Source organism: Cherax quadricarinatus, unplaced genomic scaffold, assembly GCF_038502225.1.
Source record: "Cherax quadricarinatus isolate ZL_2023a unplaced genomic scaffold, ASM3850222v1 Contig338, whole genome shotgun sequence".
NCBI classification, from domain to species: Eukaryota; Metazoa; Arthropoda; class Malacostraca; order Decapoda; family Parastacidae; genus Cherax; species Cherax quadricarinatus.
The window spans coordinates 1-72,089 of NW_027195364.1; the positions used below are offsets into that span (position 1 = coordinate 1).

At 39.8% G+C, this 72,089-nt stretch overlaps 1 pseudogene; it reads left to right on the forward strand.

Annotated features, from left to right (window-relative positions):
• The first annotated feature begins 1,623 nt into the window (after positions 1-1,623).
• LOC138851326 (bifunctional phosphoribosylaminoimidazole carboxylase/phosphoribosylaminoimidazole succinocarboxamide synthetase-like) lies at positions 1,624-26,843 on the forward strand (annotated as a pseudogene).
• The last annotated feature ends 45,246 nt before the right edge of the window (positions 26,844-72,089 follow it).

Below are 72,089 nucleotides of genomic sequence, written 5' to 3' on the forward strand. Positions count from 1 at the left end.
CCTCAGAAACTCAACGCTCTAAGAGAGTTTTGGAAGATCACTTTAATATCCTCAGTTTTTAAAACCTTATGGAAAAAGGCTTGGGGGGTGACTAAGAAGACCTTGAACTCTGCTTGGAAGAAACTGTGGCCAGAATGGGGTAGACCAAAGGGATTTTGAAGGGTTTCAGGATAACCTGAGAATCCTATGCCAGTTGAGGAATCCATTTGGCTTTGGGGAAAAGTCCTTAGGGTTGGAGGTTAGTGGGATGATGTGGAAGAGTTGGGTGGAGGAGGACAATGAAGAACTAACCACTGATGGCTGATGATCACTTCAACGCAAGAAGGCCAGACCTGAAAAACTGGTTGGAAAGGGGAGGAGGAGAAATTGATGAAATTGCCTACTAAAAAGATTAAGGAAATCTGTCAAAGTGGCTTGAAGTGCAAACCTTCATGGATGAAAATCACCCTCACACAGCTATTGCAAGCCGTGCTGGTGACTATTACACTGACAATGTTGGGGAAACACTTTGGGAAGTCATAAAGGCGAGGTACAGGCCACTGGACAGATATGTTGTCGCGACAGAACTCCAGTGACTCTGAAGCTGGTCTAGTGGCATTAAAAGAAAAGGAAGTAACCCAAAAAAGGACTTGACCTCAAGTCTTAATGGAAAGATTCCCCCTTCTAAACACTAACACTCTCTCCTCCTCCATCCCATCAATCATCACCAGATCTTCAAAAAAAGTAGGTGTCATGTAATTGTGCATGCCTTTTCAGTTTGTGTTATTAAAATTAATATTTCATGTGGTAAAATTTTTTCATACTTGATGTCTTGCAGGATTAATTTGATTTCCATTATTTCTTATGGGAAAATTCATTCGCATAATGATAATTCGCATAACAGTGAGCTCTCTTGCAGTTAATATCGCTATCGAGGGTCCACTGTATAGTATATTTAAAAACTAAAAATAATAAATACTTTACAAAATAGTAAAAATTAATGTTTGAAAGTTGGTGAGTGATTGACTGCTTTTTGTTTGGCAAATTTTTTGATTAAAACAGTCTTAGTTTAAGTATATTTATTGATGTACAAATACAATTTCACAGTTACTTCATAAGTGTTCATTTAGTAAAGTGCCCGTAACCTTTGTATACACTAGCCTGAAAATAGGTATTACAGGCATAGAGTTCAGATTCAGCAACCATTGTTAAGAAAAATAGTTTGGTGCTTTCATGCATGTGCATTTAATACAGTCAGTGAATGAGGAATTATATCTGGAAATTCTAATATCTTACAGGTACGTTATATTCACTGAAATAATGTACTTTTAATTAATTTTTTCCTTTTAAAGTCTGATACTGTATGAATATATTTCTGTACCTCTTGTTTGTGTCATGAATTTATTTGATGATAATCTTAATTCATGTCATGAATTTTTCCTTGGTATGTCATAATTTCCTATTGGGCTGCTACAGCTATGCTAAAACCCCTGAGGATTATTTTTCCTAATTTTCTTGTAACTGCTAGGTATGTTTTAAACCTTCTCATGTCTCATCCAATGACTTTCTTTCTAGAAATCAATCCTGGTAAAGTGATTTTGGGGGCAAACGAAGGTGGTTCATGGAGTGGCTGACAACCCAAAGTCGTCTTAGTTGTGAACAAGGATCGCATTACAGCGGCGATGGTGCCAGGGCACATGATTTGGAGACCAAGGCCGCTATTCCAATGCCACGAATGGCAAGGTCTTCATGTTCCTTAATGAGGCAGTTGGGTCTTATGCCTCCCAAAAGTTGAGATTTCTATATCTCTTGGGAACTTTTATACAGTCCAAAGAAATGTGCAAAAAATATCAATATTAAATAACTAGCCTTATTCAGGCTAGTAATTTTCAGATTATAAATATTTAGACTTTAAACTCGGTTTGTCATAATGAATGGCTGTCATTGAATAAACAGAAAGGTGGACTGGAGGCTCAAACTGTGGTTAACAGGCCCAGCACTGGACCTGCTAATCTCTGGACCAGAGTTAGAGCCTCCTGTTCATCTTTCAGTTTATTCATTTAGACCCATAATTTACATTTTTATTAGTTAGCTAAAAATATATCATAGATCTGTAGCTGCCATTATTTATTTTAGTAATTGGGTAGTAAACATTTTGAAATAGTATTAAATTTAATATGAAGGCAAAATAAACCATAGAACTGATGGAGAAATAAAGGTAGTGGTGCATTGGTATCTGTGGTGACAAAGAACATTATCCATGGAGACAAAGAAAGGAATGTGAAAGTATAGTGGTACTAACACTCTTATATGGGTGTGAAGCTTGGTTGTAAAATGCGCGCAAGAAGGAAGGGTGAGGTAGTGGAAATGTTGTGTTTAAGGGCAGTGTGTATGTAAATATTATGCAGAGAATTCGTAGTGTGGAAATTAGGAGGTGCAGGGTTATTAAAAGTATTATTCAGAGAGCTGAGGAAGGGTTTGGTCATTTACAGAGGATGGAGCAAAATAGGATGACGGAGAGGGATATAAATCTATAGTGGAGGAAGGAGGGGGTAGGGGTTGTCCTAGGAAAGGATGGAGGAAGGGGGTAAAGAGGTTTTGTGTGTAAGGGGCTTGGACATACAGCAGGCATATGTGAGCTTGTTAGATAGGAGTGAGTGGAGACTAATGGGTTTGTGCTTTACAAGCTGTTGGAGTATGAGGAGGTAATATTTGTGAAGGAATTCAGAGAAACTGGTTCAACCAGACTTGAGCCCTGAGGTGGGAAGTACAGTGCCTGCACTATAAAGGGGGGGTTAGGATGTTTGCTGTTTAGAGTGACTATGCTGTAAAGAAAAAGGACACAAGTGCAACTAATGTGACTTTTTATTGTGCACGTTTCACTCTCCAGAGACTTTGTCAAGCTGTTACCAACAATGTATGGACACAGAGGGTATATGTAGACTTAGAGTGAGGTGGTGGTGGTGGTAGTAGTAGTAGTAGTAGTAGTGTATAAGTTGTAGTAGTAGCAGTAATACAGTAAGTAGAATAATTATTTTCATATGAGTAAAAGGATATAAAACTATAACTTGGGTAGCAAAAATAAGTTAGACAAATATTTCTATTGGAGGTTGAATTAGAAAGGGCCCATTTGTGTACATCCCCTGTAATGTGCTTGTGTAGTATTAGCAGGAGACACTATGTGATGGCAAAGGGTTTTCTGTTTTCAGGAGGGGTCTTGCTAAGACTTCAGAGATGGTGAAGCTGCCTTTTTTTTAATTGTATTAGAAAGCGATTAGTGATTCAGGCACTTCGTCTGTGAAATTAGTTTCTTTGATCACTAATTGGGCATCCTAATTTCATGAGATGTTTGGTGGAATTCTGGTGTTGTACAAGCATTGTTCAAGTTTTGTTCCTCGTGCATAAATGGTGTTCATTGAGGTGGGTGTCGAGGTTTCTTGCTGTTTCACCTACATAAATCTTGTCTCTGCCTCCACAGGGTATAGTGTAAACCCCTGCGTTGACTGGTTCGTGGTGCTTGGATTTTGCCCTGGTTAGATACTTTTTGAAGTGCTGGAGCGATAGCGACTCTAGTGTTAGCTTGTAAAGTACTTTGAAACGTTCAAAGATTGCAAGAGAGAGCTCTTCAGATTATTAATTCTCCAGACGAACACCCTCCTAAAAAAAGTTATAATTCTTCCCAACAGCCAGGTTGCATTGAATGTTTCTAAAGTACTTTCACTGTTGCTGCAGGATTTTTTTTATGGTGCACACTTACCCACATAGATGTATTCTCTCATATGTAGGCCCAAATTTGCACACAGCTTATCGGGAGTGGGCTGAGCTCATGGCGTGAACTGCGGTTTGGACCCTCACCTCAAAGCCGTAGAACTACGCATGGACCCTGAAAGGGTTAAGCCGGCAGAGGCTGGTTCGACAAATTCAAAAGCGAACTGGCAGTGTGGTAAGGCTGCAAGTTCGGACAAACATGGGCCAAAGAATTCGTTGATTCCCCTTAAACAATAACCTCTCCTCCTCCCTCTCCCCTCCTCGCTGTCTTCCATATCAACAAGAGTCTTCAATAAAGGTAAAAATGATGTTAAATGTTCATTTTTTCATTTCATTAGTCATATTTATTTCTCATTGTTTTCCATATTGTAAAGCTATAGCTATTCTGTATAAAATGTATTTTTACTGTATTAATATTTTTAGTTCTGGAATGGTTTAATTGGGTTTACATTATTTCTTATGGGAAATATTGCTTTGTTTGTATGATTCTGTTTCGTTGGACTTTTGACGGATTAATCCTGGGGAGGTTCCACTGTACTGTTACTTGCATCGGTGATTAAAGTGTTGACAGATAGCTCAAATATGTGTTTGCATGGGATTCTTTTACTATGAAAGAATGGCGTGCAGATCTACGATCTGCTTGCCATTCTTGCATCACTACAATCCTAATGTCCATAGAAAGTTTTATTGTGTCTGTTCACTGGCTTATATGATGATCTGATGGCAATGGCAAAAATTTGCCTTTGTTTAATTTGTTGCCTGGAATTTGGGAATGGTTAACAAAAATCCATTTGAATTAAGGATGTGAAATTTTGCTTGTGCGTGGGTATATATGTATATATTGGGATCTTAGATGACAGATGCTGGGCTGAAAACTGCTTTATTGGGTACGTAGGACCCCCTTATCTGTGAGTCAGTTTCCAGAGTTTGTTTTCCATGGTTTTCCTGTACTTAAAAATATGCCAATTTTGCATAAAAATGACCACAAAGCACAAAAGTAGTGGTGATGACAGTTCTCCAAAGACAAAGAGAACCCCTGAGGTGCTTCTCATCAGTGAAAAGTGATAATTCCCCAATTTTGTGCATAATTTATCAATTAAACTTTATCATAGATATGTATGCAAACAAAAATGACTTGTATGTAGGATTTGTTACATCTTCGTTTTTGAGTATACAGTAAGGTCTTGGAATGGATCCTGCACAGATATGGGGACTACTGTACTGTATTCTCATGCGAAGTGTGCCTTAAATGATTTTTATAGGCAACATAGGTTTATATGTTAAAAGCTACAGTTCCCTGGGACTTTCAATTCAATTCAATTCAATTCAAACTTTATTCTCTATAAGTATTACAATGCTGAGTTTACAGAATTTGGTTATTGTGTGGTTTTACATGTAGTAAAATAATAATTAGAGTGTTACCACTAGAGCTACATGGCTGGCATTTAGCAGACTTATATTAAATCTTAGGTTTAAAATGTTACAGTGTAGAGATAAGTTGGTATTATGGCTAGTTTACTAAATACTAGTTGTGAGTTTAGCAATGTGAATGCTTTTGTTTTGGGACTATACATAGTTTCAGTATTGGAGTATCACAGGCCAACTTTTGACTAGTTAAGATTCATTATTTTGAGATTGAGATTGATATTTCTGTTTATGTCAAATGGGTGAGTGAGTGTAAGTGTGAACCACCAGGTGGTATTCGTATTATTAGTTGACAGGGTGTATCAGGGAGATAAGATGTTTTTCTGATGGTAGTTTTGAAGGTGATGAATGTGTCTGCATTTTTGGAATTTTCAGGTAGGATGTTCCAGATTTAGGGCCTTTGACATACATTAAATTTTTTGTAAAGGTTTAGTCGGACCGGGAATGTCATAGAGATGTTTGTGTCTGTGTTGTGCCTGTGGGTTCTGTCACAACTATCAAGAAAAGCATTTTAGGTTCAGCAATAATCTGTAGGGGGTCAAGGATGAAATTTTTAACCTAAATTTTTCCCAGCAGAAATACCATCACTGATAGGGCCCTGTGATATGAAATGGTAGTAAGAATTTTTAAATCTTGTGTTTCAATTTAGATCTTCTAAATTTAATTACTTTTTTAATTTATGTGATGTCTGAAGAGATATCTTTGATATTTTAAGCAATAGTTCACATATACCTTTAGATAGCTTAATAAATTTTTACGGGATGCTAACTAATTTTCTGTAAGATATTGTCTTATTATTTTTGCTAATGTCTTGTTTTTCATATACACACGAATTCCACTGGATCCCAGTACTTGGCACATTATACAAATTGTCAATTTAGATACCTTCATGTACTACCTGTATTTTTATAGTGTTGTATAACTCTTAACTTTCTTAATCCTCTGTCATGGTCTCTATGAAGCAAATAGTGGACAAAACTAGAATGGTGGGCCAATCTAGATCAGTTTTCCATCAACTTGTTTAGTCTGAAAAAAATAGAAACTTTAGTATTATTCATAAGTCCCAGAATCTTCAAGGATGATTTGCAATGGGGTGCCATCTATGAATTTAAATTGTTATTCTGTTTAAGGGGAAATTTAATAACAGTCTGTCATGAACAGATAGATTAAAATTTTCTTCTTCATCAAATCTGTATTATAACATCCTTTGACTTAACAGGTAATCAAGACATCATGAATCTGAACATGTGACAGCACATACTTGGCCTCGTAAATGCCACATGGTACCACTAGAATGGGGGACTCGTAGGTTGCCCAAAAGGGTCCTTCTTAAAAGCGTAATGTTGGTGTCACTGAGGTTCGATTCCCCACCACCTAAGATGGAGACATTTTTAGTGAAGAATGTCACGTGCTTGTATTAAATAAATTCATTAAAAATTCAGATTAGTATTTACCTGGTTTGGTATTGCTCAGTATTTTAATGTTCTAAGAAGTAATTTGTAATCTGAATGGATGCATTATGACTGTCACTGAATTGTTATTGTCATGAAGGGTCCAAATCATATTTAGAAAGTAGCTCTTGATTAAATCTATTTGGAAATAGTTTTTATATTATCAAAGGAGTGGATAACAGTTAAATTGCCTCTTAGTACATACCTCATTCCAGTAAATAACTACTAGAGATCTAATTCTAGTCTATATTTATTCCAAATAGGTAATACATACTGCAATTGTTATTTAAACTGAAGATTCCTGGTAAATTGAGATGCACATACAAAGTTTTTTTATTTGAAGGACATTGATTTTGATTCTTTTGCCAGGATGATGCAAACCATGACCCACAGTGGAGTGAAGAACAGGTTTTAGAAGCAAAGCTGAATGTTGGAGTGTAGTGATTGGGGCTATGAGTATGATATTATGCACGATGAACTGTGACAGTGTTTGAGGTGCTGGAGCGTGCATGGGAGCTTTAGATTGTGCTCTCATTGATATGAAGATAGAATTTGGAATTGATGCAGAAACTAGTAAGTGCCAGTGATTTGAGGAACATGCAGAGAAAGGCTTGGTGGGAATCTAGTTAATAAATAGAGTGATATTAATCTTTATGATGTAATGCTGATCAGTGGTCTTAGGTATCGAATTGCAAGAAAGTGAATACAATAACACTTAAAAATACCAATGCTTTTCTTGTTAATTAAGCACTGTATTATTTTAATGATTTCTGCTTCAAACATCCTTAGTTTTATCAAAAGTTCTTTTATTTTACAAATTAATTTTGTATAGCATTGTTTCCTGGTAGATCTTCACATGTAATCATTTGATTACCACAGTGATAGTGGTTTGGGAAAAAAAAAATAGACTTCCTCATCCTAGTAATTCATACTGTAGGGTAGTAACTATTGTTACATGCCTTATTTTCCTCCCAGAGCACAGTGTTTTATGCAATTTTTTAGGAGACAGATGCAAGGGTAAGGCATCTGTTGTACTACTCAGCCCTGGCCAGTGGTGGAAATAGTTGGCAGCAGTCGAGTAAAATAATTGAAGATTAAAATAAATACATTGCCATATTAAAGAAATTCAGATTTAAATGGATTATTGTTTTTCCATTAGAAGACATCCTGGTTTCTGACACAATTGACTCTGACTCCTGGAGATTGTGGCGGCAGGTGACAAAAGGCTCATGAAGGACAAACAGGCAGGTTATCTTGGTTTATCATCAAAATGTATTTAAAGATATTTAAAACTGCTGATTACTGTATTACTTGATTTATAAGCTGTTATATAATTGCTATGAAAAAATGATTTCTTTTCACAACTTAACCCTTTCAGTGACCATCTCTTAGAACTAGGTCATTGAGGCCAGGGTCACCTACATAGTTCAACATCATGAACTTGGCATGGGCCTGTGTGGTGGGTGTACACTGTATAAAAACAATCCTGCCCCACACAGTGCATGATGGGAAAACAAAACTGACCATGTGTTTGATTAAAATAGTTAATTTGGAGGTGTTTTCTAGGATGGTTTTATGGTTTGATTGCCTGTTTCTTGGTATATTTGATAGAATGAAAGACAATCTACTGAAATATAAATGATTTTGGTTGGTTTCAGGATTGGAAGGAGCTTGAAATTGGGCTCAAAGTAATGGAAATATTCGCCTTTGCTAATTTTCCTGAGGACGGATAAAGATTATGAATTCAAAGTGGAATAAATCTTCTATTTTGTGTGATTATTAATTCAAAATGGAAGGATGTGATTAATGAACAGAGAAATGTTATTTTAGTGCCAGAAATGGGCAGTTTCTTGTGCTCATGAAAGGCATAGTAACAAAATAGCTAAGAATTTGGCCTCTTGGGGCATTGAAATTTACTTTAAATAGGACTGAAAGAGGGTGAAGTTGGCAATGCATAAAGTGCACCCGGGCTTCTAACTTTAAGTTTTTCATCAAATTTCATACTTTAGGTGTCATTACCTTCAGAAAAGGATTGTATACTATATCAGTTTTTTTAAAGTGGACACTTGGGTGATATTAATTTTGGTGGTCTAGACAGTGAAAGTGTTAACATACTTTTAAAAAGGCATTGATTAGCTTTGGATTTTTTTTTTTATAAAATTTTTGTATTGGATATACCCACCTATCCTGAGCTTATTTATTTCAGCCATTTAAGACTTAAAATTCTAGTACATTCTAAAATTGTACTTCACAGGTATACATAATTTGAAGACTGTGACTGGATGAGGGACTGAGCGAGGTAAGAGAACTTTCAATGGGTTGCAGACAAGTTGGATAACTTTCTTCCCAAGCCAAGAGGACTGGCAAGTGATTCTTTAATATACTAAGTTCAAAATAAAACTACACTAATAAAATTTTAATTTAGAATTGTTTCACAAACAATATTAATAGACTAAACCATGTTATAGGTGCTGAAACTAAAGATAGTTGATAGAGTTCAGGTAGAACCTAATTTTAATTTCTTTATGCTTACTCTCAAATTTCATGTTAGAAATGTATTTCTGTGAGTATGATAGCTGCTGTAATGCTATAATGAAGATAGGGAATATTGATAAATTTTCTTAATAGGAAAATAATGATGTGCATACATTTATTTATTTATTATTTATTTGGACATGATACATAGAAATACAGTGGTTAAGTGTACATGCCAAAAGCCTTTTGTATGCAGAGCATTATGGGTAGGCTTAAAATTAACTTAAGATTAACTAAGCAATGATATATTCAGTGGTAAAATGACATTAAACAAATAACAATTAAGCACAAATGAGTATTTCAAAGACAGATCATATGGTCATTTGATGAGTTGCTGTGCATTCAAGAGAATGGAGTATTTTATTAGGTAATGTAATTCAAAAAACAAAGTTTGATAGGGTCACAGGTTATAATTTATAGAAACAGTTATGCAGTATTTATTTAGTTGTGGGTGAGTAAGTGGTTTTAAGAAGAGACTTGAATTTATAAACAGACATTGTTTCTTTTATGGTCACAGGTAATGAATTCCAGATTTTGGCCTTTTTATGTGCATTAGTTTTGCATAGTGTGAGATGGACACGAGGAACATCAAAGAGTGATCTGTGCCTTGTGTTATGGTCATGTGTTCTGTTCAGGTTGGTAAGATGTTTGAGGGGGGTTTATATCCAAATTAAGTGTTCTATGTATGTAGTAGGTACAATAATAAGTATGGATGTTTTGTACTGGTGAGTAGGTTTAGAGTTTTGAATATTGATGGAGTATGCTGCTAGTGGAATTTGTTATCATTCTGTTGGGTAATTAATGGTCTGAGATGGTTTATTGTTGTTGAGCCCCATGCACAAATTCCATAGGTGAGATAGGGGTAAATGAGTGAGTGATATAGGGCCAGGAGGGCTGACTGTGAAACATAGTATCTTCGATAGTATGCCTACGATCTTGGAAGTTTTCTTGGAAATTTGTTGTACATGTGTTTGAAATTTGAGCCTATTATCAAGGTGGATTCCTAAGAATTTTCCATCTGTGAGCTTTGTGATAGGTGATCCATTTATCATGCATTTTTATACAAGTGGATTTACTAGTTTTGCCATCAGGTTTGAGGGGCAGGTTGCCCCGAGGCTTATAGCAGTCCCTTAGTTCAGAGGCTAGGTTATATCTGTGTAGTCACCTAATCATTACCAGCCAAATCCAATGGTGATTATGCTTTTCAACCAAATGGAGTTCACATCATTCTACATATGCCAGTTTTTCTTGAAATCTTCATTATAATTGCAACTTTTAAGGTTAAAATATTTTCTGGTGATACATGTCATGAACTGTTGACTCAGGATAATATTCTAGTTTGATTCACTCCATTTAGGATAAAAACTTAGGTTGGCCTTTTCTAGGAAAAGGGTCAATCTAAGTTTTTAGCAGACTATTGCTTATTTAATGAAAAGTGTAGGTAAAATTTATTTTCCATTAATCTATGTGATGCTTGTGCACTGAAGATCATTGATAATTGTCTTTTCATAATTCTTTTCATTGAACATGCAGACAGTGGTAAAGCTGATCACACTAACATTTAACACCCTGATGCTATAGTCATTAAATTTATAAATATTTATCTTGGATATTTCACTGGTAATGGAAATATTCCTCAACTCCTTTTCATTTCCCTCATCATTCTCATAAAAAGTGACAGATCTTCACACTTTAAAGGGCTTGACATTTTTGTTATATCATACCAGATTTCTTCCCAAAAAGAAGTTTGGGACTTTAATTTTAATTCCCATTTAGCTGCACTCAAAATCTCTTGAAGATGTCAGTTGACATATTCCATTGTGATTGAATATTTTTACTGATATATCCAGACACAATGCAGAATTATATCCATAACTGTACTGCATGTGTCTTCACCTAACACTTTTTTTCTTCATGGCCAACATTTGCACTAAAGTTGTTCATTTTTATTTTTTCCCCATGATGCTTAAATGTCCTTACCACTTATTTCTTTGTTCTGCAATTCTTTCCATTACTCTAATGATCATTCTGGCAGTAATAATTGCATTTTTTAGGAACATTTGACTTTTATTATTGTATGGTATTCCATAATAAAATGTAAGTGACAGGAAGGTAGATGTAGGTCTGTAATTTTTTTTTCTGTTAGAGTTCTGTAGAGTAAACCCCTACCATCAGTTTATATTATTCCATTTTATATTGCCAGATTCTGAACACCCAGCACCAATAGTTATGTAGTTGATGATGAAGACACACAAGCAGCAATTAGAAACCATGTTTAAGACATTTCACCTACACACAGGCTTTTTTAACCATTTCAGGGTTTCTGACGTACTAGCACGGACTTACGCATCAAGGTCCTTTATTGACTTACTAGAACGCCTAAATTCTAGCACCTTCAAATCTAGCGAGAGAAAGCTGATAGGCCTGCATGAAGAGAAAGTGTCTAGTGGTCAGTGTGCATGATATAAAATCCTGCAGCACTCAGTGCATAATGAAAAAAACTCCGACCGTGTTTTTGTTTAAAACAGCGACTTTGCAGTGTATTTTTGTTTGGTATTTATGGTTGTATTCTAGTTTTCCTGGTCTCATTTTTTAGAATTGAAGACATACAGTATTACAGAAATTGAAGTTATTTTGATTGGTTTTATAATGGAAAGTACCTTGAAATTGAGCTCAAAGTAGCAGAAATGTTCGATTTTATCAAATTTCAAAAGTAAACAAATCATGCCAAGCGTCCAATACACTTCAACTGAAAAAAAAACACCACGGGTGAGGATGAACCACGCTGATCAGAGAGTCACTCAACTGGCTGAGTCTAATATTCTTTCACAAGTGCATTGATATTATTTATACCATTTCTACAACATTTCTACACTAATGCGTAGTCTGCATAACAGTAAATCTTCTATTTTTTTGGAGAATAAAAATTCAAAGTGGAAAGCAAAGAGATATAAGAGGGCCTGGGACGAGTGATGAACAGATAAAATGTTATTTTAGTGCCAGGAATGTCTGTCTTGCTTATTCTGGACCCTATTTGGAAATTGGCATCTTCTGAAATTTGTGTGAAATTGAAATTTGCCAATTTCTGACCACTTTATTGGATACTTGAAATCGTAAATGAGTGTTTCTTGTACTCATTCGATAGAAAAATGGAGTTCTAGCAAAATAGATATGATTTTGTCGATTAATACGCTGAAATTGGCGAGAATACAGCTCAAAGTGGGCGAAATCAGTTCGTAACAACGCCAAGACTCTAACTTTGCGATGCATAATTCGTAAGTTTTCCATCAAATTTCATACTTTTGGTGTCATTATGATCAGGAAAGATTCTCTATCATTTCATAAGAATTTTTTTTTTTTGTTTTTTCCGAAAAATTTTCAACCCTGAGACGAAGTTTAGAGAGGGCCTCTCGACCCTGAAAGATTATACTGTACCTGGTGGTAGCAAAATATGTTGGCAGAAGACAGGAACATAGTCAGGCATGAATACAAAAGATAAGCAAATATTGAAAAGTGCTGCAGTTGAGCTACTGGTTCACATTGGGTAAATCTTGAGATACAATGTCATATTGAGTAATGTTATAGTGATTGGTGGTATAACCAGTGTGCTGAGTGGTGTGTGGCTCACCACAAAATGCTTTGTTTGACATCTGTATTGCAAGAGGTTCAAAGATTCTCTATAAGGATTACAATGCTGAGTTTACAGAATTTGGTTATTGTGTGGTTTACATGTAGTAAAATAATGATTACAGAGTGTACCATAGAACACCTAGCATGGCTAGGCATTTCGGCAGACTCAGTTTAATTCTTAATTTTAAAATATTACAAATTATGAGGTAAGTTGGTATTATGGCTAAGTGACTAAATACTAGTTTGTGAGTTTAGCAATGTGAATGCTTTGTTTTGGCACAGTACATAGTTTCAGTATTGGAGTATCACAGATTCATTATTTTAAGATTGAGATTAATATTTCTGTTTATGGTCAAATGGGTGAGTGAGTGTAAGTGTGAACCACCAGGTGGTATCGTGTAGTTAGTTGATCGGGTGTATCAGGAGATAAGATGTTTTCTAATGGTAGTTTTGAAGGTGATGAATGTGTCTGTAGTTCTAGAGTTCTCAGGTAGGTGTTCCAGATATTAGGGCCTTTGACATACATTGAATTTGTAAGTTTAGTCGGACCCAGGGAATATCGAGAGATGTTTGTGTCTGTTGTTATGCCTGTGGGTTCTGTCACAACTATCAAGAAAGCATTTTAGGTCAAGGTTGATATTGGAGTTTAAGGTCCTGTAGATGTAGATTGCATAGTAGTAAGTGTGGATGTACTGAACAGGGTAAGTTTAGATCTATGAAGAGTGGGGGTGTTGCCAGGGATGGGATTTAGTGATTATTCTTACTGCGACTTTTTGTTGGGTTATTGGCTTTAGGTGTGTTGTGCAGTTGATCCCCAAGCACAAATAGCATAGGTGAGGTATGGATAAATAAGTGAGTGGTATAGTGTGAGAAGGGCATTTTGCGACGTAGTATCAGTATCTTGGAGAGGATCCCAACTGTTTTGGATACTTTTTTGGTTATGTGTTGGATATGGGTGCTGAAATTCAGGTTGTTGTCAAGGAATTTGCCCTCATTATGTCTGGTAATTAGAGTGTTGTTGATCTTAATGTTAATTTGCGCATCTCCTGCTCTGCTACCAAACATAATATAGTAGGTTTTGTCAGTGTTAAGCTTAAGTTTATTGGCTGTCATCCAGAGTGATATTTTGATCAGCTCCTCGTTAACAATGGTGTTGAGGGTGGCAAGATTAGATGAGAGATGACATAAGTCGTATTCAGCAAAGAGAATGGGTTTCAGGTGTTGGGATACGTTTGGAAGATCATTGATGATATGAGGAAGAGCAGGGGACCAAGGACACTTCCCTGCGAACTCCAGTATCAAGTGGCATGTTGTTGATGCTGTGTCTTTAATGGACATACTGATACCTATTAGTAAGGTAAGATTTGAAATAAGCAAACACATGGCCTCTTATACGTAGTGGTCAAGTTTATGGAGTAGGATGCTGGTCTACTGTGTCAAAAGCTTTCTTGAGTCAATAAAATTCCTAGTGGATATTCCTTATTTTCCAGTGCTGTGTAAAGCAGATCTAGCATTTTTAGATTGCATCATTAGTGCTTTTATTTTTCCTGAATCCAATTGGCAGGGGTTAGTATGTTTTTTGCCTTTTAAATGAATATAGTCTCCCGTGCACGAGTTTCTCAAAGATTTTGGATAGCAATGGTAAGTTTGATATTGGCCTATAGTTGTTTAAATCTGTAGGGTCACCACCTTTTATGTATTGGTGTACCTTGCCATCTTGAGTAGTTTCGGAAGGTGCTAGTTTCTAGTACTTGTTAAAAGTAATGAAATAGCATGTGAAAGGATATGGGCCTCAACGTACAGTAATGGTGGGACACGGACAGATTCCTGAGTTATTTTTAAGTGACTTTACAATCCCCGTGACTTCGTGGCTCAGTTGGTGCAAGATAGAAGGAATTTGGGAAATTCCCATCTAGGTAGTCCCGCATGGGGATTGGATGTGGATTTTTTTGGCGAGATTAGATCCTATGGTTGAGAAGAAGTCATTTATCTTGTGTCAGTGGGATGTAGTGGTGTTTCATTAGGTTTAGTTAGGACAATATTCTTGTTTTTTCAGTTTGTGGGTCCCTAGAATCTGAGTGTTTTCCAGGTCTTTTATATCTCCTCTAGTGTCTGTGAATTTCTGGAGTAGTATAGTTGTTTGGCTTTCTTTATTACCTTTGGGGGAAAGCTCCTTGGTTTTAATTGTGTTGGTTGTCATTACTTTGTATTCACTACTATGTCCCTGTTTATATATGTGCTTCTGCAGGTATAATCTGTCAGACTTAAAAAAGTCTACTGTGCGGCAAAGTCTTAAGTAAAGTTTGCATTTGCTGCTTTGTGTATTTTTTAACATGCCATTTCCTACCAATGCAGGGTGACTCAAAAAAAAAAAAAAAATTTTATCGTCATTCAACACTTTCACCATCACTCACACATAATCACTGTCTTTGCAGAGGAGCTCAGATTTAGATGTTCCTCCAGATTGCCAATATCCCAAACTTCTCCATTAAAGTACAGGTACTGTACTTCTTATTAACTATAACTGGCTAACCAGTTTCCCTGAATCCTTCACAAAATATTATCTGCTCACCTCCACCAGCTCGTCAGGTTCCAAAACCATTTGTCTCCATTCACTCCTATTTAACACTCACATGCTTGCTGGAAGTCCAAGCCCCTCATCACAAAACCTCCAACCTCCTATGCCTTCCCTCCCTCAAGCCTTTTCAAGGATGACCCCTACTCTGCCTTCCTTTCCTACAGATTTATACGCTCTTCAAGTCATTCTTCTTTGTTCCATTCTCTCTAAATGACCAAACCACCTCAACAATCCTTCTACAACCTGTTGACTAATACTCTTAGTAACTCCACACCTCCTTCTAATTTCCACACTATGAATTCTCTGCATAATATTTACACACATTACCCTTGACACGATATCACCACTGCCTCCAGCCTCCTTGCTGCATTTACAACCCATGCTTCACACCCATATAAAGTGTTGGTACCACTATCTCTCGACCTCCCTTCTTTCCCTCCATTGATAACATTGCATGTTTCACAGATACCTCAGTGCACCACTGTAAATCAACTACAATTTTTCAGTATTCCTATCCATCTACTAATACATACTACAAATAATCTTGCTTGAGAGATGAATTCAGATTTTGGAACTCCTGAACCCCATTTAAGTTTAGGAAACACGTTTGATGGTGGCTCACTGGCATCACATATGGATATTGATTAATTTTGGGGGCATCAGCTCATGTTTACTTGACAGATGGGTTTGAGAGCTCTTTTACCCACAGCCTGGCCTGAGGCCATTTGTTTTTGTATGTGGACTTCAGGTTGTCTTTTGTCCAAGATTTGTATGGCAGCAGTTTTTATTCTTCATGCTGAGACCGAGTCTTTCTCTTGGCCTGCCCTCAGTGGTGGTGAGGCAGAAATTGAAGAGACCTCACTGGAGACTTTACTAATGCTCAAGAGCCTTACCATGTGTTGATTATCCTGGGACAGTGGAGGTTAATTTTCCTGGTGGAGCAAGAACTTGAAGCAGCACTGGAGGCATGTAAATGATCTTATTCTCTCCTATTGTTGCAATAAGATAATTTTCCAGCAGGTTTTGACTGTCATGTAAATTGTCTTAAAGAAGGCCAGGTTGAAATCATCTAGTCTGGTAACATAAAGAGGATCAATACAGTTGGCCCAGTTGTCCTACTGTAGGCAAGCTCATCTTCTCTCTCTCTCTCTCTCTCTCTCTCTCTCTCTCTCTCTCTCTCTCTCTCTCTCTCTCCTCTCTCTCTCTCTCTCTCTCTCTGTCTCTGTCTCTGTCTGTCTCTCTCTCTTTCTTTCTCTCTCTCTCTCTCTCTCACTCTCTCTCTCTCTCTCTCTCTCTCTCTCGTCTCTGCTCTCTCTCTCTCTGTCTGTCTCTGCTCTCTGTCTCTGCTCTGTCTCTGTCTCTGTCTGTCTCTGTCTCTGTCTGTCTCTGTCTCTGTCTCTGTCTCTCTGTCTCTCGTCTCTCTCTCTCTGTCTCTCTCCCTGTCTCCTGCTCCTCTGTCTCTCCCTGTCTCTCTCTCCTGCTCCTCGTCTGTCTCTGTCTCTGTCTCCTGCTCTGTCTCTGCTCTCTCCTCTCTGTCTCTCTCTCTCTGTCTCTCTCTCTGTCTCTCTCTTGTCTCTCTCTCTCTCTGTCTCTCTGTCTCTCTCTGCCTCTCTCTGTCCTCTCTCTGTCTCTCTCTGCTCTCCTCGTCTCTCTCTCTCTCTCTCTCTCTCTGTCTCTCTCTCTGTCCTCCTCTCTCTATCTGTCTCTCTCTCTCTGTCTCTCTCTCTCTGTCTCTCTCTCTCTCAGTATCTCTCTCTCTGCCTCTCTCTCTGCTCTCTGCTCTTCTCTGTCTCTGTCTCTGTCTCTCTGTCTCTTCTCTGTCTCTCTCTCTGCTCTCTCTCTCTCTGTCTCTCTTTTTGTCTCTCTCTCTCTCTCTCTCTCTCTCTCTCTCTCTCTCTCTCTCTCTCTCTCTCTCTCTCTCTCTCTCTCTCTCTCTCTCTCTCTCTCTCTTATACAGGGTTTGTAAGGTTAAGGATCCTAGCTTATTGAAAGCAAGAGCTGTTACCTACATCAGCTCATTTGAAAGCATTTTTATTGTTATGAGACATAAGTAGGAAACAGGATGAAGTTGAGCCATCTGTGGGCCAGCATTTTTATTTCGATCAACTGACTTTATTTCATTGACATCATTATGCTGTACGAATGTGTTCCATACTCGAGTCATCCTGGGTATATAGGATCTCAGATGGAGTGAAGTTCTGGAGAAGGGTACAGCCAGAGTGAAGTTGCTGCTTTCTGCCGCCTTGTGGCATAAAAGCTTGTTTCACGCTGTCCTCGAAGGGATCCAAGTGTGGTACTTTGACAATATTGACCTTGTACATAACAGTAAGGCCACTACATCCTCCTATGTTGAAGGCTCTGCTGAAATGACAGATCTATCCAGGATGGGTCCAGGCGAGATGAGACGTCTTGCTCTGTTCTCTACTCTGTCAAGCAGTCGCAGATGAGAGGGGCAGGCAACCAAAAAAAGTGGAGCATACTCAAGGTGCGAGCGTATTTGTGCCTCGTACAGAATCTTACAACCCTACTGTCAAGTAGATGCAGATACGTGGTGCTGTAAGCTTCCTGGCTGCCTTGTTTGCAAGATTTACAACATGGTTCTTCATGGTTAGTTTGGAGTCAAATTTCACCCCAAGGATATCAACTTCTTCTCCAGGTGCCAACACCTCCCATTCATCCTACTACTGCACCAGCATTACCATCATGGTGCCTAGAAACGATCATCATCTGCGTTTTCTCAGGTGCAAATGTTACTTGCCATCTATTTCCCGCTGATATAGCTCTCAGCTGGTGATTGATGTAGAGAGGAGCTGCATTTTTCTCTGGATAAGTGAATGTCAGTGTGCAGTCGCTCTGCATATGCATGTGATTCTGGGATGAGATGAAGAAGGTCGCTGAAGTAGACATTCCATAACAATGGTCCCAGCACGCTTCCTTGTGGAACACTTGCCCCATAGGATGTCTTGCTGATTCCATTCCATTGAGAACTACACTTAGAGATCTACTATGAAGGTAATCACTGAGGAGACATAGCGGGCCTGCAATTCCCAGTGCTTGAAGTTTTGCTAAGAGGCCCTGGTGCCACACCGCCGAAAGCGCCAGCAATGTCCAGTGCTACCACACAGCTGACTTGGATTCATCCAGTGACTGGTGCCACTTAGTGGAGAGGTTTAACAACAGATCAGCAAGAGTAACCTTTCTGAAGCCATATTGACGATCACAAAGTAGTGAGTGATAGTCAAAAACTCTGTCATTTGTCTCGAGATTGTCTCAGGATCTTACCAGTGATTGACAGGGTGACACTGGTCTGTAGTTGCTGATTTCTGCTTTGCTCTTCTTTTGTGAACAGGGACTACATTTGCCTCTTCCATAGAGAGGGCCATTTACACTGTACTAGGCAGTGCTGAAAGATGCGAATTAGAGTGCTAGCTGGTCTGTACATCTTCTCAGCTGTCTTGGGCTCAACATGTCTGGGCCTCACAGCCTTTCTTGTTGTTGATTTAAGAAGGAAATGCACCTCCTCCTGCCTTATTGTCACCACTGACAGCTTTGACACAGTTCTTGCAGCTAGCCAAGGAGGGTCCCTTGCTGGATCAGGAACTTGCATTTTGGTAGCAAAGTGTTCAGCAAAGAGGTCTGCCTTCTCTTGACTACTAGTAGAGGTGGTCCCATCCTGTCGATTTAGAGGCGGAATGAGTTCATCAGGCAGATAACCTTGTCTGTCCTTGACCAGGGACCACCAGGTTTTGGAGCCTACCCTACCTGATGCTAGCTTTATTTTAGTGTCCACCTCCCATTTAGCAATGGCCCACTTTTGAACATCACCCATTTGTCTACAGGCTTGCCTGTGCAAGTTCCTGTTATAGGTGGTAGGATGTCTCTTATACCTTCGCCATGCTTTGTACTTAGCAGTAGCAGCCTCTCTACAACGAAAGCCAAACCAAGGCTGATCCGTAGGCTTCGTCACATAATGCCGATGAGGAATGTGTTCTTGTTGTAGATTAAGGATGTGTCCAGTGAAGGCTTTCACTTGGTTGTCAACATCCCCTTGGAGAAGAGCATTCCAGTCGGTGTCAGAGCTCAGAGCGAAGGGCTGGCCATATACCTCTTTCCCATAGCCAGGTTGTGCGTGTGGATCCTCACCTCGCTCTGTTGGGATCTTAGGTGCCAGAAAAACAGCTTGTGACCAGACGACCCAACATAGCCGAGGTTGACAAGTGACAATGCCTTCTGCCAGATCACTCACTACTGGGTCAAGGGAGGAGCCAGAGATGAGTAGGGAAATCAACAAAGTTTCTCATGTCAAACACTGCAAGAAGGTCATCAAAGTCCCTCTGATAAGGTGCTGGTTGAGGTCACCAACAATTATGATATGTTGACAGTTGTGTTGTAGCAGAGGAGTTTCCATTAGGAAGTTGATGGGATCTGCATGTTGCCACTGAGGTCTGTACATTGCACATGCTAGTACAGAGGTACTAGTGTTTGAAGAACATCATTTCAAGATGTGTAGGGTGGCAACATCAATGTGCTGGGCATGAACACTTTAGAGAAGCACAGCAACACCTCCTCCTTGCCCTCTGTCTCTTCTCATCCATGAGGTGTAGCCAGCAATTCTTGCAAAATTTTCTGGAGTCCTGTCACCCAAAAATGTTTCAATAACAGCTATCATGTCGAACGCGAGTGTTCAAAAACTGTGTGAGCTCTCCAACATTAGTAATGAAACCTCTAATGTTGGCCGACAGATGCTGATAGACTGCTCCTCTCTGTCTCTGTCTCTGTCTCTCTGTCTCTGCCCTCTCTCTCTTTTTTTTTTTTTTTTTTTTTTACACAGGGTTTGACAAGGTTAAGGATCCCTATTTTATTAGCTATTTACAGGTTAAGGATTCCTAACTTTATTGGCAAGCTAAGAGTTTTTACCTACATCAGCTCATTTGAAAGCATTTTTATTGTTATGAGACATACAAGTAGGAAACAGGATGAAGTTGGAGCCATCTGTGGGCCAGCATTTTTATTTGATCAACTGACTTTATTTCATTGACATCATTATGCTGTACGAATGTGTTCCATACTCGAGTCATCCTGGGTATGTATGATCTCAGATGGAGTGATGTTCTGGAGAAGGGACAGCCAGAGTGAAGTTGCTGCTTTCTGCCCGCCTTGTGGCATAAAAAGCTTGTTTCACGCTTCGTCCTCCCTCTCTCTCTCTCTCTATCTCTATCTCTATCTCTATCTCTCTCTATCTCTATCTCTATCTCTATCTCTCTCTCTCTCATCTCTATCTCTATCTCTATCTCTCTCTATCTCTATCTCTCTCATCTCTATCTCTCATCTCTCTATCTCTCTATCTCTATCTCTATCTCTCTCTCTCTCTCTCTATCTCTATCTCTATCTCTCTCTATCTCTCTATCTCTATCTCTCTCTCTCTTCTCTCTCTCTCTCTATCTCTATCTCTATCTCTATCTCTATTCTCATCTCTCTCATCTCTCTCTCTCTCATCTCTCTTCTCTCTATCTCTCTTATCTCTCTATCTCTCTCTCTCTCTCATCTCTATCTCTCTATCTCTCTCTCCTCTATCTCTCTCTATCTCTCTATTCTCTCTCTCTCTCTCTCTCTCTCTCTCTCTTTCTTTTTTATATATATATATATATATATATATATATATATATATATATATATATTTTTTTTCAACAGTCTGCCTCCCAGCGAGGCAGGGTGACCCAAAGAGAAAGAAAATCCCAAAAGAAAATACTTTCATCATCATTCAACACTTTCACCTCACTCCACATAATCACTGTTTTTGCAGAGGTACATTGTTTCCATGAAATGCGATAATTAAATTTTCCATGTTTATCCAAGCCCTCAATAACTCATTTTCCATTCCATGTTTTTTTTTTTTTCAACAAGTCAGTCGCTCCACTGAGGTAGGGTGACCCAAAAGAAAGAAAATCACCAAAAGAAAATACTTTCATCATCATTCAACACTTTCACCACACTCACACATTATCACTGCTTTTGCAGAGGTGCCAGAATACAACAGTTTAGAAGCATATCACGTATAAAGATAACAACATATCCCTCCAAACTGCCAATATCCCAAACCACTCCTTTAAAGTGCAGGCATTGTACTTCCCATTTCCAGGACTCAAGTCCGACTATATGAAAATAACGGTTCCCGAATCCCTTCACTAAATATTACCCTGCTCACACTCCAACAGATCATCAGGTCTCAAGTATCATTCGCTCCATTCACTCCTATCTAACATGCTCATGCACGCTTGCTGGAAGTCAAGCCTCGCCCACAAAACCTCCTTTTACCCCTCTTTCAACCCTCGAGGACTACCCCTACCGCTCTTTCCTTCCCTATAGATTTATATGCTTTCCACGTCCATTCTACTTTGATCCATTCTCTCTAAATGACCAAACCACCTCAACAACTCTCTGCCCCTCTGACTAATGCTTTTATTAACTCCACACCTTCTCCTAATTTCCACATCCAATTTTCTGCATAATATTTACACCACATTGCCCTTTAGACAGGACATCTCCACTGCCTCCAACCGCTCCTCGCTGCTGCATTTACCACCAAGCTTCACATCCATATAAGAGTGTTGGTACTACTATACTTTCATACATTCCTTCTTGCCTCCATAGATAACGTTTTTGACTCCACATATACCTCAACACCACTCACCTTTTTCCTCATCAATTCTATGATTAACCTCATCCTTCATAAATCCATCCGCCGACACGCCAACTCCCAAGTATCTGAAAACATTCACTTCTTCCATACTCCTCCTCCCCAATTTGATATCCAATTTTTCTTTATCTAAATCATTTGATACCTCATCACCTTACTCTTTCTATGTTCACTTTCTAACTTTCTACCTTTACACACATTCTCAAACTCATCCACTAACCTTTGCAATTTTTCTTAGAATCTCCATAAGCACAGTATCATCAGCAAAAAGTAACTGTGTCAATTCCCATTTTGAATTTGATTCCCCATAATTTAATCCTACCCTCCGAACACCCTAGCATTTACTTCTTTTACAACCCATCTATAAATATATTAAACAACCATGGTGACATTAACATCCCTGTCTAAGACCTACTTTTACCGAAGTATTCTCCTCTCCTTCTACACACCCTAACCTGAGCCTCACTATCCTCATAAAAGCTCTTACAGCATTTAGTAACTTACCACCTATTCCATAAACTTGCAACATCTGCCACATTGCTCCTCTATCCACTCTATCATATGCCTTTTCTAAATCCATAAATGCAATAAAACTTCCCTACCGTTATCTAAATACTGTTCACATATATGCTTCAATGTAAACACTTGATCTACACATCCCTACCACTCTGAAGCCTCCTTGCTCATCCCAATTCTACATTCTGTCTTACCTCTAATTCTTTCAATTATAACCCTACTGACACTTTTCCTGGTATACTCAGTAAACTTATTCCTCTATAATTTTACAATCTCTTTGTCCCTTTCCTTTATATAAAGGACTACACATGCTCCGCAATCCCTGTGTACCTTCCTCTTTCATACATTTATTAAACAAAAGTACCAACCACTCCAACACTATATCCCCTGCTTTAACATTTCTGTCATAATCCCATCAGTTCCAGCTGCTTTACCCTTTCATTCTACATGCCTCATGCACTTCCACCACACTTACATTCTGCTCTTCTTCACTCCTAAAAGATGGTATACCTCCTGGCCAGTGCATGAAATTACCACCTCCTTTCTTCCTCAACATTTAAAAGTTCTCAAAATATTCTCACATCTACCTAATATATATATATATATATATATATATATATATATATATATATATATATATATATATATATATATATATATATATATATATAATATATATATATATATATATATATATATATATATATATATATATAATATATATATATATATATATATATATATATATATATATATATATATATATATATATATATATATATATATATACACCACCCAAAAACACACACACACACACACACAACACACAACACACCCATTCCTCTCATATGTCTTACATTTTAAAGCTATTTCAGGTTCCTATACATTCCTTAACATCTCACAAAACTCTCTTCTACACTCTTTTCTCCAGTACATACCGCTAATTATGAACTTTTTGCATCCAATCTTTATTTTAATCCACATAATCCTTGAATTTATACATTTTTATTCTCTCTTCTCCTTCCATAACTGATCCTTCAACATTATTGTTGTTCTTCCTTAGGGATTGTCAGATACTCCTGACTTAATCCCATTTATTTCTCCCCACAAACTCCCTACCCCCTTCAGCTTAGTTTTGCTTAGGCCAGGACATCCAAGTTCTTTTCATTCATACATCAGCAATCATCTCTTTCTTGTCATCCCACTAATATAGAGAGTTAATTTTGTCACTCATGTATGTTTTATATCACGCTATGACCATTCTACCTGTGCCCTCTAGATTGTTTCTGAATAGCGAAGGCATAGGATTCAGTTTCTTCCGCTGCAGTGGAAGAAATTGAATCTCTATGCTCTTCCCTCTTTCATGGTCATTTGGTTAATAACACCTTAAGGTAGCAAAGTCCTCTTGTGCATTTGTGAGATTTAACATTGATCGATTTAAGTTGCAGTGAGTGCATAGGTATGTTTTTAGCAAGTTACTTTGTCGCAATGCTGACTTAACACTGGATTCCAGCACCAAAAATTCTTGCTGTCCATAATGCTTCACTGTTTTTTTCCTTAATATTTTCCTCAGGAAAATATTAAGTTTTATATAGTATTTTATATAGTATTTTTCCCAAAGATCATCTGTTACACTACCATGTCCAGGTACTGTAAATTATTTGAAATACTATAATGATTGCTGGAAGGTAAGTTTGTTTTAGGTCAGTCATTACTCTTTCTGTTTTCAGGACCATTTAAAACTGATAGAGATTTATAATATACTACTGTCTTAAAAAAATCCTTTATGTCAAGGGTTTATTTATCTTAAAATTACATTGATAGGTTTGCCCACTCTTTAGTCTCATTGAAATTCTTATCTTGGTCTGAATTTCTACCAGTGCAGAGTTTACTGGAAAGTTATTACTATATCCAAAATCTAAATTGAAGCTGTTAACCCTTAAACGGTCCAAAGAGATCGACGTTCAAATTCAGTAGTGCTACAAAAGTAGATCTACTTTTTTACATATTTTCAAATATAAAAAAATGTAGATAAAAGTTTTACACATTTTCAAATGTAAAACAAAAGAAGATCTACATTTTTACATACTTTCAGCTGTTGAAAAACGATATATATACGTTTGGACCATTTAAGGGTTAATATGGCATTCTTCTTAATTGTATATTGGTATGAAGCACCTTGAAGCAAAGGAAATTGTGAATAACATATGTACACATAACAGAAATAGAGATGAGAGATAGATGCTTGGGACGAAAAGCTCATTAAGAGCTAGTACTGTAACTATAGATTTAATAGCTAAATTATGCACAGACTTAGAGGAAAAAAGTAAGTATGGAATTCAGATAGTAACTCATGATTTTGTTTTGATAAGGATTGTGGCTTCAAAAGTAACTTTAGCCTTAAAATATATAACTAGTACATGTGTACATTAATCTTGACAAGATTTAATGTAGTTAAAGAATATACTGTAAGATGTTCTTTGCTCAGGTGACAGTATTGATGGATCCCTCTGATGCTGAACACTGTGAGAAAATCCATGCACACTGTAAGAGGTTGGGTGTTCCCTGTGAGCTACGGTTACATCTGCTCATAAAGGCACTCAGAGACACTTGCTATCATTGCACATGTATGTTAATAAAAATATTTCAAAACCTATTTATGGTACTTTTATTGTTATTGACTTAGTGATTGGGAAGAAATACAGATGTGGGGAGTTCACTCTTTTACAGTTTCTAAGTTTCCTAGTGCAAGCAGGTGGTAACTTTAATTTATGATAGCCAAAATATCATTGTACTGCACATATTTTAAATGTTTTAGGTATCTGGAACAAATAATGTTTAAAATGTGAGGGAAGACTAAATGTGTGAAATCATAGATAGGAAAATTTCCTTGGTCTGTGTTTATGGTATTAAAAGAATTTAACAGAATAAGTTTTTCCTAGTGAAAGAATTAAATTCCCTGAATAAAGAGGCAATAAGAGCTATTAAACATGCTCATTTTATGATGTACAGAAATGTGTAAAGACAAAGTTTTTATAATTAGCATCTCATCAGTAATTTTCTTTTGTTAATGCAGTATGAAGGGCTTGTATCCCAGTGGTGTTTATAGCTGTGGCTGGTAGGAGCAATGGTTTGTCTGACATGTGCCAACACATGCTACCAGTCATAAACTGCCCACCACTAACCCGAGGATGCTGCAAGAGATATTTGGTCTTCACTAAATCTTCTCAGGTGAGAATAGTTTTTTTACTAGTGGATGCTGGTATTTTGAATATAATCAGCAAAAATAATTAGGTCTTCTAAAACAGTTGTTAATTAACCATATAAAATTGCTAAATAGAAGCTGTAAATACAGTGGAACCCCCTTTAATCCGTGCAAGGGTTTTTTATACGAAATGTTTGGGTTCGAATGAATTTTCCCCATAAAAATAATAAATCAAATTAATCCGTGCAAGACAAAAGTATGAAAAAAATTTTTACACATAAATATACTTTTTTCCTACACACAAAGAAAAGGGAAACCATCAAAGTGACAGTAAAATCCCAAATATATATTGTGTTTTATTTATAAATGAAAAAATGACACTTACCTTTGGGGAAGATGCAGCAATGACTTTTATGAGACACTGTGTCATAGAATTCTTTTTCCCTCCCTTTTCTGTGGGGCCTGTTTGGCATTTTCTTCCCCGGCAGGCCTTATCCCTTGCCTTTATGCCCTCTTTTTAAAACCAACCTTTGCTGGGTTTAAAATTTAAATAGGCATGGGTTTAAACATTTTCCCCTTTTACCTGGGTGTTGATGGAACTGGTGTGGGTTTTCATCCTGGGGGGCAAAATTGGACCCCCTGGAAATAATTAGACGCCCGATGACCTTCTTTTGGGTTTTTCCCGGTGGGGTTTTCCCCAAAAATTTTTTTTTTTTTGGTATTCTCAATAAACACCAACCCGATTTCCCCAGCAGCAGGGGGCTGACAGTGCTGAGCGCGGACGGCCTTGGGGGTTTTTGGGAACAGCCCGACAAGACCGCAGCGGGGGCGGTCTACGCGGGGGCAGGCGGTGCCCCGGGGGCGGCGGCCCGGGGGTTTCCAGCAACGGGGGCTGACGGGGCTCAGGCGGCCCGACGGGGGCAGCGGCGGGGTACCAAGGGAGGCCCGGGGGCGGTGGTACAACAGCAGCGACAGTGCTCGCAACGGCGGCGGCAGCGGCAGGGTGGAAATTTCAGCAACGGCGGCCCGGGGGTACAACAGCAGCGGGAGCGACCGTAATGGCGATGGTTGATTGGGGTTTAACCCGCAAACCGGCCCGCCGGAACCCGCCTCCCCCATGCCTTTTAATAGTCTTTTTTTTCCCTCTCTTAGTAATTCTCCCCCCCTTATTGCTGTAAGGGGTTCCGAAGTTTTTAGGGGGCCCCTGGTCACTTTTTTAAAATAAAATCCCAAAAACCTTTAAAATTTCCCCAAAAGTTCCCATTGTAAAGCTTGGAACCGGGGGCTGGCTGGTAAACCAACCCGGGCACATTGAGGCTGGCTAGGGCATATCGGGGGTCTCGGCGAAGGCGGTGGCCGGGGGCGGTTTTGGGCAAAATTTTTTCGATAAAATGACGGTATCCGGTTGGAAAAATTATGTGATTTCCCCGGTATCGAATCCCCTGTACAAGGGTAAAAACCCCAGACCCCCTTTAAAAAGGGTTTCTTAATCTCAGTAAAGTCTCTTGATCTATGAATTAAGAGCTAGCCTCCTCTCCTTGAATCCAACTTGATAGCCTTCTTTTCTCAGGCACTGTATTAAGATTAAAAGTATTGTAATAAGTTCTTTCTTTCTGTCAACACTGGCTGTATCCACGGCGGTGGCCCAAAGGAAAAACGAAAGTTTCTCCTTTTACATTTAGTAATATATACAGGAGAAGGGTTACTAGCCCTTGCTCGACATTTATGCCTCTTACAACCATGAGCTTACGAGGAAGAATTTTGTTCCACCCATGAGGTAAGAGAATAAACGAAGAACAAAATAGAAAGAAAATAGAAGAAGATAAGATAAGATTTTGTTGGATTTTTAACCCAGAGGGTTAGCTACCCAGGATAACCCAAGAAAGTCAGTGCGTCATCGAGGACTGTCTAACTTATTTCCATTGGGTCCTAATCTTGTCCCCCAGGATGCGACCCACCAGTCGACTAACACCCAGGTACCTGTTGCTGCTAGGTGAACAGGACAACGGTGTAGAAGCGTGTCGAAATGTTTCCACCCTGGGAATCGAACCCGGGCCCTCCGTGTGTAGCGGAAGCTTTAGCCACCAGGCCACCGCCACCCAAAGGGTGTGTATATATGCTTGTACATATGTGTAGTGTGACCTAAGTGTAGTAAGTATGAAGCGTACCTGAAATCTTGCATGTGATGAGACAGAAAAAAAAGACACCAGCAATCCTACCATAGTGTAAAACAATTACAGGCTTCAGTTTTACACTCACCTGGCAGGACGGTAGTACCTCCTGGGCGGTTGTGTCTGCCAACCTACTACTAGGTGTAATAAAGTTAACCACTATTATTATGTCTAGTTTTAAGTAGTTGCTATGTACTAGGATTAATCTGCCCAAAATTCCCTAGCATGATAGTGGCTTTCTTAGTATTAGCAAACCAAATTGTAATTACACACTATAATCTTTACAAGAATAATTATCTTATCTTTCAGATTTAGCATTCACCATCAATAAATTTATTATTAATAATACATATTGTAGAATACATACCATGCTTAGTTTCTTAACCAAAATTGTAGGTATGGGATGTGGCCTGATCATGTACCCAGAAGCAGCAGCTCAGAGTCGCCTCCATTCTGGCACTTAGTGACCATGTCATTTGGTCCAAAATCCGGGCCAAGCAGCTCAACCTCTGGATCTTGCTCAAGAGGCTGACTGGGATTTGGCTCAGTCTGTGCTGAATATTTCAACATAAAATAATCATAATACAGGAGCCTAAGTTATAATAATTTTTATTACTAATTAAATTTAATACAGTTGTATAATTGGATAGAGGTTTGATAGAATGCAGAATAAATGACATTCATATTTATCGACAGAAAATTGACTGATAATGTATCTTGTGTGTTTACATTTTTTAAATGTTAAGTTTCAGCTTAGATAAAATATTGATTATTATACTCTAATTTTAAGCATGAAATTACTTTGTATAAAAACTTTATTTCTACCCATATTACATTTTTTTTTCAACAAGTCGGCCGTCTCCACCAAGGCAGGGTGACCCAAAAAGAAAGAAAATCCCAAAAAGAAAATATTTCATCATCATTCAACACTTTCACCACACTCACACATAATCACTGTTTTTGCAGAGTGCTTAGAAACAACAGTTTGGAAGCATATACGTATAAAGATACACAACATATCCTCAAACTACTAATATCATATTACATATATTACATATTACATATTGTATCTTGATTTATAGTTGTCATGAAATATTTGCTACTTGACTGATCACTGTAAGTCTTGCTTTTCTTTTCTATGCGAAGTCAATTCAATTACAATGCCATGATATACTTAAAATTAAAGAGTTCGAATTTATACATGGATTTTTATTTCCTAGAAAATTTAGATGGATAAATATTATTATTGACATGAAAAGGCTGGTCACTCAACTTTAACACAGGTATTCCATTCCCCAGATGCTGTAGGACCCCTAGGGGTTTAGTGTTTCTAAGTATAGTGTGATCTTTCCACAGGAATTGTTTCAGTGACAGTTCTCCTGTAGACCGAGGCTAGGAATGTCACCTCAGGAAGCATCCACCTGTTTGTAGTGCTCTGTCTTGTGCCACACTGCTGACTGTGCTGCCTGTTTTATTACCATGGCTTAACCTTTCCCAATAAAATCAGATTTAATAATTACTAATTAAAAATACAGGTAGCTCCACTCCTTGGATCAAGAGCACTTCATGATTCTGGAGCTTCAAGGGGCACTGATGGGGATAAAGTTTGTATAATACAGAACTTCAGTCTAGGCTTCACCGTCTACTGTGATGCTTTTGTATCACTGAATATGACACAACCCTTCATTATATTCTTGTTAAGTTTTCCTAATTTTTTTTAGTTGACTTCTGCATTGATCATACCCATAAGCTTAAAATATGGCTTAAGTTAAAATAATGAACAAGTTTTGCCTAAATCTCTCTTGCCAAACAGACTTCTTGACATAAAGAATGCATTTTGATAATTTCATGACAATTATTCTGCAAAAACTTTAAAATGGCTGAAATTGAAGAAAGGAGGCATTCAAAATATTGACATTAAAAAAATACTGCTTAATTCAGGTATATCATTGGAATGGAAACAAAGTATTTATGTTAGATCATAAACCATACCCACGGACGAGGTTAGAACCCGATCAGAGAGTCTCAAACTCCAGACCGTCACGTTAGCCACTGGGCCAGCTAGCCACAGTAAGATTCATCCAACTAGGTGTATTTATACACCATAGGAAGGTTAGCACAGGCACCACTGTGACCACAAATGCAGGTTTTTACAGATGAATCTCCAGCTAGCGTGGCAGTGACAAACTCTAGCTCAAGTCCTGAAGCCATCAACATGACTCACGAAATCGAATGACATGATTGCAAACAAACATATCACGGACGGGGTTAGCATAGGCACCACTGTGACCACAAATGCAAGTTTTACAGAGAATCTCCAGCTAGCTGTGGCCAGCTGGAGGAAAATCTAAATATTAAAAGATATTAAGTAGGACAGTAGATTGCAACCATGGCCTATATGATGTTACACTGTAGGCTAAAAAAAATACCAAGGTAAAATAATAACACTGAAATTGCTGGGTGTTTGCATGTGTTTGCACATATCTTCATGTTGTATCACTGTTGACAAAGTCAGCAAAAAAGAATCAAGAGAAACACCCTTTTAGGCTATTAAGTGATTTTTTTCCTAAATGACCCCTGTAGGGTTCCTTGATGCTGGTGAGGGTCTTGATATAGGGAATTGGATCTGTACCCCAGTTTCATTAAGCCGAATACCTTCCACCCCTTCCCCTCACATGCATTGTATAATCCTACAGGTTTAGCGCTCCCATTATTATAATAATTTCCTAAAGGATGGTTCTTGATATTGGTAGATGCTCTTGATCCTAGAATTTAGACTTGTTCTTCCCTGCCTTGGATCGAATCCTATTATTTCCAATTCTGATTTAGAAAGACACTTAAGCAAACACTATGACATATTTATTAGAATACGTTTCTGTCCTGGGACCTTGATCACTTCGTTTCTAATAAATAGATTATGTAGTTTACCTACCTGGAGGTTATTCGGGATCATCGCCGCGGCCTGGTCCATGACCAGGCCTCCCATCGGATCAGGGCCTGATCAACTAGGCTGTTACTGCTGGCCACTTTGCAAGTCAAGCGTCGAGCCACAGCTGGCTGATCGGCACTGACTAGGTATCTGTCCAGCTCTCTCTTGAAGGCAGCCAGGGGTTTGTGGCAATTCCTATAGCTTGATGGGAGTGTTGAACAGTCTTGGGCCCTGGACATATGGTGTTTTCCTTAGTGTACCAATGGCGCCCTACTTTTTATTGGGGCATTTTGCATCCTGCCCAGTCTTTTACTTTGTAGGAGTGATTTCTGTGTGCAGATTTGGGACCATTTCTTCCAAGATTTTCCAAGTGTAGATTAGATATCATCTCTCCCTCCTGCGTTCCAGAGTACAAGTCCAAGTGCTTCCAAGCATTCCCGTAGTTAAGGTGCTTGACAGAACTTATCGTGCAGTAAAGGATCTCTGTACACTCTCTAGATCTGCGATTTCACCTGATTTGAATGGAGATGTTAATGTACAGCAGTATTCCAGCCTAGAAACAAGTGATTTGAAAAGGATCATCATTGGCTTGGCATCTCTCGTTTTGAACGTTCTCAGTATCCATCCTATCATTTTCTTTGCACGTGCGATCGTGGCACTATTGTGATCCTGAAAGTGAGATCCTCAGACATTACTTACGTGTCTTTCTAAACCAACTCCCTCGAGAAGGTTCCTTGATGCTGGTGAGGGGCTCTTGATCTAGGGAACTGGATCTGTGCTCCAGTTCCCTGAATTAACCCTGAATACCTTCCATCCCCCCACAGGCGCTGTATAATCCTGTAGGTTTGCGCTTCCCCCTTAGTTATAATAATCTAAACCAACTTGCCGGTATTTATTGCAAGGTTTATACCATTTCTAGTTCTCCCAGCATTCCCCCTTTCGTGTAATTACAGTAATAATAAGCCCTCTAGGCTCAATCACGTTTATTTTTTTAATTTGTTTTACATAGTTACGTGAAAATTAACGTGGGAGAACTACTAAAGTCAAACACTGATGTACCACCATCCTACTAGTCTCCCAGTTCAAACTGTCAATTTCAGTATTTTTTTTTTTTTGTAAACTCATCCCAGTATGACCCTTGTGGTTTATTATTATTATTATAATCAAGGAAGGGGCTAAACCGGAGGATTTATACAGCGCCTGGGTGATGGAAGCATTCAGGCTTAATTCGGGAACTGGAGCAGATCAATTCCTTAAATCAAGAGCTCTCACCAACATCAAGGAACCTTCCTTGAGGGCCTTGTGGTTTAGCACTTGGTTTGATTGTAAACTCATCTTGATGATGGAGCAAACTTAAACACCATCTGTCGTGACGAGTGTATATGCAAAACATAGTTCTTGCTTTTAACTTCACAAAATATCACGTAGAACAGAAGCTGCGCAATTTTGCTGATGAAACTCTTCCTGTGGTACTGACCATGTACTTATATACATCGAGGCTTGAAGCCACTCACAGGCAGTACATACGTCCACGCCAAATGTTTAATAGTCATTACCTAACACAGCCTTCTAGGGACTGTTTGGCCCTGGTTTAAGGAATTAAGGCTAACTTCCTTGGATCAAACTTAAATACCTTCCATCCCCTAAGCGCTATATAACCTTTAATAGTTTAGTTGCTTCATGCATGTAATAACAACCCTAATTTTTTCTGTGTGTGGAACTGCAATAGTTAAAATCTCTTATGTAAAAATTAGAATGTTGGCGTGCAACTTGAGATGTAGCTGTCAGAGATGGTCTCTCGCCCTAGACCTCACCTATATACTCCTTTCATTTATTACAGAATATACCGGTTTCTAGCACATCGACTGTATTAAATTTATACTTTTGTCAGATGTCTGTGAAATTGCATAAAGTGATAGATTCAGAGGAGAATTCTACATATGTCGTGGCAGATAGACACGTTGTTGTATTGTAAGGTTTAAATAAAAGTAAAAAGTGATCGATTAAATAAGAAATGCGACGATGTTGACAGGCGAGCTTAGAGCGAGTCGATGACGATTGTGATAGCCGACGCCACAGTAATCGGATGAAGCCGGTGTCCGAATTCTTGCTGATGATTCCAAAAACTTCCTTACTAATTTCTTCTCAAAAACTGATTAGAAAAATAACAAATAAATGCATAACCTGATAATGAGAGTAATAAATTAAATATTAGCCTTATACTTGAAAGGAGTAATAGGGTATATATCCAAGTCAGAAGGTGTTGGGACGTGGAGCCTGCCTTCTCACTGATCACCTAGGCCAGCCGAGGTGAAATCTCTCAGTGCTTCAAGTGTGTTTGTCGCGGTTTTCTTGGAGCTCACGTGTGCTATATAGTCTGCCCCGCCCGGTACTCCAGCCAGTTGCTCCTTGACATGTTGTGGGGTGGATGACGACGCACACGTTCCTTCACGACGCCACTACCATCATTACACTATAAAGGTTGGTGCATTGTCACCTGTTAACTAAACTTGTATGGACGCCCATTTTACGCCACACACACGTGTCTGCGCACAGTTGTGTGATCATGCTGATGTACAACATGAACACACACAGTGGTCATGTATGTGCATATGAATATTCATACACGGTGCTAGCTAAATATCAACCCAATAGACACAAATTAGTTTCTACGCGCACAACACTTCCACCTTCCGCCAAAACACGGCAAAAAAAAATAAACCCTTCCATAGGGCGTATACATGCACACACAATCGGTCTGACAACACTGGAGGACAGGAGGGCCAGGAGACACGATAACGACATATAAAATACTGTGAGGAATTGACAAGGTGGACAAAGACAGGATGTTCCAGAGATGGAACGAGAAACAAGGTGTCACAGGTGAAAGTTGAAGACTATGATAGAGGATGTTTGAGTATTTCTTTAGTCATAGTTGTCAGGAAGTGGAATAGCCTGGTAAGTGACGTAGTGGAGGCAGAAACCATACATAGTTTTTAAAACGAGGTATGATAAAGCTCATGGAGCAGGGAGGAGAGGAGACACACACACACACACACACGCCCAAGTCTTAGCACAACCAATATTATTATTACATTCATGGTTAACGATAAAGCTGTCCCGAGGTGATAAAGTAGCATCACCTGGGAGATGAAGGAGTCAACCAGAAGGGTAGACTCAGTCAAGGTTCATCCAGGAAGGTGAGCTACAGTCTTGGATCAAGAGCCCCTCACCGTCATCAAGGTACCTCTTACAGGATCGACACATCTTCACCGTCATCAAGGTACATCTTATAGAATCAGCGCATCTTCACCGTCATCAAGGTCCTCTTACAGGATCAACATATCTTCACCGTCATCAAGGTCCTCTTACAGGATCAACATATATCTTCACCGTCATCAAGATCCTCTTACAGGATCAACACATCTTCACCGTCATCAAGGTCCCTCTTACAGGATCAACATGTATCTTCACCGTCATCAAGTCCTCTTACAGAATCAACATCATCAAGGTCCTCTTACAGGATCAACGCAACTTCACCGTCATCAAGGTCCCTCTTACAGGATCACATCTTCACCGTCATCAGGTATATCACAGGATCAACGCATATCTTCACCGTCATCAAGGTCCCTCTTCAGATCAACACATCTTCACCGTCATCAAGGTACCTCTCAGGATCACATCTTGACCGTCATCAAGGTCCTTTACAGAATCAACACATCTTCACCGTCATCAAGATCCTCTTGCAGAATCAACACATCTTCACCGTCATCAAGGTCCCTCTTACAGGATCAACACATCTTCACCGCCATCAAGGTCCTCTTACAGGATCAACATCTTCACCGTCATCAAGGTCCTCTTACAGGATCAACATATATCTTCACCGTCATCAAGATCCTCTTACAGGGTCAACATATCTTCACCGTCATCAAGGTCCCTCTTACTGGATCAACATATCTTCACCGTCATCAGAGTCCCTCTTACAGGATCAACATCATCACCGTCATCAAGATCCTCTTACTGATCAACTCATTCATCTTCACATCAAGGTACCTCTCACAGGATCAACACATCTTCACCGTCATCAAGTCCTCCTTACAGGATCAACATATATCTTCACCAGTCATCCAAGTCCCTCTTACAGGATCAACATATATCTTCACCGTCATCAAGGTCCCTCTTACTGGATCAACATATATCTTCACCGTCATCAAGGTCCCTCTTACAGGATCAACATATCTTCACCGTCATCAAGTTACCTCTTACAGGATCAACACATATCAAGGTCCCTCTTACAGGATCACATCTTCACCGTCATCAAGGTCCCTCTTACAGGATCAACATATATCTTCACCGTCATCCAAGTCCCTCTTACAGGATCAACATATCTTCACCGTCATCAAGGTCCCTCTTACTGGATCAACATCTTCACCGTCATCAAGGTCCCTCTTACAGGATCAACATATCTTCACCGTCATGAAGGTCCCTCTTACAGGATCAACACATCTTCACCATCAAGATATCTCTCACAGGATCAACACATCTTCACCGTCATCAAGGTCCCTCAGAATCAACACACATCTTCACCGTCATCAAGGTCCCTCTTACAGGATCAACACATCTTCACCGTCATCAAGGTCCCTCTTACAGGATCAACAGATATCTTCACCGTCATCAAGGTCCCTCTTACGGGATCAACATATCTTCACCGTCATCAAGGTCCTCTCAGGATCAACAATCTTCACCTTTATCAGGTCCCTCTTACAGGATCAACACATCTTCACCGTCATCAAGATCCTCTTACAGGATCAACATCATTCACCGTCATCAAGGTTATCTCACAGGATCAACATGCATCTTCACGTCATCAGGTCCTCTTACAGGATCAACACATCTTCACCGTCATCAAGGTACCTCTTCAGGATCAACATTTCTTCACCGTCATCAAGGTCCCTCTTACAGAGATCAACACATCTTCACCGTCATCAGGGTCCCTCTTACAGGATCAACATTACCGTCATCAAGGTCCTCTTACAGGATCAACATATATCTTCACCTTCATCAAGGATTCTTTACAGGATCAACACATTCACCTTCATCAGGTCCTCTTACAGGATCAACATCATATCTTCACCGTCATCGTACTCTACCAGGATCAACTATCTTCATCATCAAGGTCCCTCTTACAGGAATCAACACATTCACCGTCATGAGTCCTCTATGGATCAGCATTCTCTGGACAAGTCGGAATCTACAGATCAACATTATTTCACCCGTCATCAGGCTCTTGCTAGGATCAACTTACATCTTCACGTCATCAAAAGTGCCTACAGGATCAACACATCTTCACTCGTCATCAAGGTCCTCTTACAGTCAACACATCTTCACCGTCATCAATGTCCGACTCTACGGATAAACATCTTCACCGTCATCAAAGGTTCCTCTTCAGGATCAACATATACTTCACCGTTCATCAAGGTCCTCTTACAGGATCAACATACTTCCACCGTCATCAGATCACTCTCTGCAGGAACAACCATCTTCACTCGTCATCAATCCTCTTGCAGGATCAACACATCTTCACCGTCATCAAGTATTCTCACTAGTGATCAACATTCTCACCGTCAACCTGCTTACAGGATCACTATTCACTGGTCATCAAAGTACTCTACAGGATCGAACACATTCACCGCATCAAGGTGCCTCTGAGAATCAACACATCTTCACCTCATCAAGGTCCTCTACAGGAACAATCACATCTCACCGTCATCAAGGTCCTCTTACAGGATTACACATCCACCGTTCATCAAGGTGCCTCTTACAGTCACACTCTTCACCGTCATCAGTCCTCTCATCACAGTACCACATCTTCACCGTCATCAATCCCTTGCAGGTCAACACATCTTCACCTTCATCAGCCTCCTTACTGAGGATCACACATCTTCACCGTCATCAAGAGTCCCTCTTCACAGGATCAGCACTCTTCACCGTCATCAAGTCCTCTTACAGATCATACACATCTTCACCCGTCATCAGGTCCCTCTTACAGATCAACACATCTTCACCTTCATAAGACTCTCTTACAGGATCACATATCTTCACCGTCATCCATTAATACTCTTACGTCATCAATCCCTCTTACAGGATCAAACAATCTTCACCGCATCAAAATTTTTACATATCTTCACCGTCACAAAGTCCCCCTTCGGATCAAAAAATTTACCCATCAAGGTTTTAAGGGTCAAACTTTACCTCTCAAAGCCCTCTTACAGGGTCAACACATCTTCACCGTCATCAAGTCCTCCAGGATCCCATCTTCACCCCATCAAGGTCCCACAGAAACAACACATCTTCACCGTCATCAGGGGCCCCCAGAAACAACAATCTTCACCGTCATCAAAGGCCCAAGAAAAAAACAAAATCTTCACCGCCCTCAAACCTCTTTCAGGGTCAAACATCTTCACCGTCATAAGGTCCTTGCAGGAAAACATCTTCAGTCACAAATCCTCTTCAGGATCCCAAACTTCACCCATCAGGTCCTTCAGGATCAAATTTCACCGTCATCAAAGGGCCCCTTCGGATCATTTTTTTCTTACCGTTTTAAGTCCTCTTCAGGATCAAACAATCTTCACCGTTTAAGGTTCTTACAGGATCAACAACTTCACCTTTACCCAAAATCCCCCTTACAGGATCAAAACATCTTCACCGTCATCAAAATTCTTACAGGATCAACATACATCTTCACCGTCATCAAGGGCCCTTTCAGAAACAACATATCTTCACCGTATCAAAATACCCCTTTGGATCAACAAATCTTCACCGTCATCAAAGGGCCTCACAGGATCAAACATCTTCACCGTCATCAAGTCCCCCTTTTGTCAACATTTTTCTCTTCCGTCCCTAATTTTACCTCGGGCCCCAGGGTCAACAATATTTTACGTTTTCAAGGTATTTTCAGGATAACATTTTTCTTTACCGTCATCAAGGGCCCCCTTCAGGATCAACACATTTTAGTATCAAAACCCCTGAAAAAATCTTAACAAATTTTTAAGATCCTTTTTTAGATAAGGGCCCCTTTTTATTTAGCAATCTTCAAACCTGTTAAAAAACCCCTTAAATCAAAAAAATATCGTCCCCCAAGTAAAATTTCTTTATTTGGCCCGCAGGCCCTTTTTTCCGGTTGGCCCTTTTGGAAAAACAATGGCCCCCGGCCCATCAGCTTTTGGACACTAAAAAGTAGCCTTTTTTGGAACACTATCGTTGGAAAAACACAAAAGTGGTGAAAAACCCCTAAACGTGGCTGAACAATACCGTACTGGGAAAACTACCGTAGGGGGCACATCGTGACTGGGAAAATACCGTGGGTGGGGAAATAACGTGGCTGGAACCCTTTCCCTGCTGGAAAACCCAAAAGTGGCGGAACCTTTGGCCGTGCGGAAACACTACCGTGGCTGGGAAAAACCCCCAAAAAAATCCTGGGGGAAAACCCCCGGCTGAAAAAACCAACCCACCGTGGCTGGGGGAACACTACCGTGGCTGGAACACTACCGTGGCTGGAACACTAACGTGGCTGGAACACCAATGTGGTTGGAACACTACCGTAACTGGAACACTACCGTGACTGAACACTACCGTGACTGGAACACTACCGTGGCTGGAACACTAACGTGGCTGGAACACTACCGTGGCTGGAACACTACCGTGGCTGGAACACTAACGTGGCTGGAACACTACCATAACCGGAACACTACCGACCTGAACACTACCGTGACTGGAACGCTACTGTGGCTGGAACACTAACGTGACTGGAACACTACCGTGACTGGAACACTAACGTGGCTGGAACACTATCGTGGCTGGAACACTATCTTAACGGAACACTACCGTAACGAACACTACCGTAACTGGAACACTACGTGACCTGAGCTCAACCTGACTGAACACTACCGTGGCTGAAACACTCTGGGCTGGAACAATTCACAATCAACACACTTAAGTCAGCGTTATTCGTGAGTTTATCCTTTTTTTCATTGTAGTTTGCCTCTTAACCTCCACTTCTTACCCTAGTTTCCCCTCCCTATTTTAGTTTACTACATTCTTTTAGTTTACTCCTTCCCTTCATCTTAGTTTTACCTTCCTTCACCTTAGTATACTACCTCCCTTACCTTAGTATACTACCCCCCCTTCACCTTAGTATACTCCCCTTCCCTTCATCTTAGTATACCTCCTTACCTTAGATCTACCTCCCTTCACCTTGTTACTACTCCCTTCCCCTTATACTACCTCCCTTCGCCTTAGTATACTACACTCCTTCACCTTAGTTACTACCCCTTCACCTTAGTTTACTCTAAACTCCCTTCACTTTAGTTTACTATCTCCCTTTCGCCTTAGTTTACTACCTCCCTTCACCTTAGTTTACTATCCTCCGTTCACCTTAGTTTTACTACCCCCCCTTCACCTTCGTATATATATACACAGAGGGACATACGGTTCTCGATGTATACTAGTATGTCGTCATGACATGAGTGACTTAAATTACACACACACACACACACACACACACACACACACACACACACACACACACACACACACACACACACACACACACACACACACACACACACACACACAGGCTCATACTGGAGTACGGCACCAATTTGAACCCACACCTGGTCAAGCATGTCAAGAATTGAAAAAGTGCAAGGTTTGCAACAAGGCTAGTTCCAGAGTAAGGAAATGTCCTAACGAAGAAATGTAAGGGAAATCGTCCTGACGACACTGGAGGACAGGAGGGTTAAGGAGACATGACGACATACAAAATAATGCGAGGAATAGATAAGGTGGACAGTGACAGGATGTTCAAGAGGGGGACACAGAAACAAGGGTCACAACTGGAAGTTGAAGACTCAGATGAGCTAAAGGGATGTTAGGAAATATTTCTTCAGACATAGAGTTGTCAGGAATAGTATTCCGACATCTCTGTAAGGAGTCGTTCAGGACTGTACATCGTGTACATCAGGCCCATCATATTGGAGTATGCAGCACCAGTCTGGAACCCACACCTGGCCAAACACGTCAATAAATTAGAGAAAGTGCAAGGGTTTGCAACGAGAATAGTCCCGGGTTAATTGGCATGTCCTACGAGGAGAGGTTAAGGAAATCAACCTGACGACACTGGAGGACAGGAGGGACGGGGATGGGGTGACATGATAACAACCTATAAAATACTGAGAGGAATCGATAGGGTGGACAGGGACAGGGACAGAATATTTCCGAGATGGGACACGCCAACAAGGGGTCATAATTGGAAGTTGAAGGCTCAGATGAGTCCAGGGATGTAGGAAGTATTTCTTCAGTCACAGAGTTGTCCGGAAGTGGAATAGTCTGGAAAGGGAGGTAGTGGAGGCTGGATCCATACATAGCTTTAAGAAGATGTATGATAAAGCTCACGGAGCAGTGAGGAGCGACCTAGTAGTGACCAGTGAAGAGGCGGGCCAGGAGCTATAACTCAACCCTGCAACCATAATTGACTACATGTGGTTTTCCTAAGTTAATGTTTATATTCAACCATCAAATTCTTCCTCTATTCGATGCTTTAATTAATATCATCACAATATATATCACTTGTACTGCAAAATTTGTGCATATTTGTATTAATAATTAACAATAATCTTTTTTCTACAAGTACATGTACAAGGTATACAGGTCTAGCTGACATCAATGATATACCACTTTATAGAAAGCCCCTTGTTATGCAGAGCATTTTGGGCAAGTTTGGTCAGTTTGTCCCAGGATGCGACCCACACCAGTCGACTAACACCCAGGTACCTATTTTACTACTAGGTGAACATGGACAGCAGTGTGTGTGCTGAGTGCTCTACCAATCGAGCTACGGGACACCTTGGATTACTGGGATTGAGCTCCAGTTCCTGGGCCTGTTTCTTAACTTTCCAGCAATATAATTTAGTTGTTAATCCTTTCTATGATATGTGTTAATTACTTATTTTGTTGTTATCTGTTTTCAAGTTAACCAGTGGCGTATGGCAGGGTCTAACTATTTCATTTAGATAAATAGTTCAGTGAACCGACAAGGTAATAAATTTGACACGTGCAACACTTGGGTATCTTTATTGAGAAACGTTTCGCCACACAGTGACTTCATCAGTCCAATACAAAGAAGAATGGTTTAGATCAGGAGTTTGAGGTAATCAGTTCCGGGAGGTAATCAGCCTGGAGTCGATGTGTTCAGACTGAACATATCGACTCCAGGCTGAAGGAATGATTACCTCATTCTCCTCTTCATCTTTCACCGTTCTCCTCTGTATTGGACTGAAGAGGCCACCTCAGTAAAGATTCCCAAATGTTGCACAAGTATCATCTCATTCTTCAACTTGTCGGTTTTTAAACCATTACATCACATAATTTACCTTTAATTCAATTTTAAGTTTTGTAACATCCGGATCAGTCTGTTATAAAAAGACTACTGAAAGCACTCCTGAAACACTCCGCTGCATGACCCTTATGGCTTCAGTGCATTTTAATCCACTAGACACGAACAACACCAGGTATCCTTATTTTGAAGACCTTTCGCCAACTAGTGACTGAATCAATTTACTTCAGAGGTTGTTAGGCCTGCTTAAGGTACGTACGACTGATAGGCCTACGCAGCTGATAACTTGAGTTATTAATTTTCCGGAGATGCTCCTAGATTACCGTTACTCCTAGAACATGTATATGTGGGGAGCCAAGAGGATTCTTAGTGCCGGATGCTGAATTGGCCAAGAAAAAATGTTAATTTGACATGACTCAGTCATTGACGGCTCAGTCATTCACTGAGTACTGACATGACTCAGTCATCGACTCACCACTGACATGGTTCATTCACATAGACTGACATGGCTCAGTCATTGACTCACCACTAACATGGACTCAACCATTCACTTACCACTAACATGGACTCAAACATTCACTTACCACTAACATGGACTCAACCATTTACTTACCAATAACATGGACTCAACCATTCACTTACCACTAACATGGACTCAAACATTCACTTACCACTAACATGGACTCAACCATTCACTTACCACTAACATGGACTCAAACATTCACTTACCACTAACATGGACTCAAACATTCACTCACCACTAACATGGACTCAAACATTCACTTACCACTAACATGGACTCAAACATTCACTACTTAAACTGACTCAACATTCACTCTAACCATTCAACATTACCACTAACATGGACTCAAACATTCACTTACCACTAACATGGACTCAAACATTCACTTACCACTAACATGGACTCAAACATTCACTCACCACTAACATGGACTCAAACATTCACTTACCACTAACATGGACTCAACCATTCACTTACCACTAACATGGACTCAAACATTCCTCACCACTAACATGGATTCACATGCTCAATATTTTGAACATTCCCGTCAACTCTGCACAAACGAACACCACGGCAAGTGTACTCGCCTAATTGTGGTTGCTGGGGTCGAGACTCAGCTCCTCTGTGTGTACTCACCTAATTGTACTCACCTAATTGTGGTTGCAGGGTCGAGACTCAGCTCCTGGCCCCGCCTCTTCACTGATCGCTACTGGATCCTCTCTCTCTGCTTCCTGAGCTTTGTCATACCTCTTCTTAAAAACTATGTATGGTTCCTGACTCCACTACTTCACTTGCTAGGCTATTCCACTTGCTGACAACTCTATGACTGAAGAAATACTTCCTACCGTCCCTGTGACTCGTCTGAGTCTTCAGCTTCCAGTTGTGACCCCTTGTCCATGTGTCCCCTCTCTGGAACATCCTATCTCTGTCCACCTTGTCTATTCCCCGCAGTATCTTGTATGTCGTTATCATGTCTCCCCTGACCCTTCTGTCCTCCAGTGTCGTCAGTCCGATTTCCCTTAACCTTTCCTCGTACGACATTCCCTTGAGCTCTGGGACTAGCCTTGTTGCAAACCTTTGTACTTTCTCTAACTTCTTGACGTGCTTGACCAGGTGTGGGTTCCAGACTGGTGCTGCATACTCCAGTATGGGCCTAACATACACAGTGTACAGTGTCTTGAACGATTCCTTATTAAGGTATCGGAACGCTGTGTGCTCACCTAAATGTGGTTGCAGGGGTCGAGACTCAGCTCCTGGCCCCGCCTCTTCACCGAATGCTACTAGGTCTTCTCTCTCCATACTCCATGGGCTTCATCGTACCTCATCTTAAAGCTATATATGGTTCCTGCCTCTACTACTTCCTAACATCCCTTTGACTTATCTAGGTCTTCAACTTCCAATTGTGACCCCTTGTTTCTGTGTCCCCTCTCTGGAACATCCTGTCTCTGTCCACCTTGTCTATTCCACGCAGTATTTTGTATGTCGTTATTATGTCTCCCCTAACCCTCCTGTCCTCCAGTGTCGTCAGGCTGATTTCCCCTCAACACTTCTTCGAAAGACATTCCCCTTAGCTCTGGAACTAACCTTGTCTCACACCTTTGCAGTTTCTTTAATTTCTTGACATGCTTGATCAAGTGTGGGTTCGAAACAGGTGTTGCATACTGCAGTGTGGGCCTGACGTACTCGGTGTACAGTGTCTTGAACTATTCCTTACTGAAGTATCGGAATGCTATCCTTAGGTTTGTCAGACGCCCATACGCTGCAGCAGTTATATGGTTGATGTGTGCTTCCGGAGATGTGCTCAGTGTTATAATTACCCCAAGATCGTTTTCCTTGAGCGAGTTTTGCGGTCTTTGGCGACCTAACCTATACTCCGTCTGCGGTCTTCTGTGCCCTTCCCCAATCTTCATGACTTTGCATTTGGCGGGGTTAAATTCTAGAAGCCAGTTTCTGGACCAGGTGTCCAGTCTGTCCAGATCTCTTTGAAGTCCTGCCTGATCCTCATCAGATTTAATTCTCCTCATTAACTTCACATCATCTGCGAACAGGGACACTTCTGAGTCTAACCTTTCCATCATGTCATTCACATATACCAGAAATAGCACTGGTGCTAGGACCGACCCCTGTGGGACCCCGCTCGTCACAGGTGCCCACTGTGATACCTCATCACATACCATGATTTGTTGTTGCCTCCCTGTCAGGTATTCTCTGATCTATTACAGTGCCCTTCCTGTTATACACACCTGATCCTCTAGCTTCTGCACTAATCTCCTGTGAGGAACTGTGTCGAAGGCCTTCTTGCAGTCCAAGAAGATGCAATGAATCCACCCATCTCTCTCTTGTCTTACTTCTGTTACTTTATCGTAGAACTCCAGTAGGTTTGTGACACAGGATTTACCATCCATAAATCCATGCTGGTTGACGTTTATACTCTTGTTCAGTTCCAGGTGCTCCAACACTCTCCTCCTGATAATCTTCTCCATGACTTTGCATACTATACTTGTCAGCGACACTGGTCTATAGTTTAGTGCCTCTTTTCTGTCTCCTTTTTTAAATATGGGTACTACATTTTCCGTCTTCCATACCTCTGGTAGTTGCCCAGTTTCAAGGGATGTGTTGAAGATTGTGGTTAGTGGCACACACAGCATTTCTGCTCCCGCTCTAAGGACCCAAGGGGAGATGTTGTCTGGTCCCATTGCCTTTGAGGTATCAAGGTCCCTTAGCAGCTTCTTCACCTCCTCCTCAGTTGTGTGTATGTCACCCAACACTTGTTGGTATATTTCTTTTAGGTGTCCCCCTCTGTTTTGTCCACCCAGAGGCCTTCCTGTCTCCACTGTAAATACTTCCTTAAATCTCATGTTGAGCTCCTCACATTGCTCTTGATCGCTTCTTGTGAGTTCCCCACCTTCTTTCCTCAGCATTATCATCTGGTCTTTGACTGTTGTCTTCCTCCTAATGTGGCTATACAGCAGTTTCGGGTCAGACTTGACTTTCGATGCTATGTCGTTTTCGTACTGTTGCTGGGTCCCCCATACTCGTTTCTGGCTCTTCGACTAATCTCTCTATTTTCCTGTGTCATTTGCCTCCTGTACCTTTTCCATTCTCTGGTGCACTTAGATTTTGCCTCCCTACTCCTTCGGATAAACCAAGGACTCGCTTTGGTATTCCCATTATTTCTATTGCCCTTAGGAACAAACCTTTCCTCGGCCTCCCTGCATTTTGTTGTACATATTCCGTCATTTCATTTACTGACTTGCCTGGCAATTCTCTGTATCACTGGACCTCCTGCAGGAAGTTTCTCATACCTGTGTAGTCTGATGTTGGTGAGGGGCTCTTGATTTAGGGAATTGTATCTGTGCTCCAGTTCCCCAAATTAAGCCTGAATGCCTTCCACATCCCCCCCCAGGCGCTGTATAACGGGTTTAGCGCTTCCCCCTTGATTATAATAATAATTTTACAGTAGACCACGACATCCTACTCCACAAACTTGACCATTACGGTATAAGAGGCCATGCGCTTATTTCAAATCTTACCTTACTAACAGGTATCAGTACGTCACCATTAAAGACACAGCATCAACAACACGGCCACTTGATACTGGAGTTCCGCAGGGAAGTGTCCTTGGTCCCCTGCTCTTCCTCATATACATCAATGATCTTCCAAACGTATCCCAACACCTGAAACCCATTCTCTTTGCTGACGACACGACTTATGTCATCTCTCACCCTAATCTTGCCACCCTCAACACCATTGTTAATGAGGAGCTGATCAAAATGTCCACTTGGATGACAGCCAATAAACTTACGCTTAACACTGACAAAATCTACTATATTATGTTTGGTAGCAGAGCAGGAGATGCACAAATTAACATTAAGATCGACAACACTCTAATTACCAGACATAATGAGGGCAAATTCCTAGGCCTATACCTTGACAACAACCTGAATTTCAGCACCCATATCCAACATAACCAAAAAAGTATCCAAAACGGTTGGGATCGTCTCCAAGATACGATACTACATGCCGCAAAATGCCCTTCTCACACTATACCACTCACTTATTTATCCATACCTCACCTATGCTATTTGTGCTTGGGGATCTACTGCAGCAACACACCTAAAGCCAATAATAACCCAACAAAAAGCTGCAGTAAGAATAATCACTAAATCCCATCCCTGGCAACACCCCCCCCCACTCTTCGTAGATCTAAACTTACTCCCTGTTCAGTACTTCCACACTTACTACTGTGCAATCTACATCTACAGGACCTTAAACTCCGATATCAACCTTGACCTAAAACGCTTTCTTGATAGTTGTGACAGAACCCACAGGCATAACACCAGACAGAAACATCTCTACGACATTCCCCGTGTCCGACTAAACCTTTACAAAAATTCAATGTATGTCAATGGCCCTAAAATCTGGAACACCCTACCTGAGAACTCTAGAACTGCAGACACATTCATCACCTTCAAAACTACCATTAGAAAACATCTTATCTCCCTGATAAACCCCATCAACTAACTACACGAATACCACCTGGTGGTTCACACTTACACTCACTCACCCATTTGACCATAAACAGAAATATTAATCTCAATCTTAAAATAATGAATCCTATGATACTCCAATACTGAAACTATGTACTATCCCAAAACAAAAGCATTCACATAGCTAAACTCACAAACTAGTATTTAGTCACTTAGCCATAATACCAACTTACCTCATAATTTGTAATATTTTAAAATAAAGAATTAAACTAAGTCTGCCCAAAATGCCTAGCCATGCTAGGCGTTCTAGTGGTACACTCTGTAATCATTATTTAACTACATGTAAACCACACAACAACCAAATTCTGTAAATTCAACATTGTAATCTTTATAGAGAATAAACTTTGAATTTGAATTTGAATACTGTGATCCTGGGAGAAGATAGGGGTTGAGGATTGGGAGCCCTGGTGGGGGTCTACGGGGGGTTGCGATAAGGGTGGGGGGGGCAGAGTTCCTATAGGGGGTTGCTGTATGGGTGGGGTTTGTGGTGTTGGGGGTGGGGGCAGAGGGATCAGTGTTGAGTGTCTGTTTAGATTGCTCAGTTGCCTTGGGGTTGTCGTGGTTGGAGTCCTTCTGCTGGTGTTTCTGGAGGGTGTGTTTGCCCTTCCACCTGCATCTGGGTTCTTCTGCTCATCTTGTCATTTCCTCTTGTTCCTTCTTTCGTTTTTGTACTCTCTTTCAGTATCAACCTTTCCTCTTGTGTTCTGTCTCGATCGAGGTACACACTCTGGTACTCTTGTTCATCTCAGTCGGTGTGTGTGTGTGTGTGTGTGTGTGTGTGTGTGTCAGTCTCTAACACAAGGTTTAACAGTGTTAGGTTATTGGTCCTCTCTTTATTTAGAAGCTAAGAACTGTTACCTACATCAGCTTATTTTAAAGCCTTTTCATTGTTACGAAACAAATAGGGAACAGGATGAAGTTGGAGCCATCTTTAGCCAGTGATTTCATTTGATCAACTAATTTTATTTCGTTGATGTCATTATGTTGTACAAACATGTTTCAGACTTGAGTCATCCTGGGAATAAATGATCTCGGATGATATTTCGTTGATATCATTAATGTTGTACAAAGATGTTCCAGACTCGAGTCATCATGGGAATAAATGATCTCAGATCAAGTGTTCTTGAAAAGGACAGCCAGAGTGCAGTTGCTGCTTGATGCCCGTCTTGTTGTGTAGCTCACTTCTGCTGTCCTCGTAGTTGAACTAAGTGGGGTACCTTAACAATATTGGTCTTGTACATCAGTAAGGCCTCCCACATTCTTCCCGTGTTGAAGGCTCTGCTGAAATGACAGATCTGTCCAAGCAGGGTCCAGGCGAAAGATGAGTCGAAAGATGAGTCGTCTTGCTCTGTTCTCTATTTTGTCAAAAAAAAAAAATAATCTGGGTAGGGCAGGGAGGGGAGAGCAATCCAAAAAAGTGGAGCATACTCAAGGTGTGGGCGTACTCGTGCCTAGTACAGAATCTGCAGCCTCACTATGGAGCAAATGCGAGATACACATAAGTACTGTAAGCTTCCTGGCCACTTTGTTTGCAAGATTTACAATGTGGTTCTACATAGTCAGTTTGGAGTCATATTTCACCCCATGGATATCAACTTCATCCATTGCTCCAGCATTACCATCATGATACTAGAGACCATCATTTGTGTTTTCCCCAGGCTGATATAGTTGTAAGCTGGTGAATGATGTAACTCAGAGCGTTTGGCATTTTCTCTCTTGGATAGCTGAATGTCAAGTGCAGGCGTCTACATAAGCATGGGATTCTGAAGAAGGTCATTGAAGTAGACATATCATAACAATGGGCCAAGCACACTTCCCTGTGGAACACTTTCATTACTGTTGTCTTGTTGACTTTTGTCTCAAAACACGAGCAATGACCGGTTCTCTCTCTCTCTCTCTCTCTCTCTCTCTCTCTCTCTCTCTCTCTCTCTCTCTCTCTCTCTCTATCTATCTATCTATTATCTATCTATCTACTATCTATCTATCTGTGTCTGTCTGTCTATCTATCTGTATCTGGAGTGATGTTCCTTACTGTTCCTTACCACTAAGGAACACCCTCCACATTCAGAACACTAAGGAACACCCTCCAAATTCAGAACACCGAAGAACACCCTCCATGCTCCAGAACACCCTTCCACATTCGAGAATACTAAGGACGTGTAGTATGGGTGTGGAGAGTGTTCTTCAGTGTGATGAGTCGGAGGCACCACAATGAGCAGCAAATCAAAACTTTGCTGGGTGTAACCATAGCAATCTATCAGCTAACCCTCCTCTTACCTCTCTTCCCCCCTCACTCCACTTTCCCACCTTTCCCCAGGTCCCTCCTCTTGCCCTTTCCTCACGTCTGCCCTGCCTCCTGCCTTGTCAGCACCCCCTCTCTACACGTTGCTGGTACTTATTACATTTAGCAAGGAATTCCTTGTGTCAGCAATCCCCCTTCTCTCTTCCTGCCCTTCTGTAAGTATGACTACATGCAGTGGAGTCGCTGGAATAAGTGGAATGAATAACTGGGTGAGGTGTGATAGAGTAATTTAGTAGAGTATGGTGAATTAGGAGTGAAATGAGTGAGGTGCTAGTGGTTTGATTGGAACTAATTAGGCAAATGAGAGTGGAGTGGTTGAGTGGAATCAAAAGTGGAGTGACTGAGTGGAGTGGAGTGTGTTAATGTTCATTCAGGCCTCAGACATAATTTTAGTGATACAGCGTGTTGTATAGAAGTTATATATAATTTCACTTAGGATAACACAATAATTTCATTGTGACATTTCTATTAGTGTCTCCCGTCCAGTGACTTCGAGTCATCTGCTTGTTTATTTGGTCAATATGTCGCTTATCTTCTCAGTTGCACAGTCAGGATATCAATTACCTGGAGTTTACCTGGAGAGAGTTCCGGGGTCAACGCCCCGCGGCCCGTCTGTGACCAGGCCTCATGGTGGATCAAGGCCCAAACCAGGATTTCAATCTGCGGAGGACGCAACAAAAAAAATTCAAGTCTCCGGAGGACGCAAACCAGAATTGATGAATCGCTACTTTGGTTCTACAAATTTTATCACCCAATAACTTCCCACTAACTATGTAATCATTGTAGTTGGTCCTGTAATTATAACGTATGCATAGATCTGTGTTAAATTTAAGTCTCGATGTAACCTATAATTACTATGTATCCCTACAGTTGTACGTGAAATGTACTTTTTTACCTTATACTTCTTCCGTAACTAATAATAATAAAAAAAGATGGATTTATATTTTTAATATCTTCACATGAATTACTGTATATATAAAATAACTATAATAATTATTGGTACTATACCTTTAGAATAATTTTTATAACTTGCGGAAACTGCTCGTGTTATGACATTTATAAAACTATTTATAAAATATTCTATCTTTACTTTTTTATTAGTTAAAATAAAGATTAATATATATAGTTATAAAACGACAATTTTGTCTCAGCTAATAATCTTGTTTTACCTGGAAACTTTATTATTATTATAGTCATGGGGAGGAGGGAGGAGGGTAAACAAGCGATGGTTATCACTGTCTGGGCAATGAAAAGTATCAGGTTTGATCCGAGGAAGGGGAAGGGTAATTCCAGTTGATTAGAAATCTTGTACCGACATCAACGCCCCACTCCCGGATGGGTATTTGGAGAAATCTTTGTTCTTGCATATTATATATATATATATATATATATATATATATATATATATTTTATATATATATTATATATTATATTATATATATATATATACAATAGAAACACATAAACAGGTGATTTCAAAATACCAAACAACCACTCTGAAAGAATAGAAATTCCAAGCGCTTTCTATCTCACATTATCAAGGAACTATGAAAGTGAAGCATCAGGAAGCTATATAAGGGTCGCCAGCACCTCACTCCCGATCCCACAGTTAAACACGTGACGCGCGGCGAGGCCCCTTTGGGTAGGTCCTTTGCAAAACTCACCCCAGCTATTTATTTGTCCCGTGTATTATTAAATTCTACCCAAATTCTATTAATTATAAATGGATCTAATTTATATAAACCAAAGGAAATATTCATATTATTGTCAAAACTGCTTTTATGAAAAAGATTCAATTATATTCCTGTCGACCATGGACTTGCTTGATACTACTTTCTCACTTTTTGAAAATCAATTGGATGGTTAAAATCTCTTCATGAATAAATAAATTTTTTTTTCATGTAGAACTTTCATCATATATTCAAAAGTTGAGAACTATCTGAATCCATATCTTGAAATGTGAATCTTTTCAAAAACGGTTTACTAGATAGAATATTTCCTTTTTAGTAGTCCCATTATAATAAAATACACGGGAAACAAATAATAACGGGGAAAGATATCAGCACTCGCCCTCCGTTTTGTGAATCTGACCTGTGTGGCCAACTTAAATCCCAGATGCTCCTTTATGATTATAATGATGTCAAATTTCCTCTATTACAAGTAATTATTTAATATATATATATATATATATATATATATATATAATATATATATAATATATATATATATGTCGTAAATATGTAAAACTGGTCAATTAAGAACTCATTTAAATTAACCCCTTTTCCCGAAATTTTCTCTTATACGTTTAAAGATATTTTTTTTTCATTAATGTTAACGTAAAAATTTTAATTTTGCAAAAGAATCTTGAAAACTTCCCTAACCTTATTATAAAGAGCAATTTATTTAAGCCTAACCCAACTAAATATATTTTAAATGCTTTTTCAATAATTAAGTACTAAACAAACACAAAACAAATATATATTTTTTGTTAGGTTCAGAATGATTTTGGGAATTTGCATACCCAAAATTTTTATTTACCTATATGGCAAGATGAGCGTTGCTATTTAAAAACCAAAATCATAAGTTCTGCCTATTCTTTGACATATATATATATATATATATATATATATATATATATATATATATATATAATTTTATATATAATTAATATATATATTTAAAATATATATATATATATATATATATATATATATATATATATATAAAATATATATATATTATATATATGTAATATATATATATATATATATATATATATATATATATATATATATATATATATATATATATATATAAAAATATATATATATATATATATATAATATAATATATATATATATATATATATATATATATATATATATATATATATAATATATATAATATAAATATCCAGAGGAAATGCTTGCTGCATACTTGGCTCCCTCCCGCCTCGGAGGGGTTGGAGGGAAAATTTATCATCTTTGTACATTGTGCCATTGTATTCATGTTTATGTTTCTGTAAATGTATTTTGTTTATTAATAAATGTTCACATAGAATAAAAAATATATAGGGGTGGTAGGAGAAGAAAATATTCAAACAGCTCCGGGAGAACCTTGAGTTTTCCCTAGGTACGTTATTGTCTTCTCTGAGGATGAGGGTCCCCATTCCAGCTATAGAGTGGTAATTCCCTATATATATATAAAAATATATATTATATATATATATGTTGCCGAATATGTAAAACTGGTCAATTAGCAAGAAGTCATTTAAAATTAAGTCGTTTCTAAAATTTTCTTTTACGTTTAAAGATATATTTTTCATTAATGTTAATGTAAAATTTTTAATTTTACCAAAAGAATCTTAGAAAACTTACCAACCTTATTATAACAATAACAATTTATTTTAGCCTATCCCAATTAAATATATTTTAGATTTGTTTACAATAATTTAATACTAAACAAACACAGTGAAATATATTTTTTCGTTAGGTTCAGAATGATTGGTGAAATTATTGCATACACAAATTTTCACTTTTCCTATATGGCAAGATGAGCGTTGCTATTTAAGCCAAGATCAAAGTTCTGCCTATTCAGTTTACATGTATATATTGTTTATATATATATATATATATATATATATATATATATATATATATATATATATATATATATATATATATATATATATAATATATATATATATATATATATATATATATATATATATATATATATATATATATATATATATATATATATATATATATATATAATACCTGGAGGTATATATCGTAGTATATAAGCATTTTGAGTTTAATCCTTATTTTAAGGCTGAAAGACCATGGATGTTAATTTACAGAAATGAAGGCCTAATGACCCTCGTGCAGGTAACAAAGACTTTATAAAGTTAAAATGGGAAGTAGCCTAATAGTTTCTCCGCCAGTTGTACTAGGAGCTGCCAGAACTGATGCCTCTCTTGTACTATGTTCCTCGAAATCAATGATTCTAAGATCATTGTTGTTCATATTAACGGCATATGCACCCCATAATATCTATCCACGCTATAAAAAAGGGAATATCAGTGTGTAGCTCTTGTCTAGATATGTTATGGTCACAGTAGCCGGCACACCAGGAAGAAGAGAGCCAAGTGACTGTTTGTCCAGGACACGAATATTAAGTTGCAGTGCAGTTCTGTATGATCCTGGTGGGTTTAGCGCTTAGTTTTGATTATAATAATAATGTAAGTTGTAGTACATTTATTAAGATGCTCTTAGTGTACCACTGAGCGGGTATGAGTAAGACCCGCTCAGCTGATTTATCTGGTAAATTGACATCAGCAACCTGTTGAGAGGGCGACTACATGTGGAAAGGTAAACCCTTGCAACCGATGATATCTCTGTGATATATAAAATACCCACCGTCAGATAGTTTGCCTAGCCAACAGTTAGTTAGTAAGGTTTAATTGTTTTGTCTAACCGAGAGTTGTAAGGTTTAAAAACTATCGGCTACACGTAGTCATTCACGCTGTTCACCTCAATACTAACAAAGAATTGTATAAACTAATATACTAGCTATGAACTGTTTACGAAATGAATTACGTAACAACATCAATGAATTGGTTACACAATAATTTCTCAGTTGCATAAACGTTGCAGTGAGACCTTCAGTGTTAGAACACTTGTCCAGAGTCTCCTAACACTTGTTCTTTACAGGGAGGCTTTTATTCCAAGGAATTGACCTGTCTTCCCTTCCTGGATCGAACTTTATTACCTCTTATTCTCCAATTCGCTATATGACCCCTACGAGCTTAGTGCCTCCTACTAAATAAAATAATAATCGTATAACAATAATCTTAATAATAATAATAACCTTATAATAATAATAATAATAACCTTAATAATAAAAATACTCCTGTCGTTTGTGTACACCTAGTAATAAATAGATACGTAAGGGTTAATGAGCTGTTGTTGGGTAGAGGACCAAGGGGATCATAAGGGTAATGAATCACTGTTTGGTCCATCATAAGTTAACAGTGAAAAACGCTATGTGATGACCTAACAATGACTCACCTCCGGTTGATACAGCGTCATCACCCAGACAGTTGGAAACAGTACACTTAATATATAGTGAAGGTGGGGCTGTCTGCTGACAGGACATAAAAACACAAAACAAAACAGTGATAAACCAATGATGATTCTCTTCAAATCAGTTGCTTGTTCTCTCTAGGCTGGAATATTGGTGTGCATTAACGGCCCCTTTCAAGGTAGGCGAAATTGCAGACCTTGAGAATATACGAAAACTTTTACTGCATTTCTAAGTACGTACAATAAAGCACCTAAATTACTGGGAACGGTTGAAGTCCATGACCTGTACTTCTTGGGTACAGGCGAGATAGATACATGATAATATACACTTGGAAAATCTTAGGGGACTAGTCCCAAATCTGCACCGAAATCACCCCTACGAGTAGGGAGTGATTCCTACATCTTTACTTACATCCTCGCTGTTTCTCAAATATCAGTGTTCACTACCGTCTTACTTACATCCTCGCTGTTTCTCATATATCAGTGTTCACTACCGTCTTTACTTACATCCTCGTTGTTTCTCATATATCAGTGTTCACTACCGTCTTTCCTCATCCTCGCTGTTTCTCATATATCAGTGTTCACTACCGTCTTTACTTACATCCTCGTTGTTTCTCATATATCGTGTTCACTACCGTCTTTACTTACATCCTCGCTGTTTCTCATATCAGTGTTTACTGCCGTCTTTACTACATCCTCGCTGTTTCTCATATATCAGTATTCACTACCGTCTTTACTTACATCCTCGCTGTTTCTCATATATCAGTGTTCACTACCGTCTTTACTTACATCCTCGCTGTTTCTCATATATCAGTGTTCACTACCGTCTTTACTTACATCCTCGCTCTTTCTCTCTTGTTTCTTAACTTGTGCAAAAATCAGTTGCTTCAGCGTTAGTGTGGCAAATTATGAAGCCTCAGAAATAGGATGGACAAACCAGCGAGTATAATGGGTGGTAGGTAAGACACATAGGCAACAGTTAGGCAACTTTATTCCGAAACGTTTCGCCTACACAGTAGGCTTCTTCAGTCGAATACAGAAAGTAGGCGGAACAGTAGAAAGACGATGTAATCAGTCCATCACCCCAAAGTCGTGAATTTAAGGTTGTCAGTCCCTCGGCCTGGAGAGTTCAGTTCCATAGTCAGGAACTATCTGAAGATCAAGCGACAGTGCGGAGACTTAAATACTGTCGGAAGGAGGTGCAGGTAGTAGTAGTAGTGAGAATGAAGCCACTGAAAGGTCAGGTCCCTCTCAGATCCAACAATTTTCACTTGAAAGTCTGTCCAAGGTGTTTTCTGTATCAAGATGCCATGTGTTGCAGTGTCTGACAAGATGAACATCAAAATGGTATACAATACCGACAGGTTGGTAGGTAAGACACATAGGCAACAGTTGGCAACTTTACTGTGTAGGCGAAACGTTTCGAATAAAGTTGCTAACTGTTGCCTATGTGTCTTACCTACCACCTGTCGGATTGTATACCATTTTGATGTTCATCGAGTATAATGGGTAATGATTAAGTAAAACACTGTTCTGTATGGATCATAAATACTTATATGTTACCCTCCTCCCTTACCTTGGATCAAACTTAAATATCTCTCATTCCCCAGGCAGAATATGACACATGCCATCTAGTGCTTCCAAGAATAGTATAATAATAATTTAGCATTAAATTGACGCGAAATAGAAAGTTGCAAAATATTATGTTGAACAAATATAAGAGTGAAAAAGAATGAGTTTAAATGCATTATTACCTTCCTTGTAATTCACCTCCCATGTGTTATTCACCCTTCCCTGTATTATTCACCCTGTGTTATTCACCATCCCCTGTGTTATTCACCATCCCTGTTTATTCACCATCCCCTGTGTTATTCACCATCCCCTGTGTTATTCACCCTCCCATGCGTTATTCACTCATGCGTTATTCACCATCCGCTGTGTTATTCACCGTCCTCTGTTTATTCACCGTCCCCTGTGTTATTCACGGTCCCCTGTGTTATTCACCATCCCTATGTTACCATCCCTGTGTTATTCACCATCAATGTGTTATTCACCGTCCCTGTGTTATTCACCCTCCCTGTGTTACCATCCCTGTGCTATTAACCGTCCCTTGTGTTATTCACCGTCCTGTGTTATTCACTCCCTGTATTATTCACCATCCCTGTGTTATTCACCATCAATGTGTTATTCACCGTCCCCTGTGTTATTCACCCTCCCTGTGTTACCATCCCTGTGCTATTAACCGTCCCCTGTGTTATTCACCGTCCTGTGTTATTCACTCCCTGTATTATTCACCATCCCTGTATTTATTCACCGTCCCTGTATTATTCACCATCCCGTGTGTTATTCACCGTCCCTTGTGTTATTCACCATCCCCTGTGTCATTCACCATTCCCTGTGTTATTCGCCGTCCCCTGTGTTATTCATCCCCTGTGTTATTCACTCTCCCTGTGATATTCACTCTCCCTGTGTTATTCACCGTGTCCCCTAGCCTTGAATCGTCTGTGTCAACCAGACACAACTAAAGATTACAATGGCTTGACATCAACATGTCACTTAATGTTGTTCCACACAAGAAGTTGCTAAAGAGCGTGGGCGCATGATATAGGAGAAGTCATTTGTTATAACCGGTCATCAGCATGCTCATTAAGCAGAAGTTAACCTAAATGGCGTTATTGCTATATATGTATATGGTTGAGTTCCCTGAACCTCTCCTTATAAGACGTACCTGTAGATCCTGGACTAGTCTTGTTACAAACTTCTAACTTTTTTTCAATTAGTTGATATGCATGACCAGGTATATGTTCCATACTGGTGCTGTGTACTCCAATATGGGCCTGACATACACAGTATACAGTGAATGACTCCTTACTTAGCTGTCGTAAGCTATTTTTAAATTTGCCAGACGCGCATTTGCTGCAGCGTTCATTTGGTTGATGTGCATCTCGGGGATATGCTCAGTATAATGCCCACCCAAGGTCCTCCTTGAATGAGGTTGAAACCTTTGCCTCTCGAACTTTGACTCCGTCCTTCCGCAAGCATCATAACTTTGCACTTGGTGGGATTAAACTCCAAAAGCTAATTGTCGGACCAGGACTGGAGCCTGTACAGATTCGCTTGTAGTCTCTTGTTAGTTTCACGTTGTCTGCGAATAGGGATGTCTCTGACTATCCCATCTGCCATGTCATTTACAAATACAAGAAACAGCACCGGCTCTAGGACTGAGCCTTGTAAATTCCGTTCGTCACATGCACCCATTCCGACACCTCGTCACGAACCATTGCTCGCTGTTTCCTTCCTGTCAGGTATGCCTGAACCATTGTAATTCTTTCCTGTTATTCTTGCTTGCTACTCTAGCTTTTCTACCAGTCTCTTGTGCGGTACTGTGTCAAAAGCCTTCTTACAGTCCGAGAAAATGTAATGTACCCAACCCTCTCTCCCCTTCTATTTCTGTTAACCTGTCATAAACCTCATGTAGGCTTATGATAGGATTTTCCATTCCTGAAGCCGTGCTTGTTGTCATGTATTAACCTGCTCCTTTCTTGGTGCTTCACACTCTTCTGATAATTTTTCTCCATCATTTTACATACTATACATGTCACTGACATTGGTCTGTAGTTTAATGCTCCTGTCTGTTACCTTTCTTAAAATTGGGACTACACTGTGCCTTTCACATCTCTGGCCCTGTTTTGATAGACTTGTTGAAGATTGTTGTTTTTGTGTGTATATGTGTTTGTGTGTGTGTGTATGTGTGTATACTCATCTTAGCCTCTCCTATGTAGATATGCCCCTTTGCTCTGGGACTAGTCTTGTTGCAAACCTTTGCACTTTCTCTAGTTTCTTGACGTGCTTGACCAGGTGTGAGTTCCAAACTGGTGCTGCATACTCCAGTATGGGCCTGACAGTACACAGTGAACAGAGTCTTGAACGATTCCTTACTGAGATGTCGAAACGCTTTTTTAGGTTTCCCAGGCGCCCATATGCTGCAGCAGTTATTTGGTTGATGTGCGCCTCAGGAGATGCTAGGTATTATACTCGCCCCAAAATCATTTGCCCAGTGAGGTTTGCAGTCGGGCCCCCTATTTTTTCCCTTGTCCGGTTTTTTTTTGCTCCTCCCGATTTTACTTTCCTTGGGGGTTTTTGGGCCCAGTTTTGGACCATTCCCTTCCCAGATCCTTTTAGTTCCCATACTCTCCGATTAAATTCATTAGCTTAACTTTCTATAAGGGAAAAACGGTCTATCCCTTTCCGTCTGTCATTCACCGAAAGAAATGACCGGTCCCCAGGAAACCCCCTGTGGGGCCCCCCCCCACAGGCCCCCCACTCCCTTTGAAGTCTATACTCTTTTTTCTCCCTGTCGGATTTTGACCTTGAGTACCTTTTCCGTTATACTACCGGTCCCTACTTTATTCCTTTAGGCGGGAAAAGTTCTTGATCAAGAAATAATCTCCCACCCTCTCCTCTGTTTTATTTCCTTCCTTTTTAAAACCCGGTTTTTTGGGATCCGTAAAATTGGTTTTTAAACGGTTGTCTTTCCCCCAAAACGGCAATAGTCCGGGGTTTGTTAAGTCCCTGGCCAGGGGCATTTGAACAATTTGTTTTTATTAAATTGTGAATTTTCGGTTTAAAAAACGGGTGGTACTGGGTTTTTAAACGCCCTTTTTCCATATTTTTATTTTTAAGGGTAGTGATTGAAGGGGGAATAAGTGTTTCGTTCGGATTTTTAACCCCTGGGTTAACCCGGTCCCGGGGGTGACGGTTTTCATCCGGGGGGGCCCCCAATTTTCACCCAAAGGATAAACCATATAATACTTGTTTGTGAAAGGAAAAAAGGGAATAAGAAGGGCAAAATTTTTCTGCCTTGGGAACCCCGGCCCCCCTTTAAGCAGGCTTGTAACAGGCCATTCTGGTTCATTGTTAAAAAAAGGGGATCAAAATAAGTCCTACACATTTTAGTTTATTCGCAGAAAAAAAATTTTTGGGGGGTTTTTTGTAAATTTCCCCAGGTTCTGATTCCCGGGGGCAAAGGGCCAGAAGTGTATGACCAGAAAAAGTGGCCTGGAGCAGGGCGCCCCGCTTACCTGTGCTGGATTCAAGAGGATATGATTGAATCCCTTTTAAAAACAAAAAAAAATTTAAATGTGGACTAACAATTTTTAGTTTTGGCTTCTCCACTAGATGGGCCATTTCTGTATGACTGTGGTTCAATTCAGTCCAGCTTTTTCTCCAAAGGGGGGAAATGGGCCCCAGAGGTTTGATTTTATAAAAAATCTCGTAGATGATGAACCCAAAAAAAGAATAAAAAATTTTTATTCAGCACCTTTCCGTCAAAATTTTTTTAAATTAATAAAAATGCGGGGGAAAAACAATTTCAGAGGTACTTTTTGCCCGTCAGACCTACTAAGTTTGTTCTTTTTAAAAGGATTTTGTCTTATTTACAATTTTATAAGGGTGCCAGTCAGAAGAATAAGTTCCCCCCCTAAAAAAAGTTTTTTACCCTATAAATATAAAAGAAACCATTTAGTGATAAAAAATTTGGGTACAACGGGGAAAGATATCTCAGTTCTGGACCCTTCCCCGAATCTTTATTTTTTATTTTTTTTTCATCAGCGATTTATTAATGTTGTTTTTTTACCGAGGTTATCAAATAATGAAAAAGGGCCCAAAACAGTTGAACCAAATTTGGTAAGCCCCATTCTGATTTTCCCCTTTTAGAAAGCTTTACTTTTGTTAAGGCCATACCTTGATGTGAGTTTTTTTTTTCTATGGTTCCAGGGGCCCTTATTAGAAGCCGGTTACTTGGGGGGGTTTTCCGGGGTAAACCCCCCGGGTCCAACGGGCCCCCCCGGGGATCGGGGGCCTGACAACCCGGGTTGTTACTGCTGGCCACCAGTAACGACGACCCCGCCGCTGCCCGGACTGACGGGTTCTGCCGCCTTTAAAGGGCAGCCAGGGGCTTGGAACCCCAATGTTGTGGGAGGCGTTGAACATCGGGGCCCCGGACACTTATTGTGTTTCCTTATGCCCCCAATGGCGCCCTATTTTTTATTGGGGGCTTTTCACGCCGAGCTTTTTTACTTTCGAGGGGATTTCGTTGCAGATTTGGGCCATTCCTTCCAAATTTTCCAAAGTGAAATTATGTTTTATCCTTTCCCCCTTTGGCCAACGATACAAGTTAAATGCTCCGCTTCCCTAGAAAGGTCTTACAGTTTTGCAGAAAAGGATTTGTACCTCTGAATTTGGATTCAATTTTGAAAGGGAGATGTTTGTGCGTATTCCAGCCTGAAAACGGGTGATTTGAAAAGGACCCCATCATTGGTTGGATCTCTGTTTTTAAAGTTTCATTATCCATCCCAAATTTTCTTTAAAAAAGGGGATGTGGCACTGTTGTGTCCAAAAAGTGAGATCCCTTACACCTACCAGGCCTTTTAATTATTTTTCCCCCCTTTTTATGGCCATCAGTGAAAACTTTTTGGGGTTTTTCCCCTCCAGTTCCATAACGTGGCCCATCCTGGGGGTAACCCGCTTCCCCGGGAGGGCCTTCTTCCCGGCGGGTGGAAAATTTCCATTTCCTTACACCTGTTGTCCCGTTCACCAAACAAAAGGAGGGTGTTAGCGACTGGGGGGGTCGCATCCGGGGGACAAGTTTGAGGACCCCGGGAAAATTTTTGAATTCCGTCCCCAAACTAAAATTTTTTGGGTTATCCGGGGTCTAACCCTCAATTTAAAAACTGAGAAATCTTATTTTATCTTATTTTAAACAAAAAGGTTGATTTGTCCTTTTGGGGGAATATTTTTTTGTCCCCAGGAAACTTTTTTTTATTTTCGAGGTCCGCGTCCTAAACCCCAATGAAGCCCAGAGCCAAAATATATGCAAAGGATGAAAAGGTTTGGGTATTCTCGTTTTCTATATATGAAAAGGAATAAGATGGGGGGCGATCTTGCCGGGGAACAGATTTTCATAAGCAGCCTTCGATTTAACTGTTACCACTATCTTTGGTTGATTTTTAGAAGTTGAAGTTATTTACTTTAGTTATTCCTTTAAAGATATTTTATGGTTATTACCCGATTTTTTTGTAAAGTTTTTGAAAACTTATTTACATTGTTCTTTTTTTCAGTGATCCAAGGCCATGCATTGATCCATATTTTGGAGAGGCGGGCGACCTGCCGTGAACCCATGTGCCCTGGATTGGGCAGATTTTGGGAATCAGGATTTCAATGTTTTAGCATTTTAAGATTTTTTTGATGGGGAGTGGGAATTGGTTATAGTTCTTAGTAATGCTTTTCCCACCTTTTTGGAGGGGCTAATGTTTTTTTTGTGACTGTGGAATTTCCTAGTGAAAAATAGGTATTGGGGACCCCGAGGGTTTCTTAAAAAGCCCTACCCAAATAAATGCCTACGTTTCAGAATCTAAATGTTTAATTTATAAAAATAGTAATATATTACAAATTTCCCCCAATTATTTTAAATGTTTTTTCTAATTAAAACATCGGTGTATATAAAATCAGTTAGGAAAATTTTCCCTTCGGGATACCGGAAAAATAAGGGGAGGGATTTTGGTCTTACCTTTTTTTGGTACCGGTTATTCATTAACTTGGAAAGGGGAAGGGCCCATTCCAAAAACCCCAAGTTCAAAAGCCCCTTTGGGAACTTATGCCTTTCAATACTTTTTAATTGGAAGCCCTAAATCCGTAAAAATTTAGTGGAAAAGTCATAGATTTATAAAAAAGGGGAAAGGAAACCCAGTTCCCTTATAAAGAATTTTCCACATTTTTAAATTTTTAGTTTAAATTTTATTAGCAACCAATCCGGGGGGTAAAAAATTGGGTTTTAAAAGGGTGGGGATGATAGTTTTTAAAGATTAAGAGGTAATGAATCCAAATTAAAAAATGTTGCTCACTTTGGGTAATAAACTCAAATTTACAAAGGAATGAACCCCAGGTGGTTGGTCAATATGGAAAGTTAAAAATTTTAAATTAAAGGGTTGGTAAACCCCGGGCTGGCCCCAAATTTATAGGAACTTGGTACAAAAATTTTAAATCCGTAGAATGGTTATTTACGTTTTAAAAGGGCAATTCTAAAAAGAAAGAAACCCATGAACTTTTCTGTCGGTAAGAGGTTATCCGGGAGAAAGCTTTTCAAAACGCCCCCGATTCGTGTGCCAGGCCCTTTATAAACCGGGTAAAGGTTGTTCTGTCCTAAACCCTTCGGCCCAAGTGCCGGTAATGTTTGGTTCTGTAGCCTTTTTTGAAAACACCGGGTTTTGGTATTTTATTAGGCTGGGGTTGAACATCTTGGGCCTGATTACGTGTTGTTTTAAGTAGGGGGGTAAATTATTAAAAAAACCCTGGTTTCACCTGTAATTTTCAAATCGTGAGTCTAACTCACAACGAAGGATTTGGTTCTGGGGGGGCAAGGTTTAAAAGTGTAGTTCGTAACGTTTACCCGTTTTGTTTTTTAAAAGCCAAGCCTGGTTTTCTGAACCTTGGGGGTTAATACGTTTGGGTCTTTTTCATTGTGGGAATATTTACGGGATTTCGCGGGTTTAAATTTTTAACCTGGGGAATGATCTTATTGCAAAAATTTCATCCTAGAGAAAATTCATTTTTTCCCCCTTAAAAAAAGTTTACCCAAGGGGTGGGGTTGAAGAAATTTGGTGATTGGGGGGTTTAATGCCATTTGGGGATTTTATTAGGGGTCATTTGGTTGGTTGAGTGGTATTTGTAAGCTGTACCCTGATCTCTCTTTTGTAAGGTGTGAACCAAAATCCCCCCCCCCCTTTTTTCACCTCCTTTTTTTTGATGTAACCCATTATTTGATTTGGGAGTCAAAATGAAAGGGTCTTATTTATTTTTATTTATTTTTTGTGACTAATCTTGGGTTTTTTTAGGTTTTACAGCGCTGTTGGTCCTTTAGTTAATGTTATTGTTTGCGAAAAGATGTGGTAATGAACAAAAAGGAGGGGGTTTGTTAGCTATACATGTAAAAATGGTTACAATAAATGAACAATAAATTTTGGGGAGTTAGGCATGGTAATTTTAAGTTATAAATAGTTAATATATGGACAAATGGTTTTAAAAGTTTATTAAGGCAAGTTTGCTCAACAAGGACTGTTAAATAAAAAAAGGGTTTTGGGGTAAAGCAAAATTTAATACGTTTGTTATATTTAATTTTTTTGAAAACCCTGTCCTCCGTTTTCAAAATTAATTTTATTGCATAATACTTTAAAAAAGAATATAATCAAAAATTTTTTATATATATATAAATATCCCGTGGGGAAAAGAGGTTCTTTAATTAACTAAATTTCAACAAGAGGGGTAAAAATAGAAGGCAAAAGGGGTGTGGGTTTAGGTTAAAAAATTGTCAAAAAGGAAAATGTTTCCTGACGGTAGATGATTTGGAGCTTTGGTATCTGGAGAGGTTCCTTTGGGTTAAAAGTCAATTTAAAAATTATGGTATTTTTATTAGGTTTCTTTAATATTTATGTATGAAATTCATTAAATTTAATGGTTATCCTGAATAAATTTACTTTTTTACTTATTTATATACAAAAGGGGGGGTTTATTTATTCGGGTGGGAGATAACCCGTTTTATGCAGGGTTATTATTACTAATTTTATTTGGGGGGTTTAAGCCCCTTTTGTCTGTTTTAGGGCAGTTAACATTACTCCGTTAATTGTTTTTTGGGAGGTAAAAATTTTAAGACAAATACCTTACTTTTTGGAAATGAAAATTTTCCCCAATTTATTCCCCCAAGGTTAAATAATTTAAATCTTAATTAAGATCAAAGGGATCGTTGATATATTTTAAATTCAAATTCAAACAAATTAAATTTTACCTAAAAAAATTTTAAAATGTTGAATTTACAGAATTTATTGTTTTGGTTTAAATGTAGTTAAATAATGATTCAGGTCCCATAGAACCCCTACATGGCTGGCATTTGCAGTTTAGTTTAATTCTTTTTTTAAAATATTACAAATTAAGGGTTTATTTAAAGTGACTAAATACTATTTTGGGAGTTTATTATTATTATTATAATCGGGGAAGCCAAACCGAGGATTACAGCGCCTGGGGGGGATGGGGGAAGGCTTTCGGTTTAAATTTCGGGAACGGGCACAGACCCAATTTCCCCCTAAACAAGACCCCTCCCCCAAATAAAGAACCTTTCCCCCAGGGGGGATTTTAGCAATTAAATTTTTTGTTTTGGCACAGCTAGTTTCAGTGAGGAAGACAATGTGAAACCTGGGTATTTTAAATTGGTTTTGATCATGGTTTTATCAAAAATTCAGGAATCTTGAAGACAGTGGGCATGAAGAAGATGAGGAAATCGTCCCTCAACCGGGGAGTAGGGGGGAAAAACCCCATGTCGTGGAGATTCGGGAAGCAGAAGAAAGAATCCCCCTTTAAGTAACGTCAGGTAAGCGACGGGGGAAATTACGGTGGGGGACCCCCCAGTAAAAGTGGGCCCTTCCCAAAGAGAGGGGTTTTGTGGGAGTTGTCGCCCTCCAAAAACCCCCGGGAAAGGCCCCCCCCACGGGGGAACCCGCGGGCCTCGCGCCCATGCCCGCCGTTTTCGAAAACCCCCGGGTGCTTTTTCCCCCTCCTTTGGGGGACATTCCCCTTTTTTGAAAAAATTTTGGGAATGGAATTTCAAAAAAAAACCCCAAAATGCACATTTCTTCCCCATCTTTCGATTTTCCTTTTCGACAAATAGTTTCAGTATTGGGTATCATAGTTCATTATTTTAAGATTAAAGTTAATATTTCGTTTATGGTAAAAATGGTGAGTGGTGGTGAACCCCCAGGGGGTTTGTGTAGTTGTTGTGGGGTTTATCGGGGAGAAAAGGGGTTTTTCAATGGTAGTTTTGAAGGTGATGAATGTTTTGAGTTCTAGGTTCTCAGGTAGGGTGTTCCAGATTTTAGGGCCTTTGACATACATTGAATTTTTGAAAAGGGGTTTAGTGGACCGGGAATGTAGAATGCGGTCTGGTGTTATGCCGGGGGTTCTGTCACAACATCAAGAAAGGTTTTAGGTAAAGGTTGATATTGGGTTTAAGGTCCTGTAGATGGGGTGCACAGTAGAAATGGGATGTACTGAACAGGGAAGTTTAGATTTTGAAGGGGGGGGGTTTTTTCCGGGGAGGGGATTTATGATTATTCATGCAGTTTTTGTTGGGTTATTATTGGCTTTAGGTGTTTGCTGGTTGCCCCCAAACAAAATAGCATGGGTGAGGTATGGATAAAAATGGTGGAAGTGTGAAAGGGCTTTTTTCAGAGTATGTATTTGGAGAGGATCCCAACTGTTTTGAATATTTTTTGGTTTTGTGTGGATATGGGTGCTGAAAAATTCAGGTGGTCAAGGTAGGCCGGAATCTGCCCTCATTATGTCTGGTATTAGGGTTTTTCGATCAATGTTAATTTGTGCATCCCCTGCCTGCTACCAAACATAAATAGTGGGTTTTTTGTCAGTTTTAAAAGGAAGTTTATTGGCTGTCACCCAAGTTATTACACAGGATTTCAAAGGGCCCCCCAGGTGTAAGGGGAGAAAATAAACACAGTAGAAAAGTTTAGACTTATTTATCCTTCACCAATTTAGAACAGCAATATGTCCCAATGTACAGTGATAAATATAGTGCCTCCTTAAGGGCAGAAATAGAAGCCCGGGTGAGATGCTTAAACCCAGCTCTAGAATGGGAATGAAAAGGGCAGACGGGAAAAGCGGATCCAAAACCCTCTCGATTGCCAATCCCCCTTCTTTTTCAGAACCGGCACGTTGACGAGGGGGCCCCATCATAAACTCTTAACCGGGTTGCGGGTTTGGGGGGAGATATGTAAATGAGGGTGCCCATGCCAATAAAGGTTACGCTCTTTGTCCACCCCCCCCCCGAGAACCCGGGATTGGGCTTCCAGTGTGCCCTGCCGCCATGGCAAAAATTTGGGGACCCCCCACCCTCTCCACCATCCAACTCTTAGATAGAGCTCAGTTTTCCTGTAAAAAGAAACCCCTAAACTCAGAGTGAGACAGCAGTCAGATGGAAAAAGGCCCAAAGATCCGGAGGGTACCGTACCCCCTCACTAAAAAAACCCCAATCGGGGGAAAAAAAAGAGGAAAGGGGTTACCAAAATACACCCTAACCAAAAAAATTTTAAAACTGACTCAAAAAGGTCTGCCAACTTTTTTTTGGGGCAAATAATTTATTTTTAGGTTGTAGGGCGCACCTGGCCAACCCTTGTTGTGTTTCTTCGGCGGGATCTAATTTGGATCACAGACTGGACCACCTCGATGTTCCCCAATAAACATGAAATGTTAAAAGCCCATTACCAGCCGGGGGCTTCTTTTCAATGGGATGTTCGTGGGCGGGAACAGCTGAAAATTGCATTGCTGCAGCTCCTTGTTCGATTTGAAAAGGGCCCAACCCCAGACTCAAAGCATAAACCTGAATAAAAAAGGTTTGGAAAGTCGGGAACGGGAGAAGGGGGCAAGCTTTTTTTGCTTTAAAAAAGCTTTTTACAATCTGACGCAATTTAAAAGGGGAATTTTATGACTGGTAAGAGGGTGGGGGGCTAATTCTGAAATTTTTTAAAAACTTCTGAAAAATCCACATGTGGGAACGTTAAGATTTATCATGAGGAACTGGATAATTTTAATGAAAAATTTTTAAATTTTGGCAACTTTCCACTCCGCGGCCTAAAAAGTGACAGTCCTCCAAAAGGAAGATTTAGATAAATTAACTTTAATTGGGAATTTTTAAAGGTTAAACAGAGCTTTGTCTAAGGGGTGTTGATCCCAAGATCAGACCCCACAACAATATCATCTGGGTATGCTCCCGTGCCTTCAAGTCCTTTAATAGCCTGATGGACTATTTTTGGAATGAAGGGGGGAATTTTTTTCCAAGGGGGAAACTGTATCTGATTGCCCTCCGGGAATTTTTAAGGGCAGAGATTTTTTCCCCTTATCTTAAAAAGGTACCTATGTTTTTAAAGGAGATCTAATTTGGACACAAAAGGCCTTCCCCAAAAGTCAATTCGTCATCCGGGCGAGGAAGGGGGTGCATCTGTGATTGTGCCCCGCACTCTGTTAGTCTGTGCAATCTGAAACCCTCCATCCCCTTTTTTATGGATGCAGGTGAAGCCAGGGACAGATGCTCCTCCACAAAACCATGTTCAACAAAGTTTTTCCCTGAAGTACCCTTTTGTTTTTGGATTAGCTCTGTGGGGGGGGGTTTTTGGTTTAGTTTTTCCCACATCTACATCATGGTAATACTATTTTTGGCACATCGAAAAAATATTAATATGACTGTAGAACTCAGTTAAATTGGTTGTTGTATTTCGATAATCCATCCATTAGGGCTGGGACCCTTGAGGGGGACAGAATTTGAAAGTTTAGTATTAATTTCAGAGATAGAGTAAAGAGTCAGAGTCGTCCTCAGAGGAAGGACAGAGCATTACGGACTTTATCTTGTATAAAAGGCCTTTGATTTGATTAATGTGGTAAGTTTTTTTTTTGAGTCTTATCAATGGGAGCTCCCAATAATTTAAATCAGATAATCTATTACATCGCAAGGCCCCAAATCTAGCCAAGGTGTGGCCCGGGAAAATTTTTCCTCCCCAAAATTTCCGGGATGGAAGGAGGGAACTGTGCATTTCTGTCATACCTCTGTTTCATTTTACTTTGAGCTATTTTTGGTTGGGGGCCCAACTCCTGCCACCTGCAACCTTGAAGGGGGTTTAGGGGCTGATTTCGCTTTCCCATCCATCCTTCTTTGAGCACCCGGGGGACCTCGCATTTTAAAGTCAGCTAAAACGGACTATACCCAGACTCTTGCACCGTCTCGACTGAGAACAAAAAACGGTAGAGATTCATCCCAATCTGTGGGAAAAAGTATGAAAAAACTTCATCATTGTTTTAATGTCTGGGGAATTTTTCCAAGGGCGCCGGGACTGAGGTAAAGGCGGGGATAAGTTGTGAATTACCCCAACCTGTTAATATTTCCCCTTCTTTAGTAAAGAATTTACTTTGTATAGTTTTAGGAACAAAACAAAAAAATTTTTGTTAAAGCTTTGAGAATAGTTTTAGTATTGATACTACGGGGACCCTTCAGGATATCTGGTTATTTTTCCATAATTGTAAAAAAATACATTTCCAGACTTTGTTTGGGTAGTGGACCTAACAATCTATAATTAAATCTGAAAAAGGTTCTCCATCAGCAGGTATGGGTTGGAGGTGCAGGTTTAATGGAATGTCATTTTTCCACTTGCTGACATTCCGGCAACACCAATATGATTTTCCCCCTTTTTCTTTAATTTTGGCCAATAAAATTCTTTTGTGATTCTATACAAGGTTTGAATTCCCTAAGTGACCCCTAATGACGAATGGCTTTTTAAAATATCTGAGGTCTATCGGTTGGCCCACAAACCTTCATAATTCCGGGGCCCTTTCTCCTTACCAGTCTCAGTCAAACCCTAATCTTTTTTAATTTCATACTTGCTGGATGCCCCCAAAGAGGTTTCCCCGGCGCCTGGCAATTTTAAAAAAAGGGCCCTTTCGGTTCCCCCCGGGGACAGTCCCCGGCAAAAGAGAACGGGCAATCCTGCAACCTGGAATGGAAGGCGTGGGTCTGTTCATTGATTTGAGATCGGGGGTTTTCTCATAAAAAACGTGGCTATTCCGGAGGGGGTCTCCAAGGATGGTCAACATTCCCCCCAGACAACCCTTGGGATTTTCAGAGGGCCAACACTGAAGCATTAATCTTTTGGTTCGGGACCGTAACAGTAAATTTTAACCCAGTAATAAATGGTTTTTCATAAACCTTTTGAATCCCACAGTAAAGACCCATGAATATTTCCACAAAATTTTTATGAAAGGAACAGAATATATAGCCCTCCATGGCTTAAAAAAACTGGGGAATTTCAAGGGAAGTATTCTCTAAAAGGGGGAAATTCCTTCTCTGACAAAAAAATTTCAGATCTTAAAGGATTTATTTTAGTTGGGTTTGGGTTTTCCTGAAGGAAATAAATTTTCGCAAAAAAGGGCCATCCCTTTTTTCTATTTCTCTGGGGACATACTGGGGATATTAAAATTTTTCCCCATGGGTTGAGGTTTGGGGGGGCATTTGGGAACTGATGTGACCTACTTTTTACCTGAAGCAACACAGGCCCCCTTTCCCCCCTGATGCGTTGCAAGTGGGTGCGTTCTTGGTGCCTTTTGGATATTGTTGTAGATCTCCAAAGTGTTTGCCCCCCCGGGGGACCATATTTTGGGAGGCTGGCCCCCGGTGATTTGGGTTTGGGATGGACGCCCCCCCGGCTGGCATTCTTTTCCCCAATGTTGCCATTTTTGCTCCGGACTGTTTGAAAGAACGGACCGCTGGGCGGGGGGTTTGGAAAATATCAGCCAACCGGCGCCTAATGGTGGTCAAGTCACGATCCTGCAGAAGACACGAACCTCGGTAGACTCCAGCAGGTTATCAATCAGAATGTAAGTCCTCAAAGTTAGAACACCACCCTTTTTCCCCTGGTAAAAGCTTTGGTTTTTCTCACAAAATCCCCAGGGGTTGACCAAGCTGCCTTTCAATTTGAAAAGGGCTTAAAATTTTTTCTGGGATACGTATATTCCCAACATGTGGTCTTCACTTTGATAATCAGAAATTAGCGCAAATGCAAATTCCTGTCCCCCAAATGTGTATGAACCAACCTGCCCAGTGCTGTTTGGCCCCCTCAAGGTGAGCCATTTTCAAGCTTTAAAAAAATTTCTCGGTTACCCCATTGGCGGGGGAAAAAGTGTTTCTTTTTTAACTGAAAAGTTTCAAATCAAACTGCCTCTTTCTCTTTCCCCATCAAATTCTTCCCTTGGGTTCCCCGTTCCCTGTTTGCTCCCGCGTGATTTTTTTCCAGTCAATGCCCCTTTCTGATTCACCTGAGACAACCCCGCTGCCCTCGCCATTTTGTCCTAGGGGTTTTATCTTCCTTCCCCGGGAAAATAGGTTTTTTCCCCCGCCCGTGGGGAGGGTTTGATGTGCCCTCTTCTTGTATGTCGCAATAAGGAAGCGTTTGCCGGTGGAGTGGTTTAGGGAATGCCAAGGGGCGAGCAATTTTAACAACGCTGTGGGGCAAAGGTAGGTTATGCAAAATATATGCCACACCAGGGGGCTGACTGCTGGGGGGCATAAGTTTCCATGCACGCGAATACCCCCCAACATAACGTTAATTTCAGAAACCCCTTAGCTATGCAATCGTTGCAGAATACGGGAAAAACAAACCCACTGCACACAAGATTGCCCTGGGGGCGACAACTGAACAAGCTATGGGGAGCTGTTGAATCACACAAAAAAGGCGTCCCCCAACTGACCGCAAAAAATTTTTGGGAACAACAAACCCAAAAGTTCTGCCAAAAAAATTACCCCAAGCTCAACCATTTTCTAAGTCCCGCTCTCGGGGAAAGGGTCCCCTATTACAACCCAGGATTTCAAATGGCCTGTTTCAGGTGTTGGGGGGAAATAAACACAGTAGAAAAAATTTGACTTATATTATCCTTCACCCAATTTGAACACAATATTACACTATGTACAGTGATAAAATAGTCCCCCCGGTAAGCAAGGCGAAATAGAACCACAAGATGGCCGGTTCACAGTCCAGAATGGGGAAAGCAAGGGCAGAAGAGAGCGGGATCCCTTTCCCTTCCCAAACCCACCTTCATTCAGAACCTGGTCACTAGTTGACATGGGGATCCAACTCAAACGTTGCTGGTTGGGGGGAAAAGTTTAAAAGAGGGTGTCCATGCCCAATAAAGGTTTGAATTTTTCCCCCCAAGTGATATTTTTATCCCCTCGTTAAATGGTGTTTAGGGTGGCAAGATTGGGGGAGATGACATAAGTCGTTTCAGCAAAGAATGGGTTTTAGGTGTTGGGGAAAGTTTGGAAAAATCATTGATGTATATAGGGGAAAAGCAGGGGACCAAAAGGGCACTTCCCGGAACCCCATATCAGTCTTTTTATCTGTGTCTTTAATTAACATAGTAAAATTAGTAGGTAAGATTTGAAATAACAAATAAGCAAACGTGGCCTTTTACCGAATGGTCAAGTTTTGGGGTAGGATTGTGGTTCTGTTAAAGCTTTTTTTAATAAAATTCCCGTGGATATTCCTTATTTTCCCAAAGCTGTTAAAAGGATCAGATTTTATGATTGCATCATTAGTGCTTTTATTTTTCCAAATCCAAAATTGGAGGGGGTTGGTATGTTTTTTTTTGTTATAAATGAATATAGTCTCTTTCCAGTTTCTCAAAGATTTTGGATACAATGGTAAGTTTGATATTCCTATAGTTGTTTAAGTCTGAGGGTCACCACCCTTTTTTTGAACCCCTTCCCTCTTGAGAGTTTGGGAAAGGGGCTAGTTTCTAGTGACGTTAAAAAATAATAAAATGCAAAAGGGTATGGGCCCCCTTTTCAGTATTTGGGGGGACTTAACAGATTCCTGAGGTTTTTGCGACTTTATAATCTGGGGACTTCGAGGCCTCAGTTGGTGCAAGATGAAGAAATTTGGGGGAAAATTCCCCTCAGGTAGTCCCGCATGGGCATTGGTATGTGGGTTTTATTGGGAGATTAGATCTATGGTTGAAATGTTATCTTTTTGCTGTGTCAGTGGGATGTAGTGGTGTTTCATTAGGTTTAGTTAGGGCAATATTCTTGTTTTTTTCTTTGGGGCCAGAATCAGAAGTGTTTTCAGGTTTTTTATATCTCCTCTAGTGTCTTTAACTACTGGAGTAGTATAGTTTTTGGCTTTCTTTATTACTTTGGTGAGAACTTTATGAATGGGGTTTAAAAAATCTTTTTTATTAAGCCCTGTCTATATTGCTTTTCTTTGGGGTTTTTGTCAATGGATTGGAAAGGTGCTGGTTAGCCATGGGGAACCAAACTTTTTATCTGTTTGTTTTATAGTACAATGTTTGTTGTATAGTCTAAGTAATTTGTTAAGAAAAAAGTCTGTCCCGTCATCAATACCATTGGCCTTTGGGGTTTGAGGTCAACAATTTTAGGTCAGCTGTGAACTTCCTTTTGAGGCCTCGCATGGGGGTCTAAATGAGACTTTTTGTTTCAAGGGGGGTTTATTAATGTTTGTCAGGGGGAAGGTAGGGTAGTGGTCTGTAGTGCTATCTGTGATTATCCCCGATTTAAGGGGCAGTTTTTGGGCCCTATGTGGTCTTTTGGTTGCACTTGTCTCCAGTGAGCCTGGTTGGGTTTGTTTTGTTTGGATGAAAATGTTTTTCAATTTTGTGAAATAGTTACAGGCTGATCATCTAGAAGCCAAAGGTTTATGTTAAGTCCAGCTAAAAGAAGGTGGTGCTTTTTTTGTCTG